This window comes from Triticum aestivum, chromosome 2A, assembly GCF_018294505.1.
Source record: "Triticum aestivum cultivar Chinese Spring chromosome 2A, IWGSC CS RefSeq v2.1, whole genome shotgun sequence".
Taxonomy (NCBI): domain Eukaryota; kingdom Viridiplantae; phylum Streptophyta; class Magnoliopsida; order Poales; family Poaceae; genus Triticum; species Triticum aestivum.
Genome location: NC_057797.1, coordinates 491,100,151 through 491,172,239, shown reverse-complemented (window position 1 = coordinate 491,172,239; position 72,089 = coordinate 491,100,151). Strand labels below are relative to the sequence as shown.

General features: G+C 43.1%; 1 pseudogene; it reads right to left on the bottom strand.

Annotated features, from left to right (window-relative positions):
- Positions 1–27,297: 27,297 nt before the first annotated feature.
- LOC123191720 (aspartate--tRNA ligase 2, cytoplasmic-like) lies at positions 27,298–29,886 on the bottom strand (annotated as a pseudogene).
- Between the last annotated feature and the right edge of the window lie 42,203 nt (positions 29,887–72,089).

The window sequence follows — 72,089 nt, the reverse complement described above, 5'->3', positions numbered from 1 at the left end:
CGGAGTAGTGCCGCACCTTGTGGATGGTGGCCTCTCATTCTGCAATATGTCGATGACACAATTATTTTTATGGAACATGACCTGGACAAGGCTCAAAACCTGAAACTCTTACTTTCAGCGTTTAAGCAAATGTCGGGTCTCAAAATTAACTTCCATAAAAGCGAACTTTTCTGCTTTGGAGATGCTGCTGAGGCGGCTGCCGATTATGTTGACTTGTTTGGTTGCAGACACGGGCAATTCCCGATTAAATATCTGGGAATACCTATTCATTATCGGTGTCTCACCATTGCGGAGTGGAAACATGTAGAGGAGCGTTTAGAGAAACGGTTGAGCAGTTGGAAAGGCAAGATGCTCCCAGTTGGAGGACGGCTGGTTTTGATTAACTATGTCCTCACAAATATGGTTCTCTATATGTTTTCTTTTTTCCAACTCCCAAAAGGGGTGCTGCAAAGACTGGACTATTTTAGATCTAGATTCTTTTGGCAAGGAGATGGTGAAAAGAAAAGGTACAGGATGGCCAAATGGAGCGTGGTTTGTAGGTCGAAAGACCAAGGTGGCATTGGAATTCATGACCTGCAGGTCAAGAATGTGTCCCTACTTAGTAAATGGTTGTTCAAACTTCTTACTGAGGATGGTGTTTGGCAAACCATGTTGCGCAACAAGTATCTAGACCAAAAGGCAGTGTCTCATGCCTATTGGAAACCTGGCGACTCACACTTTTGGGCTGGCCTAATGGCGGCAAAGAAACATCTCTTTCGCTTTGGGTCTTTCGTGATAAAGGACGGGTCGGAAATCGTTTCTAGGAAGATATATGGCTAAGCAATTCCAGTCTCCGAGAACAATACCCAGCCTTATACACCATTGCTCGCGACATAAATAATACTATTGCGCACGTGCTCAGTTCGTCTCCGCCGAATATTTCGTTCAGGCGGGACTTGATTGACCCCCGACTTATGTCATGGCATAATCTTTTATCCCGACTTGATTCGATTAACCTGACACAAGGCAGGGATGTTTTTCGCTGGAACCTTACTACATCAGGGTCTTTCACAGTAGACTCTATGTATCATGCGCTATTGCATTCTGAGGTACCAGTGAGTAATAACAAGAAAATTTAGAAGTCGAAGATTCCACTAAATATTAAAATCTTCATGTGGTATCTTCGTAGGGGAGTTGTGCTAACCAAAGACAATCTTGCACGACGCAACTGGCCAGGAAGTAAGCAGTGTTGCTTTTGTGCTCATGATGAGACAATCAAGCACCTCTTTTTCCAATGCAAGTTTGCACGTTCTACATGGTCAGTCATCCAAATAGCATCAAGTTTGTATCCGCCCACAAGTGTTGCCAATATATTTGGTCATTGGTTGAACGGTATTTCAAATAAGTTCAAAACGCTAATAAGGGTGGGAGCATATGCCTTACTTTGGTCGCTTTGGCTATGTAGAAATGATTTCATTTTAAGGACAAAAATGCTTCTCCTCTACAGGTTATTTTCCGTTGTACGCACTTGCTTCGTATGTGGTCTACGCTACAACGACCGAAGCACCAACCGTTGTTTAAGGTGGTGTGTACGCGATTGGAGCAGGCAGCTATGGAGGTTTTTTCCCAGCATGGGTGGCATCATAACCTCCGAATCGATCTACCTCCTTTTTGACATAGGCATAGTGTCGATCTGTAGGACTCTACTGTTGTCGACTTGTCATTTTTATTACTTTTCCTTTTGACAGACTTTTGTTGTTTGGCTGTGTGCATCCTGATTATGCAGAGGCCGGGTGATACTCATGATGGTCTGTATCCACTTGATGCTACATTTTGAGTCAATAAAAACGCCCTTTATCAAAAAAATTGCGCGTAAAACTATGTTATGTTGTTTGAATTTGAACTTATTTGTGGAAACCTATGTCAAATGCGAGAGTTGAGCGTTTTCTGTTTGCAGGTCGTCGCGGCGGTGTCCGGGCAGACCCCGTAGAAATTGACCCGTAAAAAGGTATATTCCGCGAATATATTTTTATACAGGAATGTTTGGGGTCTGCGTCTGCGACCGTCCGAGCCAGCCTACAAAAACGGTTTTTCACAAATTGCAAACGCGTTTTGCAGGCCGGCCGGATGCGGGATCTGCTAGAGTTGCTCCTTTGCCATCTTGGCCGATCTGTAAAAATTGCTTTACCTCCCATTGCCTATCAATATATAATCCAGTCAGCGTTGCTGGCTGCTTGAAAAAGAAAAATTACAAGACTACGGGAGTAAAGAAAAATACCAGAATGATTGCTGATGAGCACAAAGGAAGATCGGCACACACTGACCAGCTGTAATTTTGCTGCAGTAGCGACCAGCCGGCCGGCGTCCAGCCAGCTGCGGCGTCGCAGCTAGACTGTGCCTTCTTCCTTATTGCCGCGCCGCCCGTCTAGCTTAGCTTCCACTGGATTACGTATTACGCCTCCGCAGTGATCTAAACACTTTTATATTTCTTTAGGGAGGGAGTACAACGCTCACCAGTTGTGTTCTTCTCTCTTGTTCTTCATGTACTCCCTCCAGTCCTTTTTACTCTGCATATTAGAATTCTCTGAAGTCAAACTTTACAAAGTTTGACTGTATTTATATAAAAAAATATCAACATTTGCCATGCTAAAGTTATATAACATGAAACTTTTAGTCGTGACACATCTAGTGGTGTTGATTTTAGATTATGAATGTTAGTACTTTTTTCTATAAAGTTGGTCAAACTTTACAAGACTTGACTTCAATAAAATCTTATATGCAAACTAAAAAGGAACGGAGGGAGTATTATTATTTGCCTACCTCTAGCTAGGCCCATGGAAGGACCACAACACCACGTCCTTGATGTGCAAGCAGCTCTGGGATCGATCGATTCGCCGTATTGGAAGATCACACCATGATAGAACTGCTGAATTGCACTCGTACATGCATGCATGCATGCCTAGCTTTTTGCTCCCTTTGGTAACTCCTCCTTTGCAGTAACGCGCAGGAGAGAAAACCTTTCCCTCCCGTCTTGTCCTTCTCTTTCGTCTTCATCCAAGAGCAGCTCCCGAGTAGCTAGACACGTCCATGCATCCGCTTTTCAGTCGCACAAAATCACTTTACCGGCGCCGCAGCTTGCAAATACTAGCTGGTCCAGGCTACCTTAGATTGCTAGTACTATCTGTTACAGTCATACAGCTAGGACGACAATCATTCACGAGTATACCAGTGTTTTTTTTTTCTGGGTGAGCTGCCAGAAACTGTTGTATAGCCATTTCACTGACACAAATTAAATGACCATCAAAAAGATCAGTGGCATGATGTATCTAGGGCCCTGTTTGGATACTCTAACTCAGTTAGAGGTTTAAGTTAGATTCTAACCTTAAATTAATCCTAGACTAACTCTAACCAAAGAGCTGTTTGGATGATAGGGTTAGATTGACAATAAATATTTTTTTCAATCATTTGACTACTTTGGACCATGTTTGAATGGGAGGGATAATTTTTTTTACTATTTTTTTTAGTGGGCCTAGGAGAACTAACCCAAATAAGCTCTTCTAGTGTGGGCTAGTTTTTTGGGATGGGTTAGATCCAACTAACCCAAACTAATCTACCATGTTTGGATACTTTTAGATTATTTGAGCCCCAACTAACTAAAACTAACTCTAACTTAGAGATCCAAACAGGGCCTAGGTCATGTTAGCAGCTAGTACTCCAGAAACATCTTTAACTGAAGCAAGGATCGGCAGCCATCCAGGCATTTTTTCATGCATGCCGATAAGTTTCTTTTGAGCGTGGAATCCCATGTAGAATCATGTCACTCTGTAGCGCAAGTCTATGCTCCACTCCATGCAGAAAATGAAAAGAAAAAAGGAGCACCAACTTTCGGAAGCAGCAAAGATCAAGGAGAGGATAGAAAGGCTATTATATGTAGCGGAAAGAGCAAGATTGGATGCTGTGATCAGATCACTAGCTAGATCAAATGACACTACTGGCTCACCTGGTGGACCATGCAGGCTCTCCATGTATTCTCCATCTCTATGTATTCTCGTCATGATGCAAGCTTCAACAAATGGCTACTTTACTGGAAATCTGGAGCTGCAGCTTGTGGGGATGGGGTCCCACTGTCTTCCGCTTTTCTGCTTATTTTGTTTTCACATCGTGTGGGTGGATTGATGCATTGGAAACATGCTCTTAAGCAAAGCTTTACAAGGATACTCTAAGACCGGCGTCTTCTGATATGCCTATTGAACACACATGCGTGTAGAAGAATTGAATTACGGATGCATACATGTTGATCGTAGTGAGTATTCATAGTAGTAAGTATATGATCCATTTATTGAACACACATTCTTGTACGCATGGAAGTCTGTGCCAATCTACTCGTGTGCATGCAATGTCTGCCTTGCAATTAATGCGCACAAACACATCTGTGAAGCGCATATATGATCATAATGATCCGGTGGGTCAAGTAGCATCGCTAAAGCAGCAGCAGCTACGTGAAAAGGGTACAATTACATCCACAGGAAGCAGCAGCGTATATGAGAATGATGGCCCTTGATTTGTGCTGCTGCGTGCCCCCGCTCATTCATGCCGCCCCGCCCCAGCCTGCACCGCACCGCACTGCAATGCATGCAGCCATCTGCATCTGTACTCTCTCTCTCTCTCTCTCTCTCTCTCTCCGGACAGTGACATTGTACGTGCAGCCAACAGTAGAAACACCCGCAAAACAACAAGTATGTAGATGAGATCGAGGCACGCGGTGCAGGAGCTCAAGGCCATTTATAATGGACCTGGCTCTATGTTTTGCACACTGTGCGTATGCCATTTATTGCATATGTGCCATGTAGGACTAGTACTAGCCTGTCGTTGGAGCAGCCAGAGTGCAGCATTCATGCATGCATATGTGTAGGAGGTGTGGTAGTGCTGAAGCAATGATGGTTCTACGACTACTACGCGTGTGATCACGATCGATCGATCTCTCACGCCCCAGCAAAATGGTGGCTCGCTTGCGAGAACTGTAGGTGTTCAAAAGTGCATGCATGGATAGATCGCCAAGGCAGAGAGGGATCAAGATGGGAGAGACATATCAGTGAAAAGACGTGGCCTGGCTTTGATCGGTCGCCTTTCATATCATATGCATCCATCTAACGTACAAGCTGAAGCTAGCTAGCTAGATACATATGCATAGTTGCATACACGCACGCTTGAGCATCCAGCGATAGCTAGGTGCATGCATGTGCATGCCTAATGATCTAATCAAGTATACTTGTGTAAATACAGCTTTGTCTCTACGTGCGTGTCGCCACTCGGCTGTTGGAGATGGTTTTCTGTTTTGTTTCGTGGTTCGTGAATACAAACAAGTACCCAAGATCATTCAATTCAAAAAAATAAATATACCCAAGAGCATTCGTTACTGACTCATCAAATTAGCTGTGTTCTAGCAAGGAGCAAATGTTATTATACATTAATATACATACTTCTCCGTCCTGGTTTATTAGTCCCTTTTATATTCTGTTTTAAATTTAACTAACAAAATGTTAATGCATGTAATAAAAAATAATATAATTGAAAGCTATGTTGAAATACGAATCAAACGACATAATTTTTTGTGACATGCATTAATATTTTATTAATTAAATCTCTAGTCAAAATTTGGCACAAAATATAAAGAGGACTTGTAAACCAGGACAAATGTAGTACTTCCTCTGTTTCTTTTTAGTCTGCATATAAGACTTAGTCAAAGTCAAATTTTATAAAGTTTGACTAACTTTGTTGAAAAAAATATCAACATATACAATACAAAAACTATATGGTATGAAAATTAATTTCATGATGCATCTAAAGATATCGATTTCATATTGCGAATCTTGATATTTTTTTCTATAAACTTAGTCAAAGTTAATAAAGTTTGACTTTGACCAAATCTTATATACAAACTAAAAAACGGAAGAAGTAATAGCAATACTACAATAGCATGCAATGGTTTCTGATTCTAGCCGGAAACACATGGATCGTTACAGACGTACTACCTCAGCCCCGGCTTACTAGTCCTTGTAGTTTGGATGATTTTAACTCATACTCCCTCCGGTCCTTTTTAGTTCGCATATAAGATTTGACTGAAGTCAAGTCTTGTAAAGTTTGACCAATTTTATAGAAAAAAGTACCAACATTCACAATATAAAATCAACACCACTAGATGTGTCACAACTTAAAGTTTCATGTTATATAATTTTAGCATAGCAAATGTTGATATTTTTTCATATAAATACGGTCAAACTTTGTGAAGTTTGACTTCAGAGAATTCTAATATGCAGAGCAAAAAGGACGGGGGAGTAAAATATAAGTTATGCATATAAAAATGGACATTATTGTTAACTACATTTAAATACGAATCCAACAATATAATTTTTAAGGAAACGTTTGCCTCCGGACGACCGGCCAAGCACTCGGCCGGTCGCCCCTCGCTCGCTGGCTCTTTTCACGCGGGAACAGGCCGAACAGGCCTCGTACGCTAGGTGGGCCTCAAGCAAGACGTGGCTTTCCTTATCTCTTTTTATCACGTTTTTTTCTATGCTTCTTCTTCCTCTCGCCTTGTCACTTTTTTCTCTCGCCTTACGCACATTGAGCTCGCCAGCGCCGAAGGCGTGACTTCCGACTCCTTTTGCGAGCGCCTCCTCTCCCGCTGCAAGCATCCCCTCCCCCACACACCTCAAACTGCTACCCCGTCGATGCTACAACCATAGAGATTTTTTGCTGGAACATATGGCAATTTTTGCTTGAATCGGCATTGCTTTTTGCTGCGTGGGATGCTACAACCAGTTCTGCGCAACCGAAAGCTGCAAGCAGCGTCTGAGAAAGCTACAACCGGCCACGAAAAAATTTCAGCCGAAGATGGCGCTGAAGCTAAGCGCTAGCTAGTGCTGCAACAGTTGATAAAAAAACTTCTACCTTAGATGAAAAAGCTTCAACATTTGACAGAAAAAACTTCAACTATAGATACAAAAAGCTTCAATCAAGCATTGTGCAACGAATTTTTGCTGGAGGTGGCTTCAGTTTTTGCTCAAACCGACAGAATTTTTTGCTTCAAACCGTGATGCTCATGGAATTTTTTCTGGAACCAGTCATTAGATTTGCTGGAAATCATGTCAGGACCCCGATCCTAAGTCACACCGATCTAGCATGTAACACATCATATCACTTTGCGGCCTCACGCACGGTATTCCCACGGGTGCCACCTTACCTGGCCCGGGACCGTTTGCGCCTTTTGGCTCACGTATATGATAGTGTCCCTAGCATCCATATGACAAAGAACCCGGGCTGACATGGCTAGTCGTGAACCCAAAGTGGCACTAACTTACAGGGACAGGCATCCATGACCCAGCATCGAACGTGTCGGTCATCAGCGAGTGAATCCAGGCTGTAGCACTGGGCTAGCAGGACTCCGGTGAACCGGGCTGTAGCGGGCTAACAGGACTCCGGTATTCATCGCGTGACATTTCCCCGAAGGGACAGACACAGGAACGAAGAAGGACACATGCCGGCCAGCCTAAGTGTTCCGGAGCAGTAGCAAGCTACCATGGCTCAGTGGAAACACTAGGAGACATTTCCCGGTAAGAGAGGCTACTAAGGATAAACAACTAGATAGCCAGATCCCACACATACCAAGCATTTCAATAACATACACACAATATGCTCGATATGTGCAAATACAACATGGCATCACAACATGACTCTACGACTCAAGTATTTATTCATTAGGCTCCGAGGAGCGGGATATTACAAACATGGGTCTCATGACCCAACATCAGAGCATACAAATCAAAGCACAAGCGGAAGCTATCATGTCTGAGTACAGACATCTATAAATGAAAAGGCTGAGAAGCCTGACTATCTACCAGATCCTGCCGAGGGCACAAGATCGTAGCTGAGGTAACAAGCTAAACGTCGAAGTCCACGTGGAACTACTAGTGAGACTGAAGTCTCTCTGCAAAAACATAAAATAGGCAACGTGAGTACAAATGTACCCAGCAAGACTTACATCAGAACTAACTACATATGCATCATTATCAACAAAGGGGATGGTGGGGTTTAACTGCAGCAAGCCAGCTTTGACTCGGTGGCTATCCTGAACTACGACTGCAAGTAACTCTTTTGAGGTGGCGCACACGAGTCCACATATTCACCATATCAATACACCACTATGGATCCGCTCCCGTCTCCCTACGAGAACGCCATCCATAGCACTCACGCTTATCTTGCGTATTTTAGAGTATCCACTTTCACTTGTCTATGAACTGATATAAGCAACCCAGAAGTCCTTTTCCGCGGACACGGCTATTCGAATAGATGATGTTAACCCTGCAGGGGTGTACTTCTTCATACATGTTTCCACCACTTAGCGTCTGCACACGACATGTGCTCGGCAGACTTCAAGCGAAAGCCGACGTGGGTGTAGACCACGACCTACCTAAACACTCAAGTCTCTAGTCCAGGTTTATCGCCTATTCGGGTTCCATCCATGAGGAGATCCGGCCGGAGTTTCGCTCACAGCCCCAAACGATGTGTGCAGGGTTCCCGAGACACCAAACGGGCGCCCGGTACACCGGCCACGTGCCTACCGCATCACAGCCCACCCCTACGGTCAGCGCTGTCCACGGCCTCCAGCATACTACAAACACCAGAAACTACTTGCAACTCCTGGACAGAGGACTAGGGTGAATAAGAAGTCGAGCGGGGTCATATTTCAGGGCCCAATGTATGGTAGTAGCTGAATCATGGATCACAAACACAGAACTCAGTTCCTAAGGACGGCTTCAATGAGACAACCCACCATGTACTCCTACATGGCCTCTCACCGCTACCTTTACCAAATCGTGTTCACACACTTAGCTCACACACAGTAGGACATGTTCACACACCTCTGATTCATCCCCGATGAATCAGACCTGACTCAACTCTAAGCAGTAGCAGGCATGACAAACAACATGAATGAGTAGGCACAACAGGGCTCAAACAACTCCTACTCATACTAGTGGGTTTCATCTATTTACTGTGGCAATGACAGGTCATGCAGAGGATAAAGGGGTTCAGCTACCGCAGCAAGTAACAGTTGAATCGTTGTTGTCCTAATGCAGTAAAAGAGAGCAGGAGCGAGAGAGTAGGATTGTATCGGAATGAACAAGGGGGTTTTGCTTGCCTGGCACTTCTGAAGATAGCATTGAGTCTTCATCAGTGTCAACGATCACATCATCGGTATCACGTCTATCGAGAGGGGACAAATACCGGCAACACAGAAGGGAACACAATCAATGCAATGCACAATATGATGCATGATCATGACATGGCAAAATGAATGTGTTTTGGGCTAATGCATCTAGCAACAAGTTAAACGGGGTTGGTTTGAATACAAGATTCAAATTCAAACTCCATATGTGATTATTTAAATGCCATTCACTTCATTTGTCCTACACAGTAGTGATAAGTTGTTCTAACATGCATGGAAATGTTACAGATGGATTCCTTGAATTTTTCTGATAATTTTTCATATATAATTTGTTTCATTTGGAGTTACGGTTGATTTTATATGATTTTTAGAAGTTTGGGGTATTTTCTGAAATTTATAAATCATTTCCTGATTTATTTTAATTCCAGAAATACTTACTGCGTCAGCATTGTGTCACTATGACGTCAGCAGGTCAACAGATGCTGCTGCTGGTCAAACCTAACCAGTGGGGTCCACTGGTCAGCGACTGGGGCTGGTTAGTGCCGCTGACGTGTGGGCCCGGTCAACGGCCACGTCAGCACGGTCAAAACTGACGCGTGGGGCCACTGTAATTAGATTAAACTAAACAGAAAATAAACTAGGACTAATTAAAGCGTGGGGCCTAGGTGTCAGTGACACGGTGCGATGTTTAGTGGCTAATTAAGCCAGCCACGTCAGCAGGTGACGCCGGCGACCACGGCGACGGTGAGACCTCGCCGGAGTTGCTCGGGACGGCGCTACAGCCCGCGGCTGGTCGCGCTGAGGGCACCAAGAGGGAGCCCGTGCTCCCGCGCATCTAGGGGCGCACGCAGCTGGGCACAGGGAGGCCGGGGTTCGCCGGAAACGAGCTCCTGGCGGCGGCCGGAGTTCGGGCGTCGGGCGTTTCGACGCTGCTGCTCACAAACGAGGGAGCTGAGGCGCTGGAGGGGCTCTACGGGTCGCGGCAAGCACAACGGGTGCACGCCCGTGACCAAATGGTCACCGGGGTTTCGCCGGCGACGATCCCATGCGGCGGCGGCTGCTGTTAGCAAGGGGGCGGCGGCTACGGCAATCATACGGAGGCGGGATTAGGGGGAAGATGACCGGGGGCTCACAGCGGATCCATTCGAGGCGGAGACGAGGCCGGGGACGGTCCGGAGCCGACGAATCGGGCGACGGCGACCGGCGGGTCCGAGGAGGGGAAAAACGTCGGGGCGGCGCTTCGGGGCTTCTGGAGGGGCGTGGCTCGGTGAGGTGGGTCGAGGATGGAGTGGCGGAGCTTGTGGGCTAGTCGGGGAAGCGAGGGAGGCCCGGTGGCCGTGGTGGCAGTGGACGGCGGCGACGAGCTCCGCTCGGTGGTGCGCGCGAGAGGGGAGCAGAGGAGGGGATGGGGTCCAGGGGGAGAGTGAGAGAGCGTCGGGGGGGTTGCGTGGCGTCGCGGGAGGCGACCAGGGCGACGAGGGGGTAGCCAGGCAGGCAGGGAGGAGCTGGCGCGGCTCGCCTGCGCGCCGGGCACGCAGCTGCTTCGGGGCGAGGGGAGGAAGACGACGGAGGGGCTGCAGTGGTGGGCTGGGCCGGCCAGCTGCAGTGCTGGGCCGGTTGGGCTACCAGGTGAGCGCCAGGTAAGATTCTCTCTCTCTTTCTTTTTACTAATTCTGTTCTGTTTTCCTTTTATTTAATCTTTTGCCACTGTTTAAAAATCAAAACAGATTCAAAAACAGTACCAAATATCCTCTGGATATTTTTATGTTGCTGAATGGGCTGATCCAAATGCACATAAAATGTTCCAGGGTATTTGAAAGTATATTCTATACATATTATGAATATAATTCCAAATGCAACTAGAATAATGATTTGAATTCAGTGCTCAAAATATTCCTCAAAAATGTTCATTATTTTTGGTTTGGTGCAAAACCCTTGCCAAAATATAACCAACATTATTTAAGGCCATTTTGGAAACATTGAATGCATTTTCCAGGGTTCTTTGCCCCTCTTTTATTTAAGTTTTTGAGGCTTCCAAAATTCCTCAGTTCAAGTTTCAAAAATTTAAACATGATGCAAGCAAGATGCAACACTAGACAGCACCAGAAGCTAGGGATGTGACAACTCACCCCCACTAAACAAGAATCTCGACCCGAGATTCAAGCGTAGGGTAAAACGAAAGGAAAACGCCAACTAACATAATCTTCATGATCCAGGGTGCACTCCATAAGAGTGTTGATTTGATCACCATCATTGTCTTGATGTCTTGCTCTGAGAACTTCAGCTAATCATGACAAGAAGAGGAAAGGAAAACTCTAGAAGGATCGATCTTCTCGAAGGTCGAACAACTCAGGATCAACTCACGAAAGGAAACATAGCAACATCTCTCGAGCTGAGACACGAAGCACACATCCATAGGAATGGAGTGAAGAAGATGACGAAGGTTCACTCGGTAGACAACAATTTCACGCTTAAGAAGGTGGTAATCGGTTGTCAGTGCAGCGAGGAGTTGAGTTGCCATGATACCACAACGAGGCATCTTAGGGATGGAGACTCGTGGATATATCCCCTTAAGTGGCAAAAAGAATTACCTTTGATTCAGAGATCATTGAAACTCTTTAAACCAGCCTAAGGCAATTCTCGAGCGATCGTTTGGAGGGGGTCGGTAGAATGGCATACTCGGACTTGGATGATGTGGATTACCTTGTTGAAGACAACATAATGGATGAATTTGCTTACCACCGGAAATGGAAGAGACCCGTGGTAGAATGGCACATTGGCGGTGCAAGCTGGGAACAAAATGCAAATGCTGGGAATGATTCTGGTAACTGGGGAAGAACCCAACAATAGAGAGTGAATTCACTGTTTGAAAGGGTCATAGCATTGCCGAGGAAACTGAGAGCACTATACAGTTAATGCCGACGATCAAACCTAGCACTTGCGCATGCTCTCAAGAACTTGAGCATTTCCATAATCATCAAGATTCTACCAATATCCGTGTCAAGGATCCTGGCAACACAACTTGCTACCATGATGAATGATGATGGATGATGCAGATGCAAAGGAAGATAACACTTTCTCAGATTTCACCCTTGGCGGGGCCAAGGAAATAAAATCTGGATGATCGACCGAGAGACATTTAGCACTCCGCTTCTAATGCTCTCCTTAATGTGCTAGCGTAACCCATTTATTGAAATGGTTTGGTAACTAGACCATCAAGTAAAAAGGTCGGACTTCGGGAGCACAAAAATCCATAAGGAACAACTAGGGAGTAGATCCTACGAAATCCTTATGGGGAGGTGGCCAACTTCCTCAATCAAGGTACTACAATAATAGGTCTTCCGGCGGGGTGTGTTGGCCACGACATCCACTTTACCGGTTACAGAGAGACCATTATTATAGTTCTTGGGAAATGTTCCAACCATCATATCTGCCTGAGATTCAGATCTGGTTGGTGTCCGAATAATCCAGACTCATCGAGCCTAGGAAGAAAAATGAAAGTTTGCAACACAAATCGATGAGATGACGTTGCGAGATTCTCGGGAAATGAACTACGATAGCGAGCTCCAAAACATGAGCTGGTTCTGCTACACCCATGTGAACACGCTGTCCCAGACAAGCATGACCACATAGTAGTCTTATAATAAAACACTACCGAGTTCAGGTTGGGAAACCATCATTGCGGTTAACGAAGTCCTTACATAAGTCATATGATTAGCTCTTATAAAGAAACTTCTTCTCCTTGAACAATTCAATCAGTGGCTTGGTGTGCTAGGGACACATATGGAATGAAGGTTGCAAGTCTCCAGACCACAGAATACTTCGCACGTATGCATGACCGATTTGGGATGATTCCAAAAGAAACAACATTGACTTTCTCGAATCCACGGCGGCAACTTGCATCAAATGCACATGAACTGGAGGAAGTCACTTCTTACATCCGAACATATGCTTCATGAACTAGCATGAAGAAATGCTTTCAAAGTTTTCAACACTAGCTTAATGTTCAACAAAATCATGGAGGAGATAAGGATGTTGTCAATGGACTCAACAACAATTCATCCAGGTTTCCATATAAAAGGATTTCCATAGTTAAGTGAACACGGTGATAGCATTGGTCAGACCAAAGAATATAATGGTGTATGCTCGAGGAAAACCACGAGTAAGACAACATTACGAATATCGTTGGTTCTGATTTGATTTGACGATAGCTCATACTCAAATCAAAGATTGGATAAGATAATAGGTCCAGCAACTGATCACAGGGACCAATCGATGAAGATATCATCTTTCTTCAACACACCCTACACAAGAATATCCCTTTGGAACGAACTAAGTCAGGCAAGCTTTTATCTTCCAACTCTCCAAGTTGTTGTCTAGCTTAACCAACTAGCTCAGGGGTATCCAACACGGATTCTTGGAGAAAGGGTGGTTTACAGGATAAAACAACTTGATCACGAGCTCAACATAACAGTCAGGTGACAACCTGGTGATACCTTCGAGAAGATATTCGAAAAATCATGAACCACCGATATGTTACTAAGCTCGAGAACAATCTTGCTTTTTGAGGCAAGACGATATGATCAATAGAGCGAAGATTTGAAATAATCCTAACTCATCGGTCGAAGAGTGCACCGAGAACAAGGACTAGGTAGCACAATCAGTCTTAGAATGATGATTCAATAACCAACACGCTAAGAATGAAAGTTTTGTCCTTTAACTACCAAGCAATAGCATTGCTAGGAGTATTGATTTCACACATCACGATTCACTTGTCGGTGTTCCGGTTGCAACAACACGGGGACCGAGAAATGAATAACGATGGTGAGAAGTATCACTACATCAAGAATCCATAAGAGAAGGTGCAACCCTCATGACATTCCTGACATAAAGTAGGTAATACTTCAGGGTAGAACAGAACAAAAGCTAGGTTGGCATTTCGATATGTGAGATACAACTACTTTGACCCAATCCTGGATATGGACGAGGTACTGGAGTTTGTTTCTCCTAGTCATTCTGGAATAGAATGGCTTGACGGACCACAAGAGTAATAGGTATCGATGAGCGGATGCAAGCATACTCTTGATTATCAATTGATAGATGGAGGTCAGAAAACAATTAAGGAGGGACAACTCAAAGAACATATAATTTTCTGAGTTGTGGATGCATAGATTAGTATGTCGAACCAAGTTCAACATGTTTCTTCCGGATAACCCATGCAGAGAAGTAGGACTGGCAGAGTCACGATTTATGAATGGAGAACTCCTCAAGAGTACTCTGATTGTGATCTTTTGGTTCAAATAACTTCTGCCTGAATGGTTCATGGTATTTGGAGGAAGGAAATACCACGGACCTCGAGGACTATCGCAAGGTTACTAATAACCTAAAGGAACTAGCAAACACTATCAACATGAAGTAAGTAGAGTGGATCTCGGGTTCAAGAACCCAGGAATAGAATACCTACTAACTAAATGGCATCACGGGATGCTTTCGATAATGACGGCCAGAATCATCACACTGGAAACACAGATCATGGCTAGACCACTAGATGATCCTCTAAGCACTTAGGGTCATAATAGGAACTCCAACATATATGTCAAGGCAATAAATTACTTCAACGCACCGGTTAGTGTGCTTATCCTGACCATAAGGGACATTGGGAACGGAAAGAAAGGATTTGCAAATGCATCAGACTATTTAGAAACCTGGAATGACTCGGACAGCATAACGGCTGTAAATGCCCAAAAAGTTTGGAGACATACTACAAAATGGTGGCATAACCACTCAGAAACACAATATCAAGGTTTCGAGATCAACAATTAACATACGGAAGTAGTAGGAACTGAACTGAGACTTAAATCCAACAATCTTATAAGTCTACGGATTAGTAACACGTGATCCTAATAGAAAGAAGAGATAGCCTAGTTCTTAATCCCCGTAGGAAAGATAAGATGACTCAGATCAGAAGGGCATGAGGTATAAGGAGTAAAAAGAGCCTTACGTTCCAACCCACAATCAATTCCCTTATATAACTAAAGAATTTCTAGACTCAACTTCGACCAGTTTGGCTTGGTAATCCTACAGGCAGTCAAGCTCTGATACCAAAGCTGTCAGGACCCCGATCTAAGTCACACCGATCTAGCATGTAACACATCATATCACTTTGCGGCCTCACGCACGGTATTCCCACGGGTGCCACCTTACCTGGCCCGGGACCGTTTGCGCCTTTTGGCTCACGTATATGATAGTGTCGCTAGCATCCATATGACAAAGAACCCGGGCTGACATGGCTAGTCGTGAACCCAAAGTGGCACTAACTTACAGGGACAGGCATCCATGACCCAGCATCGAACGTGTCGGTCATCAGCGAGTGAATCCAGGCTGTAGCACTGGGCTAGCAGGACTCCGGTGAACCGGGCTGTAGCGGGCTAACAGGACTCCGGTATTCATCGCGTGACATTTCCCCGAAGGGACAGACACAGGAACGAAGAAGGACACATGCCGGCCAGCCTAAGTGTTCCGGAGTAGTAGCAAGCTACCATGGCTCAGTGGAAACACTAGGAGACATTTCCCGGTAAGAGAGGCTACTAAGGATAAACAACTAGATAGCCAGATCCCACACATACCAAGCATTTCAATAACATACACACAATATGCTCGATATGTGCAAATACAACATGGCATCACAACATGACTCTACGACTCAAGTATTTATTCATTAGGCTCCGAGGAGCGGGATATTACAAACATGGGTCTCATGACCCAACAATCAGAGCATACAAATCAAAACACAAACGGAAGCTATCATGTCTGAGTATAGACATCTATAAATGAAAGAGGCTGAGAAGCCTGACTATCTACCAGATCCTGCCGAGGGCACAAGATCGTAGCTGAGGTAACAAGCTAAACATCGAAGTCCACGTGGAACTACTAGTGAGACTGAAGTCTCTCTGCAAAAACATAAAATAGGCAAACGTGAGTACAAATGTACCCAGCAAGACTTACATCAGAACTAACTACATATGCATCATTTTCAACAAGGGGATGGTGGGGTTTAACTGCAGCAAGCCAGCTTTGACTCGGTGGCTATCCTGAACTACGACTGCAAGTAACTCTTTTGAGGTGGCGCACACGAGTCCACATATTCACCATATCAATACACCATTATGGATCCGCTCCCGTCTCCCTACGAGAACGCCATCCATAGCACTCACGCTTATCTTGCGTATTTTAGAGTATCCACTTTCACTTGTCTATGAACTGATATAAGCAACCCAGAAGTCCTTTTCCGCGGACACGGCTATTCGAATAGATGATGTTAACCCTGCAGGGGTGTACTTCTTCATACATGTTTCCACCACTTAGCGTCTGCACACGACATGTGCTCGGCAGACTTCAAGCGAAAGCCGACGTGGGTGTAGACCACGACCTACCTAAACACTCAAGTCCCTAGTCCAGGTTTATCGCCTATTCGGGTTCCATCCATGAGGAGATCCGGCCGGAGTTTCGCTCACAGCCCCAAACGATGTGTGCAGGGTTCCCGAGATACCTAACGGGTATCCGGTACACCGGGCCACGTACCTACCGCATCACAGCCCACCCCTACGGTCAGCGCTGTCCACGGCCTCCAGTAAGCTACAAACACCAGAAACTACTTGCAACTCCTGGACAGACGACTAGGGTGAATAAGAAGTCGAGCGGGGTCATATTTCAGGGCCCAATGCATGGTAGTAGCTGAATCATGGATCACAAACACAGAACCCAGTTCCTAAGGACGGCTTCAATGAGACAACCCACCATGTACTCCTACATGGCCTCTCACCGATACCTTTTACCAAATCGTGTTCACACACTTAGCTCACACACTTAGCTCACACACAGTAGGGCATGCTCACACACCTCTGATTCATTCCCGATGAATCAGACCTGACTCAACTCTAAGCAGTAGCAGGCATGACAAACAACATGAACGAGTAGGCACAACAAGGCTCAAACAACTCCTACTCATACTAGTGGGTTTCATCTATTTACTGTGGAATGATAGGTCATGCAGAGGATAAAGGGGTTCAGCTACCGCAGCAAGTAACAGATGAATCGGTGTTGTCCTAATGCATTAAAAGAGAGCAGGAGCGAGAGAGTAGGATTGTATCGGAATGAACAAGGGGGTTTTGCTTGCCTGGCACTTCTGAAGATAACATTGAGTCTTCATCAGTGTCAACGATCACATCGTCGGTACAACGTCTACCGAGGGGGGAACAACACCGGCAAACACAGAAGAAACACGATCAATGCAATGCACAATATGATGCATGCTATGACATGGCAATATGAATGTGTTTTGGGCTAATGCACCCAGCTATGATTTAAATGAAGTTGGTTTGAATACATGATTCAAACTCCAACTCCATATATGATTATTTAAATGCCCTTTATTTGTTTTGTCCAAAACAGAGGACAAACATTATTCAAACATGCATGAAAATGGTACAGATGGATTCCTTGAATTTTTCTGATAATTTTTCATATATAATTTATTTAATTTGGAGTTACGGTTGAATTTCTATGAATTATTGAAGTTTGGGGTATTTTCTGAGATTTATAAATCATTTCCTGATTTATTTTAATTCCAGAAATACTTACTGCGTCAGCATTGCGTCACTATGACGTCAGCAGGTCAACAGACGCGGCTGCTGGTCAAACCTGATCAGTGGGGTCCACTGGTCAGTGACTGGGGCTGGTTAGTGCCGCTGACGTGTGGGCCCGGTCAACGGCCACGTCAGCACGGTCAAAACTGATGCGTGGGGCCACTGTAATTAGATTAAACTAAACAGAAAATAAATTAGGATTAATTAAAGCGTGGGGCCTAGGTGTCAGTGACACGGTGCGGTGTTTAGTGGCTAATTAAGCCAGCCACGTCAGCAAGTGACGCCGCGCATCTAGGGGCGCACGCAGCTGGGCACAGGGAGGCCGGGGTTCGCCGGAAACGAGCTCCTGGCGGCGGCCGGAGTTCGGGCGTCGGGCGTTTCGACGCTGCTGCTCACAAACGAGGGAGCTGAGGCGCTGGAGGGGCTCTACGGGTCGCGGCAAGCACAACGGGTGCACGCCCGTGACCAAATGGTCACCGGGGTTTCGCCGGCGACGATCCCATGCGGCGGCGGCTGCTGTTAGCAAGGGGGCAGCGGCTACGGCAATCATACGGAGGTGGGATTAGGGGGAAGATGACCGGGGGCTCACGGCGGATCCATTCGAGGCGGAGACGAGGCCGGGGACGGTCCGGAGCCGACGAATCGGGCGACGGCGACCGGCGGGTCCGAGGAGGGGAAAAACATCGGGGCGGCGCTTCGGGGGCTTCTAGAGGGGCGTGGCTCGGTGAGGTGGGTCGAGGATGGAGTGGCGGAGCTTGTGGGCTAGTCGGGGAAGCGAGGGAGGCCCGGTGGCCGTGGTGGCAGTGGACGGCGGCGACGAGCTCCGCTCGGTGGTGCGCGCGAGAGGGAAGCAGAGGAGGGGATGGGGTCCAGGGGGAGAGTGAGAGAGCGTCGGGGGGGTTGCGTGGCGTCGCGGGAGGCGACCAGGGCGACGAGGGGGTAGCCAGGCAGGCAGGGAGGAGCTGGCGCGGCTCGCCTGCGCGCCGGGCACGCAGCTGCTTCGGGGCGAGGGGAGGAAGACGACGGAGGGGCTGCAGTGGTGGGCTGGGCCGGCCAGCTGCAGTGCTGGGCCGGTTGGGCTACCAGGTGAGCGCCAGGTAAGATTCTCTCTCTCTTTCTTTTTACTAATTCTGTTCTGTTTTCCTTTTATTTAATCTTTTGCCACTGTTTAAAAATCAAAACAGATTCAAAAACAGTACCAAATATCCTCTGGATATTTTTATGTTGCTGAATGGGCTGATCCAAATGCACATAAAATGTTCCAGGGTATTTGAAAGTATATTCTATACATATTATGAATATAATTCCAAATGCAACTAGAATAATGATTTAAATTCAGTGCTCAAAATATTCCTCAAAAATGTTCATTATTTTTGGTTTGGTGCAAAACCCTTGCCAAAATATAACCAACATTATTTAAGGCCATTTTGGAAACATTGAATGCATTTTTCAGGGTTCTTTGCCCCTCTTTTATTTAAGTTTTTGAGGCTTCCAAAATTCCTCAGTTCAAGTTTCAAAAATTTAAACATGATGCAAGCAAGATGCAACACTAGACAGCACCAGAAGCTAGGGATGTGACAAATCAGTACAAATTTTCTTGCAACCGGTGACTAAGTGATGCTACAAGCACAACATTGCGGCGACCGTCCTATTTTTTGTGTGCTGGAACCGGTCTTCAATTTTGCTAGAATCGGTGCAAAATTTATTGCAACCGGCAACCACTTTGAGGTGCTACAAGCTCAACGCTGAGGCTACGGCGAGCGAGCGATGGCAATCAGCGGCGATCTGCTATGGAAGGCAGGGATGGTGGCCAGAGGATGGTGCCCTTGCTGCGCGTTGGGGGGTGGAGACAGTGTGCGTGCGATCTGATTCAAGGGAGGGGGCAAAGCTACCGCGAGCGATGGCGATCTGCAGCTACGGCGAACTACGGCGATCTGTCACGGAAGGCGAGGATGGTGACCGGGCGGTGCCCGCGCTACGAGTGGGGGCGGAGAAGGTGTGTGTGCGATCTGATTCAGGAGAGACTGCTGACTTTCGAGCTGCAGATCCAACGATGGGAGCAGGCCCAATCCAACGGCCGCGCGGCGACCGGCCCAAATTTCGGCCGGTCGACCGGCGCCTATCAGTCCCCTAATTTTTATGTCATGCATTAAAATTTTGCTAGTCAAATAAATGGTCAAATTTTGACTCAAAATACGATGAAAAATAATAAATCTAGGCGTACAGCAATTACTTTATATGTAATTCAAGGCATATAACTTTACTTGTACGTTTGTGGTGTCCAGTGGACAGAATCACATAACTCAAGCTCTGGTTCATGCTTACGTTGGTGCTGTCGGTGGGCTGAAGTCGAGAGAAATTCAAACTTGACAACCACGAGAAAGAGAAAGAAAGCCGGCAAAGAAGAGAGTGAGGAGGAAGGAACGAACAAAGGCGCGCTGCTGGGTAGTAAGTGGTGGGCGGGCCCAGCTGGTGTGCCGTGGGCCGGGTAATACTGAATGCCCGGAGTCCGCACGCGCGCTCAGGTGGTGGGCGTGGGCCCGCGAGGCTACCGGAAACCCACGCACTGCATGCAGCAGGGAGTGGGCCAACGCGTGCATGAGGGGAATATTTCGCGTCGCTGAAATCTCTCTTCAATTCTCCCGCCCCCACATGCACGTACCGCTACTCCTCGCCACCGGCGACTGGGATGCTCGCCCCCTCTGCCTTTCTGACTGGCCGCGGCTCAGCTCCATGTGAGAGAATGAATGCAATGTGCCAGACAGCTGCTTACGTACGTACTACTCCCGGCCGGCACGCCCATTCCCTCAAATTAAGCACCTCGCGCGCGATGTACTCACCCGTATGCAGTTCTCTTTTTTTTCATTCCACTGATAGTAGAGGGTAGAAAATACAAGGTGGCATTTCCCGTGGTCATGCGTACCCTAGAAGGCGCATACAAGACGCACTCGAGCAGTAGAGGATGGTTGCGGTATCCTTGTCAACCATACCTGCCATGCACGCTCTGCCCCCCTGAGAGGGCAATACTGTTGTTTTGAGTTACTATATGAACCCTAGCTACTATTACCAGTGTTGGGGGCGCTGCCTTTACGTTGTTATTAGTTTATATGAACGTACCCATGCAACTGCAAGCATGCACCTTTTCTTAGGGGAACGCAACTCAAGCATGCACATTTTCGGGTTAATTATGCAAACATGCTGCCTAGCTACTTTGTTTACTGGGTGCCCTTCGCTACAAGGTAAACATCGCGTGCAGATCGTGTCGCCGCGCTTTGCAGATCGAGGAGACGTACACTGACTCGGAGTAAAAAGTTGGCCATGCATGTAAGCAAAGCATCTTAACTAAATTACTAATATTGGAGGACGTACACTGACTCGGAGTACTACTAAAACCCACTCGCATCAGTACGGCCGATGAAACAGCCATCATGCCTATCATTTCCTAATCTTGCGGGACTGGGTTTGAGCAAAAAAAAAAAAACACTGATGCATGCATTGTACTCCCTCCGGTCCTTTTTACTCTGCATATTAGGTTTGTCTGAAGTCAAACTCATCCAACTTTGACCAAGTTTATATAAAAAATTATTGACATTTACATAACAACACCAACATCATTAGATTCATTTCGGAATATATTTTCATATTATATTTATTAAATATCATAGATGCTAATAATTTTTAATATAAATTTGATCAAACTTAGCTAAGTTTGACTTTCGGCAAATCTAATGTGCAGAGTAAAAAGGACCGGAGGGAGTACTTATAACTAGCAAGCTTAAAGAAAGGTTGTCACTTTTACCCTTTTCCTCATGTTGATTTTACCGTCTGCATGGTCATGCATGCATCGATGCAACGCTTGTGTGATAGTACATCATTCTCTCCTATTAGTAGCAAAAGTACCGTTCCCACATCTTAGAACTATGATCCATGGAAGTTAGTGGTACACAATTTTTTTTACTAACAGCCCATAACGGAAACAAAAAGGAACACTCATGCCTCCCTCTTAGGAGGGACAAGAAGAATATATTTGTAAAGGGGCTCCAAAAGCTAGGGTTCTTAACCCTGATTAACTATCCAAAGGACATGATGATGAGGTCAAGTGATGGTTTGAGCTAGAAGCATACTACTCCCGAGCAACATGCAAACTGCAGCATGCAGCAGAGGAGAAAGAAAGGAAAAGTGATGGAATATTTGGGGGCCAGTGGCATTCATGCATGCATGCCCCTGATCAGGCTTGCTTCATCTATATTTCTGTGTCGCAGCAGGGTCAGGTGTATATTTATTTGGTACGAGTACATGCAGTCCTGTGCAGCTGTGCTGACAGCGTTGGGGATGAAATGGTGGCCAAATTCTAAAGAACACACAACCTTGTATGCTTTTCATGGGAATGTGTGGGCTTTTGTGTGCATGGTGAAGCATGAGTATAGACACAATTTGGCTTTCCATAAGCTGCTCTCTGGTGTATATTGTGGGTGCTTCTGCTTTAATATTGTTACATCACTGACAAACAGAACGGTGATATGTCTTATTCTGGTCCAGCTAGCTAGCTAGGAAGTGCATTTTCCTTGGTTATTACTTTCCACATTTCAGGAGTAGTTTCCATATTTTTGGAGTAGGTTGTGAGTCTCAAGATCTGCACCTGTGAGATTCATTCAACGTTTGATTACACATATATCACAGCTTTTATCTAACCTTATAGTTGGGGTTACTTGCAGCCCTAACATAGATAGTCGGGTCGCCTGTCACCCTAAGATAGACCCAGAGAGCTTCTACAGCGAGCCGGCGACTCCTTCTTCCTTCCCTCCGGCGGTTGCTTTTCGTCCTGTGAAAATTGACTAATCCAAAAATTATTTTCACGCGACTTACAAGTAGCTAATGTGAAGAATGAAGTAATCAACCATGACACATCAATGTTTTAAACAGCCACATAAATTGCGGACAGGAAATGAACTGTTGGCGAGTATGTGTTTTTAGGGCATCTACAACGCTGACCCACAAATGGACACGACAAATGTTCGTTTTCATGTCCGGACATGGTCCACGGACATGATGCGGGAGAGAGCCATCCAACGCTATTAACCAATAAATCCAGTTGGAAGGAGAAAGAGAAGGGGACCATGCATGTGAAAAAGAGAAAAAAGAAGAGGGCCACATGGAGGCTTTGCGTTGGTCAAGTGCATGTTCGGGCTCCGCAAAGTTCCCCATGTTCTTCTCATTTTTGCCTGAAACGAACGTCCGGACCACTTCATGGACCAATGGGGGTTCGTATTGTATGACAAAAGTTGACACAAATGATTCAGACACTACAATCCGGGCATGTACCGGAGCTTTGAGAGTCTCCATTGGAGATGCCCTTAGTGTCTTTCGTGCCTTTTACATTTGCTCTTACTTTGCTAACTAGCTAGTCAAGGGAGACAAACATGCATGGAAACTGTACATCCATAGACAAGCATGCATGCACGCAATTCTACATCTCCCCACATGTATAGGCATCTTTCATCAGATTGTTATTCTTTTCCCCGCTTTGTCCATGCATTGATGCATGTATGTGTTGTATATGGACCATAGAGTGGTGAAATGATCACGTCTTTTGCTCTCTCTCTCTCTCTCTCTCTCTCTCTCTCTCTCTCTCTCTCTCACTCTCTCTCTCTCTCTCTCTCTCTCTCTCTCTCATGTCTAAGTGCTAGATCATGAGAAATAGGGACGACATCACACCTTCCCCACTACTACCGCTCCTTGCATCATTGATCATCAGTACATGCATGGAAAAAAATATGGCAAAAAGTGTGTCTCGTTTTCATAAGAGACGAAGCAGCGCTTTCACTGCTTTTATAAGTCTTGTAATCTTGTACAAAAATCTTCTTGTGCAAAAATGGCGGGAAAAGTGAAGCGGATGCATGGCCCATTCATGCATCTGTATTATCGTAAGATCAATCTTGGCAGGGATTTTGCTCCGAAAAAAACCTTGGCAGGGATCCCAAAGGGTGGATCCTATTGGAAATCCCTATTCGTCAAATAGTCAACCAATCGCACAGACAGCGCTATCAAACGAGCCATTGGGCCGGCAGATAGTAGATTCAACGTTTCGGTTTTAGGAATCTTCCAGAGGTTCCATGTGTTTTTTATCGGTTTTGGGAACATTCTAGAAGGCTCCTGGACCGAATTTTCTGTTTTCCATTTCTTTTTTGTCTTTGTTTCTTTTACTTTTCTGTTTTTGTTCTTTTTTTTCTTTTTGTTTTCATCTTTCCTTTTTTATTTATTTTATTTTTCAAGTTCCTTTTGTTTGAAATTTTAAAATATTTTTTACGAATTTCAAAAAATGTTCTCGCATTCGAATTTTCATTCAGAATTTCCCAAAATTATTCACGTCTCAAAAAATGCAGGACTTCCAAAAAATGTTCTTGTTTTCAAAATTTGTTCATGGTTTTTAAAATGTTCAAGGATTTCAAAAAATCTTCTTATTTTCAAATTTTATTCACAATTACAATCTTTTTTGGTGTTTCTCAAAAATATTCTCGTTTTCAAAATTTGTTCATAATTTCAGAAAGTGTTTTAAAATATTCTCATTTTCAAAATTTGCTCAAATTTTAGAAAAAAATTCGTGGTTGCAACAATTTGTTCGCAATTTCAAAAAATGCCCCCATGTTTCAATAAAATTGTCATCCGCCTTTGTTTTCATTTTCAGGACTTGTTGAGTTATGCCCTCAGCAGAACCCTCTTGTACTATTTGTGGTGTGACTTTCTGTGTGTGTGTTTGGGTGAACATTTGTGATACCTTGTGGCTGTGGTGGTTTGATTTATTTATAAAGCGGGGCGAAAGCCTTTTTTAGTAATTGAAAAGAGATTTTTTTTTCTTCTATTATAATCAATCTTTAGAAATTTTTGAAATATGTAGAAATTCTAAAATTATTTTTTAAAATGTTGTTCACATTTTCCAAAAAATTGTGCTTGTTTTCTAAAATGTGTTCAAAACAATTAAAGAATCTGTAAGCTCCAGAAAATAGGACAAAATTGTCTAAAAAAAAGACTGAATATCACATTATAGTTAAAAGCGATTCAAATTCATGTTATCATCTGTCATAATGAGCCATAAGGTGTAGCGGCTAGCAGCACATGTTATTATATTGCGACGTCACGAGTTTGATCCCAGCAGTGACGCTTCGTTTTTGCGATTTACCTCCGCTATATATGGGCCAGCCCAATCAGAATCGCTCCTGTGCGTGAGGCAGACTGTTTGCCGCACAGGGGGGAAGCCCGGGAGCTCCTATAGCGCGCCTTCAGCGCCCCGTAAGAGAAGTGGTGCCCGCAGCAGCCGCTGGATGGGCCGGCCCACGATCGCGCAACAAGCGAAAATGACCGGCAAAATTATCTCCCGACTCAGATTTAATCTCGTGACCTCGCGCTTCCACACAGATAGGCTAGCCACTGCACCAGCTCACTACTATTGCCTATTCCCAGCGCGAAAGCTATAATGAATACTCCAAAATAGATGACCTGTTGAGTCATCTATTTTGAAACGGAGGGAGTAGAAATGTACACGCACTATTTATTGCGCATTACACAGTAGCGTTTATATTTCCCAATTATTTGAAAATATCTTCACATATTACAGATGGAGTTCATGAGCATGCAAAAAAAAAGTTCGCATATTCAAAAATTAGTTCACCAACTCGAAAAAGTTCATGTATTCAAAAATAGTTCATGGATTCAAAATAAGTTCATCGATTTTGAAAAAAGTTCATCGATTTGAAAAAAGTTCATCGAATTTGGGAAAAGTTCACCTAAATTGAAAAAAGTTCATCGATTTTGAAAACATGCTCATGTAAATTGAAAAAGTTCATCGATTTTGAAAAAAAGTTCACCGATTTTGCAAAAAAAGTTCATCAATTTTAAGAAAAAGTTCAGAAAATTGTAAAAAGTTTATCAAATTTGAAAAATAAGTTCCCCTATTCTAAAATTGGCTCATCAATTTGAAAAAATTTCACGAGTTTCAAAACATTCAGTTCATGGATTTAGAGAAGAAGTCCATCTATTTGAAGAAAACAATTACGAATTTCGAAAAATGAAAGTAAAAAAGGATAGAGAAAAAAGCAAAAGGAAAAGGAAAAAGAAGAACAAATAAATGGACGAAAAGATGTATGCTATCAGATCTGGTGAAGTCGTCAAGTTGGTTATACGTGATAACCCGCCCCGCAGGTTCGAATCCTAGCCTGCGTGGCTTTGTTGCAGTTTTATATAGAGTTTAAAAAACAGGAATAATGGAAGTTGCGCCGAGCCCAGGTAGCGCCGCTGCAGGCGCCGGATTGCGGAAACAGCTATAACCCGGGACCAGCAGCGCCAAATAGGAAATGCCCGGAAGCCTGGCGTCGGCGGGAGCCCATATGGGCCGGCCCAGCCGCGCTGGATGCCAAGGCATGTTTTTTTTGTTTTGTTTTCTTTTTTTTTTCTTTATTTTTGTACATTTCTTTATATTTGAAAATACTCTTCATATGTATAAAAAAACACTCTTCAGAAACACATTTAAAAAATGTTGAAGAAAAGTTTAATTTTTTTTAATAAGTATTAAGAAATGTTGAAATAGTACTTGAAAATTTTGAGCAAGTATTTGACAAATGTTGAATAAATATTAAAAAATTGAAAGAGTATTTGAAAAATGCTGAACAAGTATTTGCAAATGTTGAATAAGTATTTGAAATGATGGGCAAGTTTTTTAAAATGTTGAATAAATATTAAAAAATATTGAACGAGTATTTGAAAAATGTTGAACATGTATTTGAAAATTGATAAATAAGTATTAAGATGTTGAACAAATATTTAGAAAATGTTGAATAAGTGTTAGGACAATGTTGAACGTCTATACAAAAAAATGTTGATCACTTATTAGAAATATGTTTGACATGTAAAAAGATGTAGAATGAAAACTAAAACAAGCATAAGAAAAAAATAAAAAAATAGAGAAAAAATGTTACACATGTATTTGAAAATATTTTTGACATATACAAAAAATGTAGAATAATAACCTAAAGAGCATAGAAAATCGAAAATACAAAAAAATAAACAAAATTAAAAAGGAAATAAAAACAAAGAAACAAAGTGCAAAAATTAATGAAAAATAGATAATAAAAAGGGAAAAAGAAACAAAATTAAAGAAAGTAAAGGAGAATAAAGAAAAGCAAAGAAAAACGGAGAAGAAAAATAAGGGAAGGAAATAAAAGAAAATAAATTAAAGTAAAAGGAAAAAATCTCGAAGAAAACGGCTCGGGTAGCCTCAGGTAGGTGGCACCCCTTGGTCTTACGATAAAACTGCGCGCGTTGAACCTGAAGACCAGAGATCGATCCCTCTTCTCGCACTTCCTTTTTAGTAATACTAGCAAAAGAGCCCGTGCGTTGCAACGGGTCCGATGGATTGCACTGTGTCCCCCCAAGCATGACAACGTACGCACAAAATTAGGTACAATTACTGTTAAGGTCAGCCATAGGCTCAATTTCTGTTCCAACTTCCTGCCAAGCAAATAAATCACCAATGCTTAATTCTTTTTCTTTTCTCATTATGATGTCATACATCAGGCTGTGTACAGTAGAGTTAAAATAGCAGTTATATACTGCACGAGAACAGTATAAAATTCAAATGATGAGAGAAAAACATCAGGGTGGTAATGAAATAGCTACATGTTTGTACCTTCAACAGTTGTATTCCTTCCTCGTAACTGAGCCTCAAGATACCCTCTAGGTACTGCAGGAATAAACACAATGTGAGTCGCCATTTCAGCTACAAAACCCAGATATTGTAACATTACTGGAACCACCAAGCAATAAGAAGCAACAAATATTTTACCTTCACTGGTTCAAATGGATACTGCCTATTAATTGCCTCGAGTTCCGTCTTCCAATTTTCATTCAAGTGTCTGAACAATTCTACAAATAATCCATCCACAATATCGCAAATCTGTTTGAAGAAACAAGTTCAGCCATTGTCGTGTTTGTAAATGAAGATTTCCGCAAAAAAAGTGTTTGTAAATGAAGAGCACTCTACCAAACCTGCTCACCTCAAAGTAGTGCCTCATAATCTCCATTTCAGCGTCCAAACCAACAAACTCACACAGATGCCTATGTGTGTTGGAATCTTCAGCTCTAAACACATCCCCAACCTCTAAGACACGACGGAACCCACCACAGATAGCCAGCTGCTTGTGCAGCTGAGGGGATTGTGCTAAACAAGCACACTTGCCATTCTTATATTCAAGTTTGAATACTGCTGCTCCACCTTCACTTGACCCTGAAATCAGCTTTGGAGTGTGGATCCCAATATCTTTTGAGGACAAATATTCTCTGAATTTCTGTAGTATCCAACAATGGTAAATATTTACTAACCAGCACACAAAAAAAGCATCAAATGCTGCAGAAATGCATAAAAAATAAATCCGTGCAGCCTTCATAAAACAGCTTTTGTAAAAGCATATGCATTGGCTTGACAAATACATATTCAACACCGAATGATAAAGTTAAAACTCAATCTAATCATTAGTGTAATCAGATTGCAGGCATAACATTAAGATCACTGGATCGATCAGTGTCTAGAAACAACTTAAAAGACCAGCACGGTGCTGAATAAAGGCTTTTTTTGCGGGTGCGAAATAATTACAGGCTAAGGCTAAAGTTTTTTCTCTAGAACACGCACAAGGATGTGTATCATATTATTCATATATTATAGAAGAAGAGGCAAGAGCCTATCCACATCATTACGACCAAATGCAATGACAGTCCAGCACTAAGTGCTGCTATGGTGCCTGCTCATGCACACTCCACCTAAACGACCACCCAAAAGTATCACTGAAATCCCCACGCAGCAGCCCAGCCAATGCCACGCTTTGGCCCAACGACTCAAAGGGGTCACCAGATCAGATACGTTTAATTCAGTGTCCAAGTAGAATATTTTATCTAAGCTACACAACATATTACTACATAACATGGTATGTTTAGTTCTGCAAACTCAATTCATGAATATATCACTAATAGCAGCAGTCCTAAAAGCAAGAACAAATACCAACGTTTTCAACTTGATGTTGTATACGGAAAATGACTTGACCTGCCGGTGTTCCCGGCTCAATAACTCGATAGTCTAAGCGTGTCCTGACCAACGCAGGGAAGTGGCACTCCCTTCTGCAAAACAACAAGATCCCATCAGCTGAACCCAGATATCATCATCATCGGAGAATTGGAGCAACAACAAAACTGTGTCCTCCTCCTTCATGCATTCAAAGAGGAGGCAAGCAAATGCAGATTGTACAGGCGGTTGACATACTGCTTCAGCTTTTGCAAACTCCTCCGCACTCCAGCCGGCATCCTGCGCGCTGATCGGTAGCCTCGGGTCGGCCCTGGTGATGCAGTAGAGCTTCCTCACCTGAATCTCCAGTTCTCCACCTGCCAGCCATCAAACGGGGATCAGAAAATAACAGACAGACAAAGATCAGCTACGGCAGAACGAAACCTCTCGCACTGTGGTGTATCTGAGGGGCTTGCCGAGGAGGGCGACGGCGCCCTCCACGACGACGATCGACTCCTTGGGGAGGGACAAGGCGAAGGGCTCCATCTGGGCGCTGCCGGCGAGCACGTTTTGCACGGCCACGGTGCTCCTCATCCCCTGCCGCCGCTCCAGGAAGGCCACATTCTTGGTCTTGGACCCACGGTAGACTGCCTGGGCGTCGCCCGGACCAGCACGGAGCAGCTGGTGGCGGCCTTGTCGAGGCGGCCGATCTCCGCCCACGGTTCATCGGGGACTGCCGTAGGGAGGATCTCCCCGGGGAGGATGTCGCCGTAGTTGGCCGCCGAGGGGTCGTCCTCGGCGTTAGGCTGCTGCTTCTTCTTCTCATGCTCCGGCGAGGGGTCCTTGGCGGCGGGCTTCTGCTGCGCCTGCGCGTACTTGGCCGCCTTCTCGGCCTTCCTGGCGTCCCTCTTCCGTTGCTTATTGCTGACGGTGTCTGCGGGGACGCCCGCTTCGGGGGTGGGCGGCGCTTTCTCGAGCTCGGAAGACATCATGTCGTCACCGGCGGGGAGGAAGCGAGCGGAGGAGCAACGTTGCGTGGGCGACGGCGGCGCGCTGAGGCTTAGGCGTGCTAAATAGTGTTTTTTTTTAAAAAGACGAAACGTTTTTTCAGATAAAACATGGACGGCGGGTTTAATTCATAAAGACCACAGGGACCTTTTTATAAAAAAGCCGCGACGGTGAACCCGGAGACCCAATCCGTGCTTTATTATTAGGGAGAGATATATGTGCATGTCAATGGGCCAGCCCAATACGTCGTGAGGGGAGAAAAGGCTTCAGCGAGAGCTGGTACTTATCTCGCTTAAGGTGATATAAATCGTCACCGCTTCACAAAATAGACGAGACTGCGCTCACGGTGGGGCGAGTTGGCCCGGCCTAGCTGGGGGTTCTATGCGCGGTCGCTGCTGCTGCTTTCCTTTTTCTCTTTTTCTTCTATGATTTTGCCTTTCGACTTTCTATTAGGTTTTCTCTTTCAACTTTTTTGGGATTTACTAACCGTTTTTTCCTGTATATTTTTAATTTTATAGTTTACTTTAGTTTTTTTAAAACATATTATGATTATTTTTCAAATAAAATTGAAATTTTTAATATACGTTGAAGATCTTCTGTAGGATGCTTTCAACATTTAAAAATAGAAACTGAAGAAATTTTTAATATATGGTGGAAAGTTTTGTAATATATGATGAATAATTTAATACATAGTGAACATTATTTTAATATACGTTAAAATTTTCTTAATATATTATGACCGATCTGTAATACCAAGTGAACTTTTTTACTATACAGTGTCCTTTTTAAAATACAGATAGATTAAACTTTTTTTCAACACACACTATTGCAGGATGCTGTTAAGGCGACACTACGATCAGAGACTCTTCGACAAAACTGTGTGCGACGCAATAATCGTAAACGGTGGTGTAAAAGAACAGTCGAAAAAAGGTACAAAACGTTTACGATGGCGGAGCCATCAAACACGGTTCGGATTTTACTTGCGTGCACGATGCAGGGCATGCTATTCAGTTCAATGAACTGTTTGCGATGAGGCGGAACAAAAGAAACGGGCAGCCAGATGAAGGCGTGTGCGATATACAGCATACGGTTCACTCGGATGAACTATTTGTGATGAGAAGAAACAATAAAAACGTGCAACTAGATAAAGGTGTGTGCGATTGAGGGCATACGCGTCAGAAGGATTAACTGTTTGCGATTAGGCAACATAACAGAAACGGATCAGCCAGATCAAAGTGTCTGCGATTGATGGAATACACTCCACACGGATGAATTGTTTGCGATTAGCCACAACAAACTAAAACAGTTAAATAGATCAACGTGTGTGCACTAGACGGGCACACACATTCTAATTAAAAGAAGCACGCGCGATGGTAATAACGAGCGCGCACGGTTGTTGGAACAAGACGTGTGCTGTCATTGCCTATTGCGGTGCACCATATGGTGCAAACGCCACATACGCGGCCGAGAAGGCGTACATGCCCACGTTACGCCTTCCGAAAATAGTGCCGCACTTATAATCGTCAGTAAATTTTGAGCATGCGTCCTGTTACATTCCAAATTGCAAACCTGTTTACATCGATCGAAATCTAAACGGTTTCCCACTTAGGAGCGTATTATTACTCGGTTATAAATACTACTACTTCAAGATGACTGCATATTCCTCCTCAACCCCCATCCACAAAAACAAACAAGTCATTCATCATCGTTCCCTTGCGTTAGCCATGGCCAGCGTGAGTTCTGGGTCGAGAGATTGCCACCAGGAAAATGCGAGCATGGAAGCGGAAGCACGAGAGATGTCCCGCCTTGCCGCGAACGCAGCCGGCATGTCCCGCCGCACGGCCATAGCAGCACAGAGGTCCCGATGCACCGCCGAAGCAGCACACAGGTCCCGCCGCGCCGTCGATGCGGCAGACTGGCCTGGCCGCGCCGCGAAAGCAGAAGAGATATCCCACCGTGTCGTGAATGCAATAGAGATGTCCTCCCGCGCCGCAGCAGCCTGGGAAAATGTCTCGCGGGCAGGCGAGGACTCCTACAGGCGCATGCATGCGATCGTCCATAGCCAGATGGATCAGATCTCCGACTGGGCGAGGTTGCAGGACGACATGAAAGCCTCTTTTGCCGGCGTCATCCGACAACTAAATGAGAGCAATGCGAAGCTCCAGGCCGAGCGCGACCTGCTGAGGGCGAAGATAGTCGGAAGGGCAAAGCAGCAGGAGGAGACCACTGCCTTGTTGAAGAGGGCCGGCGTCATTGTCGAGAAACTTATGGACGAGAATGCCATGCTGCGCATCAAGCGCAAAAGGATGGTGGAGGAATCCGTGGATGCTCTCAAGCAGCATCTTGAGGACAAGAAAAAGCTCATCGCCGCTTGCCGCGGAGACTAGTTCCCGCGGTCTGCAGCAACGCATCAAGAAAGTAGAGATCAGCGAGCCAGATCGTTGTCTTCCTTCTTCTTTTGCCCTTGTGTATTTCGGGCGTAGCCGCATGTGGCTTTTTTAATTATGTTTCTTTTTTGCGGGGATTTTACTTATGTTCCTAAATATGTAAGATAATTATTATCCATTGTCATCATCCTTATATTCATCATGCTTGCTATAAGTCCAGTCAATTCTATATAGGTCCGTCGGATCTTACATCAAGAACCATGCAAAACTTTCTTTTCAGATTTTCATTTTTCTCTCTTAAATCTCAGTCCAGTGAGACATATAGGCACGTCGTAGAATAGGGGCTTGGGCGCCATTAATGGAGACGTTGGAAGGGAGGTGCGCAGCGGGTAGAGGTCAAAGGGATCTAGACCCGATGAGCACGCGCAGGGGTCTGATCTCACGCCTCCCGTACTCAAATAGCTACCCCGCACGACACCTCCTAGCCAATAAAAAAGAGACGCGTGGCGGCACATAATTGGTAAGTAGAACGCTCACGGTTTCAATAATACTTGTGTTTTTGATTTGTAACATGACAACACTTGTTCCAAAATGACTTTGTTAATTGGTAATGTGTGCGTCTTCGCAAATCTGACAGAAAAATTACCACAGCATGTTGGTGCCATGTCATGATACCATGCCAAGTTTCATGATTTTCAGGCGTGTTTTGGATTTACAGGAATTAAAAAAACAAGTTTCTCAATCTTTCCGGCCAAGCCACCACACCCAGATGTTTGAATTTCATTCTCATTTCTTGCATGAGACCTAGAAATTCACCCAAGGACACACATGTGATTTTTAACCGACTTTCGTGCACTGAAGCATGTGCTTGTAGTTCAAATTTGAATTATACACATTAAATACGTAGAAACTCAATTAAGGTATAAAAAAGGCCAAACGAACCTGGAATAATTCCAAAATTTAGCACGATACTTCTATTTGGTCTAATCTGTTTGTGTAAAAAAAATTAAGGCGGGAGAAGGCAGTGTGCGTATGTCATTTCACACAAGGAGGTGCCACATTCCCTCTCGGAACCACGAGCCTTCTTGAGGGAAACTCCGGTTTGCAAGAAGCTTACACTAAAGCTTGTCCCAATTCGGCCAAAAAAATTACCGCAGCATGTTGGTGCCATGTCATGACACCATGCCAAGTTTCATGATTTTCAGGCGTGTTTTGGATTACAGGAATTAAAAATCAAGTTTCTCAATCTTTCCGGCCGAGCCACGACGCCCAAATGTTTGAATTTCATTTTCATTTCTTGCATGGGACCTAGAAATTCACCCAAGGACACACATGTGATTTTTCAACCAACTTTGATGCACCGGAGCATGTGCTTGTAGTTCAAATTTGAATTATGCACATTAAATGCGCAGAAACTCAATTAATGTATAAAAAAGGCCAAATGAACCCGTAATAATTTTAAATTTTAGCACCATACTTCTATTTGGTCTAATCTACCTGTGTAAAAAAATCAAGGCAGGAGAAGGCAGTGTACGCATGTTGTTTCGCACACGGAGGTGACAAGTTCCTTGTTGAAACTACGAGTCTTCTTGAGGGAAGCTCCGGTTTGCAAGAAGCTTACACCAAAGCTAGTCCCAATTCGGCCAAAAAAATTACCGCAACATGTTTGTGCCATGTCATGACACCATGCCAAGTTTTATGATTTTCAGGCGTGTTTTGGATTTACAAGAATTAAAAATCAAGTTTCTCAATCTTTTCGGCCGAGCCACGATGCCCATATGTTTGAATTTCATTCTCATTTCTTGCATGGAACCTAGAAATTCACCCAAGGACACACATGTGATTTTTCAACCAACTTTGATGCACTGGAGTATGTGCTTGTAGTTCAAATTTGAATTATGCACATTAAATGTGCAGAAACTCAATTAATGTATAAAAAGGCCAAACGAATCCGGAATAATTTCAAAATTTAGCATGATACTTCTATTTGGTCTAATCTGCTTGTGTAAAAAAATTAAGCCGGGAGAAGGCAGTGTACGTATGTCGTTTCGCACACGAAGGTGACACGTCCTCTTTCGGAACCACGAGCCCTTTTGAGGGAAGCTCCGGTTTGCAAGAAGCTTACACCAAAGCTTGTCCCAATTCAGCCAAAAAATATTCCACAGCATGTTGGTGCCATGTCATGATATCATGCCAAGTTTCCTGATTTTCAGGCGTGTTTTTGGATTTATAGGAATTTAAAAACGAAGTTTCTCAATCTTTCCGGCCGAGCCACGACACCCACATGTTTGAATCTCATTCCCATTTCTTGGATGGGACCTATAAATTCACCCAAAGACACACATGTGATTTTTCAACAAACTTTGGTGCATTGGAGCATGCGCTTGTAGTTTAAATTTGAATTATGCACATTAAATGCCCAGAAACTCAATTAATGCATAAAAATGACAAACGAATCCGGAATAATTCCAAATTTAAGCACGACACTCATGTACTAGTTGCATATTCATTGTACGTAAATGTTCTAGCAATTCAAACACCATACTTTCCCTCCGTAACACCATTTTGTCTTTCAAAACATAATGAAAAAATCAGGTATACCACAAACAACTTACTAGAAAGAATCGTGTGGGATGCTATATAAAACATCTTGGTGCACCATCTTGTCTGGCTTACGCGGGAAGCTTCGTCGTCTACAGTCCATCGCCCCCACTTGAACCACACTTGCGCGCCAGTTTCTCGTGGCACCAAGCGAAATTTTTTTGCCACCGCGGAAATATCTATCTCCCCGCCCCTCCCTCCACCAAAAGCCACATTTCCACTGTTCCTCCTTGCTTTCCCAGTTCAAACCTTCACTGCTGCTTACTGGCAGCTCAACCTCCTCGCCGGCGACCCTTCTTCTTGCAGCGGCGCCTCCTTGCCGGCTACCCTTTTTCTTGCAGCGCCGCCTCCTCGCTGGCGATCCTTCTTCTTGCAGCGCCGCCTCCTCGCCAGCGACCCTGCTTCTTGCTGCGCGGCCTCCTTGCCGCCGACCCTTCTTCTTGCTGCGCGGCCTCATTGATATGGTCAGGTAATCCACACCCCACCCACACCATCCTCCTCCTTTCCCGTCCCACATGCCCCGACCGACGGTGCGACACCTTCCACCGAAATCACTGCCCCCTCCTCCAATTAAGCGCCGCCCACAGCCATTTTGCACGTAGTATAACGTGGAGCTCAGTAGCATGCGGCCGCAGGCGCGCACGAGGTTGCTATGACTGCCATGAGTTTCGACCGCCAGATCTTGGAGGAGCACCTTGTCTTCGAGGCCACCGTCGACACCGCCACACGTTGTCTACTTTAAAATACAGTTCATGCTGTTTTCTCGAGGCCACCGCCAGTGCCTTCTAGTGATTTGTCCTCTGTAATGTTAATATGAAATCTGATGTTCAGTTAATAGTTTGATCCTCTGAAATGTAATGTTCAGTTAACACTTTGGTCCAACAATTGCTACATTTAGTAGTACTATTCTCAAGCATCTTTGTTTTATTTACTGTCTTATCTTCTAGAACATGTTTCTATTCTGCAATGTCGTGCTCAGTTAACTATTTTGGTTCATTTGGTCTGCTGTCCATTTAACTGTTTGGTTCAGTTCTGCAATTTGATTTTCATTTGCTGTGGGTACAATTTTGTATTGTTATGCATGTGACACAAATCGAATTTGGCTATACTCAATACATATTCTACTGATAGTATGGCAACTCTCAGTTAACCTGATCAAGATCTTCCTTATGTGTGTTGCAGGGAAACAATGAGAGACACTGCAGTTTACCATCGAGGTTTGTTCAAGCAGGGTCCTTTGGCTAATAGCACATTATTGTGCAGTTGCATGAACCATTCTAATATTTAGGTTTCTTACAATTTGGTCTTGCACATGTAGGTCTTGCTGTCAGAGGCTTAGACCCACTGTTCAACTCATTTTGCATATGGGAAATGAGATGTCCATGAATATCAGTCAAGTCAAGAAACTCAGAAAGATTGTTCAGATGAAGAAACTTGCGACGAATAACAGCAAGATCTTTGTTTGCACAATGAAGAAGACATCAGTCAACTATAGGATGGTGCTAACTCTTTTACCTTGTTTTTACCCCTTGCGCCATTTCAAAATTTATAACAACAATTTATGCATAATTTTGTTTTCAGTACTTTTCAAAGCAGTTCACCTATGATTACCTCTCAAACCACCTGCATGGTCAAGAGGCGAGGAAGGTATTCATTCAACACCCACGGTACAATATTGAAGTCTTGCTGAAGAGGATGAAGGTTGGGCGGGTAATTATCCATAGACACCGGCCTAAAGTTGCAAGGACATTCAACATCACTGAAGGCTCAATATTTGCCTTCTGCTTCTGTAGTTTCCCAAATGAGATTCATCTGTCTATTTACCGTGTATGATGCTACTTTCCAAAGGTTTTTAATGCTCCATGTGAAACTTGGTGCTATTGTGTAATGGCGTAACTGAGTGCCGAAGCTATCTGATGTAATTCGATTATGAAATCCTAGTTGGTGTTATACAAATATGAAATATCTGGTGTGTTTTATAAGAAATATCAATTTGATTAGTACATGGATTATCAATAATAGGCTAATTACCCTAGTTATTGGGGGTTTCTATTGCAGACGGTTACTTAGACAACAGCGTGGGCGATGAACTCAAACAACCCGCACGGTTTCTAGAAAGTAGGCGTGTTCGATCAACTAACAATCACACACGGCTTCCGGTAGCGAACTATTTGCGTTAGACCACCTTGCACAAACGTTTCCACACAAAGAACTGTGTGTGATATACATACCTACGAAAATGTTTTTCTAGGATTCACCGTGTGGGGTGTACATACCTACGGAAATGATTGGCTTTCGATGCCTCGCCCGATCGCACACGAGCTCATTTGGTGTCCCAGTAGGGCCTATCGCCGGCGGTTTCTAGGTCATGTGGGAAGGACCCCTCTATCGCCCACACTCACTTGGTGGCGGCTCCAAATGTCTTCGCAGAAAGGGGTTAAAAACCGTTTGTATAGCACGTCGCTGTACTAGTGACATACTAAAATTTTCTAATAAATGATGATTTTTTTATTCTTTTATGGGTTCTCATATGCATAAAGCCCTAAAATATAAATAATGATTTTTTTTAATAAAACAGACTGAAAAACTGAACAAACAAAAGAAAACTCCTCACTAGAGTGAGCTATGTATCGCGAGAGCGGGCTTGTGGCCCATTATGCTTTCCCTGCGTGAAGGTCATCTACTTGACGCTCACAAGCGTCCATTAGAAGATCTCAAGCGCGAGTGCTATTATGCAGGAGATGGAACAATACATCCTGATATGTATCTAATCTATGTGCATGAATTTTGTGAATTATTTAAGCTTGTAGGTCTACCTGGAGATGAAGTTAAGAAGAAGGTTTTCCATTTATCTTTGAAGGGAAATGCATTGACATGGTATAGGCTATGTGATGATATTGGAACATGGGATTGGAACCGATTGAGATTGGAATTTCATCAGAAGTTTTATCCTATGCATCTGGTTCATCGTGATCGGAATTATATATGATGTACACATATATAATTTTTAGCCTCGTGAAGGAGAAAGTATCCCTCAAGCTTGGGGGAGGCTTAAGTACGTGATGTACACATGCGCCAATCGTGAGCTCTCAAGAGAAATTATCTAAAAAAAATTTATGCTCAGCTTTCTCATAATGATCAAACCATGCTCGATTCTTCTTCAACTGGTTCCTTTACGAAGAAACCTATTGAATTCAGATGGGATCTTATGGAAAGAATTAAATGCAACTCTGAAGATTAGGAACTCGACAAAGGTACACTAGTACAGTGAGCTGATATACAAATGATTTTTAACCCCTTTCTGCGATGGCATTTTAAACCGTCGCCAAGTCAGTGTGTGCGATAGGGGGGTCCTTCCCACATGACCCAAAAACCGTCGGGAATAGGGAGCCATGATGCATATAGTTGTCCCTATAAAATTGTTTCTGATATCTTGAATATCCCAAACGTGATGGAAATATGCCCTAGAGGCAATAATAAAGTTGATATTATTATATTTCCTTATTCATGATAAAGGTTTGTTATTCATGCTAGAATTGTATTGACCAGAAACTTAAATACATGTGTGGGTACGTGTCCCTAGTGAGCCTTTAGTAGAGTAGCTCGTTGATCAAAGAGGGTTAAGGTTTCCTAACCATGGACATGAGTTGTCACTTGATAACGGGATGACAACATTAGGAGAATGATGTGATGGACAAGACCCATCCATTAGCTTAGCATATGATTGTTCAGTTGCTACTGCTTTCTTAATGTCAAATACATATTCCTTTGACCATGAGATAATGCAACTTCCAGACACCGAAGGAATGCCTTGTGTGTTATCAAACGTCACAATGTTACTCGGTGATCATAAAGATGCTCTACAGGTATCTCCAAAGGTGTCTATCGAGTTGGCATGGATCGAGATTGGGATTTGTCACTCCGTGTATCGGAGAGGTATCTCTGGGCCCTCTCGGTAATGCACATCAAAAGAAGCTTGCAAGAAAAGTGACTAAGGAGTTAGTTACGAGATGATGCATTATAGAACGAGTAAAGAGACTTCCCAGTAACGAGATTGAACTAGGTATGAAGATACCTACGATCGAATCTCGGGCAAGTAACATACCGACAGGCAAAGGGAATTATGTATGTTGTCATAAAGGTTCGACCGATAAAAATCTTCGTAGAATATGTAGGAACCAATATGGGCATCCAGGTCCCGCTATTGGTTATTGACCGGAGAGGTGTCTCGATCATGTCTACATCATTCTCGAGCCCATAGGGTCCGCATGCTTAACGTTCGTTGATGATATAGTACTATATGAGTTATGTAAGTTGGTGACCGAATGTTGTTCAGAGTCCTGGATGAGGTCACAGACATGACGAGGAGCTCCGTGATGGTCTGGAGGTAAAGATTGATCTATAGGACGATGCTATTTGGTCACCGGAAAGGTTTCGGGATGTACCGGGTATTCATCAGAGTACCGGAAGGGGTTCTGGGAGGCCACTGGTAAGTGGTGGGCCTTATGGGCCAAAGGGGGGCAAGCACACCAGACCACAAGGGGGCTGGCGCGCCCCTCCACCCCCTTCCCACGCACCAAGGCGGGAGGGAAGGAAAGGGGAGGTGCCCTAAGGCAGCCAGCCCCCCTTTCCTTCCCTCATGCACAAATATGGAAGGGGGCGTGGCCAGGGCAGGCGCCCTAGGTCAGCCTCCCCTCCCCCTCCACCTATATATGTGTGAGGAGGGATAGGGGCAACACACACCACGATTCCCTAGCCGTGTGCGGCGCCCCTCTCCCTCTAGTTCATCCTCGGTCATAATTTTCGTAGTGCTCGGCGAAGCCCTGCGGAGATAGTTGCAACACCACCGTCACCATGCCATTGTGTTGACAGAAATCATCTACTACTTCAACCATCTTGCTGGATCAACAAGGCGAGGACGTCATCAAGCTGATCGTGTGCTAAACGCGGAGGTGCCTTGATCGGGCGGATCGTGATGGTGTACGACTACATCAACCGCGTTGATAAACACTTCCGCTAAATGGTCTACGAGGGTATGTAGACATACTCTCCCCTCTCATAGATATGCATCTCCATGGATAGATCTTGTGTGTGCACAGAAATTTTTTTGTTTTCCATGCAACGTTCCCCAACAGTGGCATCTGAGCCAGGTCTATGCGTAGATGATATGCACGAGTAGAACACAAAAGAGTTGTGTGCGGTGATGGTCATACTGCTTACCACCAACATCCTTACATGTCCACACACATGAGACCGGTTCCACCGACTGACATGCAACTTATTTTGCATAAAGGTGGTTGGTGGGTGTCTGTTTCTACTACTTTAGTTGAATCAAATTTGACTATGGACGGTCCTTGAAGAAGGTTAAAACAACAAACTTCATAATCACAGTTATGGTTTTGCATAGGTAAGAACGGTTGCTAGTTGCCCGTAGCAGCCACGTAAAACTTGCAACAACAAAGTAGAGGACATCTAACTTGTTTTTGCAAGGTATGTTGTGATGTGATATGGTCAAGACATGATGTGTGATACGTCTCCAACGTATCTATAATTTTTTATTGTTCCATGTTGTTATATTATCAATCTTGGGTGTTTTGTAATCATTTTATAGTCATTTTATATCATTTTTTGGTACTAACCTATTGACATAGTGCCAAGTGCCAGTTGATGTTTTTTGCATGTTTTTTACATCGCAGGTAATCAATACCAAATGGAGCCCAAATGCAGTGAAACTTTTTGTGGATTTTTTGGACCAGAAGACAACCAGTGGGCATGTACAATAAGAAGTTTTAAATACGTACTAGTTTATCAATAGTTGGCCCACCTTACATCCTCACAAAGTGTCTTGGGTCTCGTGTTGCAGCTGGCTCTACTAACCAAGAGCCTGCTTCTCTTCTCTCTCCTCTTCTCTTTCCTCCAACTAATAAGCACATATATAGTATTCTATTACTTATAGCCTGCTTATGTCACTCTATTGTACTAACTCTAAGACTAGCCACAATGGATAGTAGCATACACTAGTAACATACACATATCCCTAGACTATGTTACTACCTTTCATAGTGGGTAGTAACATAAGTATGGTAACATGCAAAGCCTCATTTATTAGGTTATAGACCCATATTGCATTGGGACATGCGATGTTACAGTAACTAGCTAAGTTACTCAAACTACCTCTCTCCTCCTTAACTCATTGCCACATAAGCAAATTTGTTGAGTTGGACTCGATGTTACTGCTGAAGTTACTCCTACTGTGGCTAGTCTAATGCATAGTATCATAGAGTAGTATCATATGTAGTACTTTATTTATTGTCATGCATGACACATAGTATCATAGCATTTACTATGATACGGTTTCATGATATGATACTTAGCCTTCATTTAATTCTATGACAGCTCATCAAAATTGCCTAGTTGGCATGCATGATATTACTAGATATGATACCCCCTTACTATCAGCCTAGCAAAGAAGGTGTATAGATCATTTGTGCGTCGCTTTGTGAGTTTTCATCCATTTGTTTGAGAAGCGGGGAGAAGTTTCAAACATTTCATCTGTGAGGTGCGGCCACTGGCGTAGGCCTAGTTGGTATTTTAATTACAGGAAATTTAGATGGAGTTCGGACATCATTAAAATCGATGTGTGCCCGTGGCGTGCTCTCACGACCCCATGGAAAAATTGGTAAAGTTTGGCACAAGTTTTGATGACCGCTCCTTCCAAACTGGAGCATCTCACATGAAGGATCATGGTTTCCAAAAGGAGACATTTAAATTCAAACTCATGTGGCTGGTGACTTCATCGTTTGGCCTCATAAAAATTTCCACGGTATGCAATCACCATTATACCACGGGTTTGATTTTCTGGCGCATTTCAGGTATCGTTAGCTATTTTTAAGACATTTTTTGAGATTAACGTGCATTCTGTACATAAAAATAAAATTACAACCGGAACTGCATGTGATGTCGAAAGGGATGAGGATCGTCGTTCGATCTGGGAGCATCCAACGGTGCAGACGTATGATCTGTGGGGTTTGGGTTTTGGCCAATCAGAAAGCATGACTCAGATCGTGGGCGGGGTTTGGTCGGCACATGGCTTTCATCAATGAACCGTGTGCTATTCACAAACCAGATTGCATATTTTTGTTCACACATACTGTAGTGAGATCAATTGAGTGTGCTACCTCCATGATATAATAATAATACCAAAAAACAGTTCATATTCATTGCCTGAGATGACAACATATTAAGGTCAACATATTAACGGTTCTTACATCAAAAGAAACCCGGGCATAACTCACAAATTTAGTACACGTGACACTTCTAAATTGAAGGAATTAAGTTGCAGGGTAGGCATAAAGACTAGTCTTATGGCTTAATTCCCATGTACATGGGGGAACTGGGATCATTACGTTGACCCCGAATGAACTTGGGTTTTATGATGATTTTACGTTTCTCTGTTACACGGGTGCATGATCCCTTGGCTGGCAACTCATCAAATTCCTCGTACTCTTCCTCATCGGCAACATCGTCGACACCCAGTACCCTTCTCTTCCCATGCATCACTACATGGCAATTCTTATGCAAGGGGTCTTCCACAAAGAAAATCTGGATAGCATCGCTGGCAAGAATAAATGGGTCCGCGTGATATGCCATCGTTGTCTTGTTAACACAGGTCTTCTTGTACTCATCAATCCTTACCTGACCAAGAGGGATCCATGCGCATCCGAATAATGCCACCTTAACTTTCACATAGTCAAGATCCCAAATCTCTTTGATGGTTCCATAGTATACCCTTTTATCAGCTTCATTTATAGTCATGCATTCTATTCGAACAGAGTTGTTCTGATATGAGGTCTTCTGATCATGTTCCTTAGTGTAGAATGTGTATCCATTTATGTCATATGCTTGGTACATCAACACCATAGGTGATGGCTCTTGTGCCAACCACGTAGCAATGTCATCGATGGATCCTTGTGCCAAATGATTCTTCAGCCATTCGGCGTAGTTCTTACTGTGCTCCTTCATCTCCACATCTGATAAAGGCACCATTGGTAAGACACTTTGTCGTATATCCGCCAAGTGTTCTTAGGTATAAGCACTGAGAATTGGGCTGTTAAGCAGTACCGTCAAATGGGCTTTCTCTGCCAATTCTCCAGGTGCAACCATTTGTGTGCCAGCAAGGACCGACTTACCTTTCAGCCTTCCCTCGTGGTGAGAGAGGGGAAAACCTACATGTCTTTGTTTCATGTATTTGATGCAAAAATCAACCACCTCCTCTGTGGTATAAGCTTGTAGGATGCTTGCCTCTGGATGGTTTTGGTTCCGAAAAAAGCGCTTCAGTATTCCCATGAACCGCTCGAAGGGATACATGTTGTCAAGAAACATAGGACCACAATACTTTATCTCGTCGACAAGGTGCACAGTGAGATGGACCATGACATGAAAGAATGACGGTGGGAAAAAACATTTCTAGGTTGGACAATATTCTTGCAATATAATCTTGCATATGATTCAACTCTTCAGGATCTACAACTTTCTGCCATAGTTGGTTGAAGAAATCACAGAGGTCAATGAGTGTGTTTCTTATATCTTTGTCCATCAGATTCCTGATGGCCACCGATAGGATTTGTGTCAACATTACATGGCAATCATGTGACTTCATGTGTCCCAACTTCATTTTACTTGAGCTCACATCCATGAGACTTCTAATGTTTGCGCAGTAGGAAGAGGGTGTCTTAACTGACAACAAATAGGTGCAGAACTGTGTTGCTTCTTTTGTACTAAAATTGTAACTCAGGCGACCTTTGATGAATTTGTCATCATCTTCTGCTTCACTCTTGCATTTTGATTGACCAGCAAGCATATCGAGCCGTGAACCGTCACCATCCTTTCTTTTACCTTTAATCTTGAGCAGAGTACCAAGGATGCTTTCACATACGTTCTTCTCTACGTGCATGGCATCGATGTAGTGACGTACGCGTAGAATCTCCTAGTAAGGTAATTTCCAGAACACTGATTTTTTTTCTTAAACACTTGACCCTTGGGTATTTGTTTCACCATCAAAGGCTGGTTCTTGCCAAGCACAACATTAACTTTTTTAGCCATGTTGTGAACCACCTCCCCTTCATAGGGTCTTGGGCCCACACCTGCCTCTGCTGTACCATCAAATTCAGCTTTCATCTTTCGGTATGGGTGATTTTTCCATAAGAACCTATGATGACACAAATACATGGTTTTGTGCGAGTTGGGAAGTCTTCTGCTAGTTGTCCTATCCATGCATGTGACACACCCTATATCTCCCTTTGTTTTCTGCCCCGACGTGTTGCCTAATGCCGGCATATCTTGAATGGTGTGCACCAGCATCACATGTAGATCGAAAATCTCCTTTCTGTAAGCATCATAACATTTTATAGCAGGCGCATCTATCCACACTGTCAGCAGTTCTTCTACTAGTAGCTGAAAGTAAATTTGATGTCATTTCCAGGTTGCTTCGGGCCTTGGATAATCATTGACATAATAATGTATTTTTTCTTTATACACAACCAAGGAGCTAGGTTATATATGCACAGAAGCACCGGCCATGTGCTGTGATTGGTGCTCATATCGCCAAAAGGATTCATCCCGTCAATACACTCCCCGAGCCTTATACTTCTAGGATCCTTGGCAAAATTTTCAAACTTGTTGATTAATTCCCACTAAGCCCCATCTTTCGGGTGCCTCATAAACTTATCCGCAATTCGCTCATCATGATGCCACCGCAACCTCTTTGCCTCTCTAGGCTTTGCGAACAAACGCCTCAACCTTGGAATTAAAGGCAAGTACCAAAAAAACCTTGAACGGGATTCCTATCTTGATCTCGTCATCCAATTTGTACTTGTCCTTTGCTCTCCCGCGCTTGTATCATGCATGCTTGCATGTGGGACATGCACGCAAATCTTTGTACTCACCACTGTACAATATACAATCATTCGCACAAGCGTGTATATTCTGTACTTCAAGTTCCAATGGGCAAACAATTTTCTTCGCTTCATTCGTGCTTCTGGGGAGCACATTATCTTCCGGAAGAATTTCTTTGAAAAGACCTAACATCTCTATGAAGCCCTTGTTTGATAGACCATTTTCTTCTTTAAATCCGAGAAGCACCAGGGTGGCACTCAACTTGGAATTTTTTTTGCAACCTGGATACAATTCTTTCTTGGAGTCCGCATTAATGGTCGGCAGATCCTTGTACCCAATCATATCCTTTTTTGGGCCCTGGAAATCTGCAATCATAGTAGCAAAATCTGGCATATCAAGATTGTCGTCATCTGCGTCGAGGCCTTGGTTTTCCAGTGGGTGTTTCAGCTTTCCGGTGTTCCATTGGTAGCTTGACGCCTCTACCCCGATGTTAGATTCAACATCCATGTGACACTGATCGGGGTTTGGCATCTCACTGCCCTGGGTATCTTCATCCATGACCTCCTCTTCACCGTGTCTGGTCCAACGTGTATATCCATCCATGAATCCCCTAGAGACTAAGTGCAACTGGACATCTGCAACTACGTGTGACTCTGTATTGGCACAATCAGTACATGGACACAGGATGTAATTCCCATCACCAATTCTCCTCTTTGTACTTTCACCCAAATTTATGAACTCTGTCACGCCACTGATAAAATCTGCGGTTTTCTGATTCTTCATCAATCGAGATTGTTCCATCTGCACCACACGAATGGTAATTAAAAACAAAACAACGACATTAATACACAGATTAACTACTGCCCAAAGATGCGTGCATAAATCACAAGGTTTTATTTTCATAATTACTGAGGGCGCTCCATGTTGTTATCAAGACATGCAATGACAAAAATTAATGGTAGTTAATTTACACACAAAGTACTAGTACAACACTATCCTTAGGAATTGAATACCTTAATTAAGCCACTCACGAAAAGAATACCTTAATTAATTAGCCGCGTGGTGACCTCCACCCAGCAGACAGAGGAGCGCGATGCGGCGGCACACCGAGACAACAGGGTCGAGGAGCAAAGCTTAGTGCGGCTGCCGCCTGAAGCTCGACCTCCACTATCCAGCCATCACTACTACAGGATGCTGCTAATGCGACACTATGATCAGAGACCCTTCGATAAACTGTGTGCGATGCAATAATCACAAACGGTGGTGTATGAAAACCGTCAAAAATGTATAAAACATTTGTGATGACGGATGCATCAAACACGGTTCATATTTTAGTTGTGTGTGCGATGAAGGGCATACGGTTCAGTTCAATTAACTGTTTGCGATGAGGAGGAACAAAATAAACGAGAAGCCAGATGAAGGCATGTGCGATACACATCATATGGTTCACTCGGATGAACTGTTTGTGATGAGGACAAACAAAAGAAACGGTCAGCCAGATCAAGGTGTGTGCGATATATGCATGTGGTTCACTCGGCCCTTGTCGTCAGTGTGTGACCTCTATGACAACCGTTCGCTCCCCAGGCGCCTCTTAGTGTACCGTGGCAATCGTCCACTGACTCTTCGCCTTCCCCTATCGATTTGGAACTACTTCTGCATGCTAGCTCTTCCTCCCTCCTCCATTTGCCTTCACCCTTCCTTCTGCCAGTGTTCTATCGTCTTCTCCATGGAGGGAACAGGCCAGAAATGACCCTGTTATTCTTGCCCCGATCTGAATGATGACGCGGTGGAGGAACTCATTGATCGGTGCGACGTCATCACCTCAGCTAGCATGGCAGGTTCGTTCAAGACCATTCCTGACTCAACTAATAACATCATTACAAGGAACCCAAGGGTCCAGGAGTGGTTTGATCTCCCCTATCTTCTTCGCCATGACCCTGCCGACTGGCGCGGGGACGAGGGAAGGCTCGCCTTGTGTAAGTTGATTCCGCTTGATAATGATATGTATGATGTTAAGATGCCATCGCTTGAGGGCAAGGCTTGGGCAGGTGCAAATGGAGATTGGGTTGTTTATATTGGGTACAACTACGAGTGGGAACTTGTGAATGTGCACACTCGTCACCGGGTTCCACTTCCAAAAATCTCAGACGACTGCCCAGAGGTTGAGTACACCAGAATTCTACGTGAGTTCAAATACGATCATGCTGACTGTCGTCTACGGAAGATAGCAATTTGTCGAGTTCCCAACCACTCTTGGGATTACACAAATTATGAAGTTGTTGCTATCTTCGACAAGCTTGTTGTCGTCCTTACTTCCACGCCTCGATGGATATTGCTCAAAAATCAATTTCTATACATGGATGAGTACTGTGATGCAATTCAATACAAGGGTTTTGTGTTTGCTGCCACCACTCATGGCACTATTTTTGCATGGAATCCTGATGCTTTCGGTATGTTTGTCTTCCACCGTAATTATAGTTGTTTCATCCACATGCATGCGGGTTAGCTAGTTTCCCTTTACTAATTAACCTTCCTGTGTTCCCAAGGTCCTATGAACATTCCACCACCTATACTTGAAATTTTTTACGAGCATGAGGACGAGCAGGACCCATATACTCAGTGGCGCTTGGCAACTTATTCCAATGTATCATCTCTTCTTGTCTGTATACAGGGCACTGCTGATGTTACTAAGGAAGAAGGTGTTGTCTCGCATGGTTGCACTCTCCGGACCTATTCCAACATCCATTGCATGGTATTCGGGATGGATACTAGTGTACTAGCGCCAACACCTTCTCCCTAGTTCAGTATTAAAAGTCTTGGAGGAAACTCGCTCTTCCTTGGACAAAACTATCCAATGATGGTGGAAGGCGATCCAGCTACTGTTGACACAATGTTAATACCATTTATGAGAAGCAAATGTTTCTATACCTCGGACATTACTATGCTTCCCTATCGTCCCAATATGGGTCCTGACATAGGCCGCTTCAGTCTCGATGCTCAGTCCTGTGTTGGTCTCGAGATTGATAGTTACTGGCCCTTCGCAGAGAATCATTTCTGGTTCAAAGCAAGCGTTTCCAACGCCAACGAGTGGTTGAGCTGAAGTTCATTTCATCGCTTTGTTATTTGTTGTGTGAGAAAAACTTTACTAGAATGTTTTGTTGGAAATGATCTATAATCCAACGTGTATCCTCATTGTCGTTGTGGGTTGATGACTTGTTGTATGTAATCAATGGTACATTTGCATATGTGTCCATCAACTCACGCCTACTAGTGGTGTCCATATGAATAGTGCTAGTGATTTTAGTTGCAAAAATTAGATAGTGCTAGTGATTTGTAGCTGCATATTTTGACAAATTGCAGTGTTACAAGGTTGACAAATGGCAATGTTACTAGATAAAAAAATGTCAATCTTTCAAGTTTGACAAATGGCAACATACCAAAGTGACAGATATGCAAATCTTACCCAATTGTTTGTACATGCTTGCACATGGGTCATGCAAAACAACCGTTTGCGTTGAAGGGATGCAGAAATCCTGCTCGGCACATTTTTCCCTTGGCTTCCTGGGAAGCTGTCGGTTTGCATACAGGTGTTCTAACTAAAACGTTTGCGATGAGTGTTTTATATTTAAAAACCATTGAAGTTTTTTTCAAAAGAAAATTGTTTGATAAGTCTGTACATTAAGAGAGAAAAACGCAAGTTCGTTCAAACCATATCTTTCATTCAGTCACACTGCAGATTTATATTCATATGATCGAGAATTCAAGATATAGTATTAAACCCCCAAAAAACTATTTCTGGCGATGGCGGAGGCGGCGTGCCGCGCCGTCATTGTCGTCCTCCGAGACGCCGTTGCCGAAGTCTTCAAGGCGGCACAAAATTTTCTTCACTTGTAAATCAAACATCATGTCATCGCGCGATCGACGGGCGAGGTGCAGGAGGACGGCAACTGGCGCCGCTGAGAGGTAGCGGTCGACGGCAGCGTCCCATGCCGCTGAGAGGGGCACGCGCACGGGCACGGGCATGGGCGCGGCGGGTGCAGCCAAACGCATGGGGACCGGTGCCGTGGTGGGTAGAGGGGCGCGCACGTTCAGGGGCATAGGCGCGGCGGGTGCAGCCAAACACACGGGGGGCAGCGCCATGGTGGGTTGAGGGGCGCGCACATTTACGGGCGCTGGCATGTACACAAGCTCGCGCTGGTCCGTGTAGACCTCGCTGACGCCCGCGGCTTCCAGCTTTGTGATAGTGCTCGGCGACCAGCCCAATGCTACGGGGATGGTCGCTGGCGCGGGCGCATGGATGGGAGCTAGGACGGGAGCGGGGGAAGCAACCACCGCGGCCAGATCATTCTGGGCCATGTCCATGAGGCCCCATTCCTCCTTATTTTCTATCTACTCCGGCTCGGAGTCGACTTTAACAAACTTGAAGACTAGTGGCAGATGATCATTCTGCGTCATGGCGTTGGTGGAGGTCTGCGAGAGGGAGGGGAATGGGAGGCGAACAGTAAGGCCGACCGTATTAAACAGCGGCTCGGGCGCCATTAATGGAGAGGAAGGCGGGCGGCTATGGAAGTCAAAGGGCCCCCTTTCCCAGTGAGCCCGCGCACCGTACAGCTTGCATGCTTCCCGGTGAGCCTGCGCATTGGAGGACAGCTTGCACGCCTCTCGGTCAACCTGCGCACCGGACTGTGCTCGCATGCCTCCCATTCAGTCAAGGTCAAGCAGTTGTCCGCACGGCACCTCCTACAACCATTAAAACCAAGACATGTGGCGTCACGTGAATGGTTAACAGAATGCACACGGTTTAAATTATACAAATGTTTGAGATATTAAAGTGGCAGCTATTTTTTCAAAATGCCTTTGTTGGCTGTCATTATTCAAGTGCACCTTCTCCCAAAATGGACACGAAAAATGCCACAGCATGTCGGGTGCCATTCCATGATAGCATGCCAAGTTTCATGAATTTCAGACGAGTTTTGGATTTTACTAGAATTTAAAAACCAGGCATCTCAATGTTTTGCCGGTAATCAATGGTGCCCTGGTGTTTGAAATTCATTCTCATTTCTTGCATGGGACCTAAGCATTCACCCAAGGACACAGATTTGATTTTTCAACCAATATATATGCACTGGAGCATGTGCATGTAGTTCAACTTTGAATTATGCACATAAATGCATTGAAAACTCAGTTAATGCATAAAAATGTCCAAACAAACCCCCAAAAATCCCAAAAATTGACACAAAACTCCTGTTGTTCTATGTTGACACGAGAAATTTTTTGAAAGCAATAAGAGGCAATGGATATCGTTTTGTCCCCAAAGGTGGGATGTTCCCCACCGAACCATCATGCTTGTTGTGAGAATCTCTAGTTTGTGAGAAGCATATACCCAAACCTGCCCCAAATGGGACAAATTTTTTAACACATCATGTTGATGCCGCTCCATGATAGCATGCCAAGTTTCATGAATTTCAGATGAGTTTCAGATTTACTAGAATTTAAAAACCAGGCATATCAATGTTTTGCCATCAATCAACAGTGCCCTGGTGTTTGAATTTCATTCCCATCTCTTGCATGCGACCTAGAAATTCACCCAAGGACACAGATTAGATTTTTCAACCAACCTTAGTGCATTGTAGCATGTGCTTGTAGTTCAAATTTTAATTATGCACATAAAATGACTAGAAAACCCAGTTAATGCCTAAAAATGTCCAAACGAACCCTGAAAAATCACAAAAATTGACACAACACTCCTATTGTTCTATGTTGACACTAGAAATTTTTTGAAAGCAATAAGAGGCAATGGATATCATTTTGTCCCCAAAGGTGGGACGCTCCCTATCGAAACCATCATGCTTGCTGTGAGAAGCTTATACCCGAACCTGGCCCAAATGGGACAAATTTTTTACCATGGCATGTTGATGCCGCTCCATGATAGCATGCCAAGTTTCATGAATTTCAGACGAGTTTTGGGTTCACTAGAATTTAAAAACCAGTCATCTCAATGTTTTGCCCGCAATCAACAGTGCCTGGTGTTTGAAGTTCATTCCCATCTCTTGCATGGGACCTAGAAATTCACCCAAGGACACACATGTGATTTTTCAACCAACTTTAGTGCATTGGAGCCTCTGCTTGTAGTTCAAATTTGAGTTATGCACATAAAATGCTTAGAAAACCCAGTTAATCTGTAAAAAGGCCAAACGAACCCCGAAATTCCAAGATTAAACACAACACTCCTGTTGTTCTATGTTGACACTAGAAATTTTTTGAAAGCAATAAGAGGAAACAGACATCGTCCCGTCCCCAAAGGTGGTATGTTCCCTATCAAAACCATCATGCTTGTTGTGAGAAGCTCTGGTTTGTGAGAAGCTTATACCCGAACCTGCTCCAAATGGGACAATTTTTTTACCACGGCATGTTGATGCTGCTCCATGATAGCATGCCAAGTTTCATGAATTTCAGACGAGTTTTGGATTTACAAGAATTTAAAAACCAGGCATCTCAACATTTTTCCGGCAATCAATAGTGCCATGGTGTTTGAATTTCATTCCCATCTCTTGCATGGGACCTAAAAATTCACCCTAGGACACACATGTGATTTTTCAACCAACTTTGGTGCATTGGAGCATGTGCTTGTAGTTCAAATTTGAATTATGCACATAAAATGCCTAGAAAACCCAGTTAATGTATAAAAAAGAACAAACGAACCTCGAAAAATTCCAAGATTAAACACAACACTCCTGTTGTTCTATGTTGACACTAGAAATTTTTTGAAAGCAATAAGAGGCAACGGATATCGTCCCGTCCCCAAAGGTGGTATGTTCCCTATCGAAACCATCGTGCTTGTTGTGAGAAGCTTATACTAAAACCTGCCCCAAATGGGACAAAATTTTCACCACGGCATGTTGACGCCGCTCCATGATAGCATGCCAAGTTTCATGAATTTCAGACGAGTTTTGGATTTACTAGAATTTTAAAACCAGGTATCTCAACGTTTTGCCGGCAATCAACAGTGCGCTGGTGTTTGAAATTTATTCCCATCTCTTGCATGGGACCTAGAAATTCACCCAAGGACACACATGAGATTTTTCAACCAACTTTGGTAGATTGGAGCATGTGCTTGTAGTTCAAATTTGAATTATGCACATAAAATGCCTAGAAAACCCAGTTAATGTATAAAAAAGGCCAAACGAACCCCGAAAAATTCCAAGATTAAACACAGCACTCCTGTTGTTATATGTTGACACTAGAAATTTTTTGAAATCAATAAGAGGCAATGGATATCGTCCCGTCCCCAAAGGTTGTACGTTCCCTATCGAAACCATCATGCTTGTTGTGAGAAGCTCTGGTTTGTGAGAAGCTTATACCCAAACCTGCCCCAAATGGGACAAAATTTTCATCACGGCATGTTGATGCCGCTCCATGATAGCATGCCAAGTTTCATGAATTTCAGACGAGTTTTGGATTTACTAGAATTTAAAAACTAGGTATCTCAATGTTTTGCCGGCAATCAACAGTGCCCTTGTGTTTGAAATTCATTCCCATCTCTTGCATGGGACCTAGAAATTCACCCAATGACACACATGTGATTTTCCAACCAACTTTAGTGCATTGGAGCATGTGCTTGTAGTTCAAATTTGAATTATGCACATAAAATTCCTAGAAAACCCAGTTGATGTATAAAAAGGTCAAACAAACCCCGGCAAATTCATTTCCGTTTCTTGCATGGGACCTAAGCATGCACTAAAGGACACCGATTTGATTTTTTAACCAATTTGTATGCACCGGAGCATGTGCATGTAGTTTAGTTTTAAATTGTGCACCTGAAATGGCTAGAAAACCAGTTTATTGTATAAAATGTCGAAACGAACCCTGAATAATTCCAATTCTTTTATGTCACACATATAGTTGCATGTTCACTGCAGATAAAAGGTCTAGCAATTCAAACAACATCCATTTCTGCTGTGACCCCATTTTGTAATTCAAATCAAGTAGACCCCACACCGTTTATTATCACCAACTGTGTGAGATGTAGTACGAAATATCTTGGAGCACCGTCGGTGTATATAGTACGCCTATGGCTTACGCGAGAAGGTGCATCGGCTACAGTCCACAGCTGGCGTGTCAAGCACACTAGCTCGCTCCCCAAAAACTCCCACCTCTGCATCCCTCGCAATCTCAAAAATATATATCGCATGGAAGGTTTTAATGTTTGATAGCACACGATTAGTATGTGCGGACCATGTGCGATGTCTGTTACTCCCGCTCTGCTTCAGTCCCTTCAAATTTTTAGTAGCCCTGGCATTTTACTCCCGCCTCTGCATCCCTCGCAATCTCAAAAATATCTGCTCGCACTTGATCCAAATTTTCAGTAGCCCCGCCTTGTTACTCCCACCTAGTAAAATTTTCAGAAGCCACAATATTTCCTCAAACACAACCTCCGGTCACACAGACACACACAACCCTCGAAACCATTGGTAGGATGCTGCCATCACTGGCGCCTCCATCCTCAACCACTGCCTGTGTGCCAGGGAGCTCGAGGAGCCATTGGCCAAAAAGAGGTTTATCGCGGCCTTTTCGCTCGACACCGAGGTGTCCCCGTCGTCCTCCACGGGCCCGATCCGCCGTCGCTGGTCCCCCGATCCGCCCTCTACCGTGCCCCTACGCCAGTTCGAGGACTTCCCCGTCCTTCCCTGGACCCGACAGCCGACGAAGTCCTACCTTGGGGTCCGACAGCGGTGGTGGGCGACGTGGGCCACCGAGATTACAGATCGAGAGACCCACACCCGCCGGTGGCTCGTTAGCTTCCACACGGCCGAGCGCGCGACCATGGAGTATGACCGCTACCACGATGCGGCGGCTAGGCTCAGTTTGCCCTTTGGAACACGTCCGGTCAACCTCGTTCCCCTGGATCCAGGGGTGGTGAGCTCGGCTATGGCGCGGCAGGACCATGAGGCGTGGGAGCACCTCGAGGCCGAGGCCGCCGATGAGGCCTACATGCAAGAGCTCCACCAGCAGCACCCAGAGCTCGTGGGGGTGGAGCGGGCGATCTTTGCCAGTGCGGAGGGCGGCGAGGTTATCGTGCTCTCCTCCGATGACGAGGTTGAAGGCGGCAAGGACGACGGCGCGGAGGGCGGCAAGGTTATCGCACTCTCCTCTGATGACGAGGTCGAAGGCGGTGGCGACGGCGGCGCGGAGGGCGTCGAGGTGGGCCCCGAGGATGAGGAGATCGACGTCGACGAGTGCAAGAGTGCCTTCCTCAATGACCCCGACGACGGTACTGTCCGGACCCGGCTCGCGGCACACCGTACATGACGAGGAAGGATTGGCTCGACCTCTACTTCGACCGAAAGTAGTTTAGCTTAGTTTAAATTTATGTTTTATGTTCGGTTATGCAAAACTATCTATGTTTATGTTTGAATGCATGCTACTTTCTGTTGAACCTGCTTTGAACTTGATCAAATTGAAGTTTACAACCTTAAGTTTAGGGGATCGACTAGAAAAGGCCAAAAAATGCTGGAATATATATATATATATATATATATATATATATATATCCACTAAGGGTTTTAGTCCTTTAACTTTTTAAGGATCGCCTAGAGATGTCCTTATGAATTTTTTATTTCAGTTCTTCACAATGTGATGCTCTATATGTGCAACTATTTGCCGTGCAGTTCAATTTCATCAATAACAGTTTCAACAATACCACTATGAATTACGATATTTGGTTGCTGTTAAGGATATTGCAGTTAACATGCCTTTTCATTTTTCAATTGTTGTTTAGCAACATGCATTGTAATGAATGACTAAATATGCAATCCTAGGCTACATAGAAACAAGGAAGAGTGTTACCTTAATATTCTGATGATGTCTAGATATACATGTAATAAAATCTTATATAATGGGATGGATAGAGTGTTGTACTACATCATTTTTCAATTGTTGTTTAGCTTCTAATATTAACTTGGTGCTTTTAGGTACATATATCATTGCCAAAGATCCACACTTCGACCCTTTCTGTGTATGGGGTAATGAGATATTCATGAACCAGCATCAAGTGAGGAAACTGATAAAGATTGTTATTAAAATCGGTCAAAAGATGTCAATCAAACTATTTGTTTACACTTTATGCAAGACAACAGTGAACTGCAGGATGGTAAGTAAGAACCCTGTAGCCTTCTTTTTACTGCCCGTAATGAGTTGTGTTAAATGACAATATCTGAAGCTTTTTTTCTTTTGCAGTGGATCCTGAAGCAGTTTACTCAAGATTACCTCTCAAACTACATGATTGGTGACCGACCATCACAAGGGGTTGGACTAGAGTCCTGCATGCCTTCTGCATCCAGGAGAGCACAATAGGGCCATTTCGCTTCACTATGTTCGGCAACTGGAATGTCTGTCGCCTTTTTCTTTACCATCTGTAATAGTACAAGTATAGAACCTTGGTACATCATTCTTTATTTGGTGCTTATGTAATTCTTAAACATATGTACCTGTGAATCGAATAATGCATTGGTTGTTTGAACCTGGTGGATATGAATAAAGCTATAGCCTACTTTCAAGTTTAAATTAGGTACAATTTTAAATAGCAGCAATTAAATTAGGGCGAAATTACGTTGTGTAGGTCATTACAACACACACGGTTGGTAAAACACAAACGTTTGCGATATACACCATAATTTGAGACGGTTCATAGAGAGGAAACATGTGCAAGCATGCACATAGTTGTCGTTTGCAAAGCGTGTGTGATGTTAAACACTATCACATATGGTGCGGGAAAACTAAATGCGTGTGATTGTCTACCTATTGTACATGGTTTATAATCATGAACTGTTTGTGATGTGACAGGCATCGTAAAACTCCCGTGCCTAGAATCTTCCTGGAAAACTCCCGTGCCTGGAATCTGCCTGGTTTTAGGCAGAACCACAAAACTCCGACTGTGATGGCAATGCAATCACAAACGAGTAGCAAGGATGAAGCATTTGGGATATTCGAGATATCGGAAATGGTTATATAGGGACAACTGTATGCATGAAGGCTCCCTATCCCTGACGGTTTCTGGGTCGTGTGGGAAGGACCCCCCTATCTCCCACACTCACTTGGCAACGCTTCCAAATGCCGTCGCGGAAAGGGGTTAATACCGTTTATTTAGGACCGATGTGCACCAGTGCATTGACCGCGATGGATGTGCTCGAATCACTTCGCCGCTGACCTTGATGGTTGAGCTCCTCCTATCTCCCGCCGCAGACCAAGGATTAACCTTCTATGACGCCGCCACCGCCCACCGACCGAGGATTGACCTATTCTTCGGTAGCCGCTGCCTAGGACACCGCCTCCATCTCTATATGCAGAGCGGCTGTTTTTTACGGATATCCACAGGGCGGCTGTTTACACGGTATCATTGTAACTCAATTATATGGATAGGGTAGTACATCACATACGGTTATCTAACGACAATCATGTCTAACCTACGTTGTCTTCTCACACGGTTTGGTGCGGAAATCGTGTGTGACGTTGAAATACCTAACACAAATGACATGTATAAACAGTGTGCCATATACAACATATAGTGCCATAAGTAGTTTTTGACCGTTAGCTTGTCCCCATAAAGTTCAAAAAAAAAGCTTGTCCCCATAGTTTCCCCATTTCCCCAAATCCCTACATAGCCTCCAAATTCCCTCACGTGGTGCTGACATAGGGAGAATGCAGACGAGTGGTGCTGATGGTTTTGGTGTGGCTGCTCCTGCTCGTATCACCGCCACGACGGCGGTCACCGCCGAGCACTTTCCTAAGGTCATCAAAAGGCATGTGTACTACGGACCCGAATCGTCCTGTCAGGTTCCAATCTATCCCGATCATTTTTAGAATGTCCAAAGTATAGCTCCTTGCTGAATCCGTCCTGAATGACACCCCCTCCCCCCCAAGAAAGCGATTTGCCGCCGGATCTGGAGCATGACTCCAGACTCCCGCAACACGAGTTTGACTCCGAGTTTTGCGCCATTGAGAAGTACCAAAAGCTGAGTTGTGTGCACGGGCACACTCCCGCTCGACGTGTATGCACGAAGGGATTCGACATTGGCAGGCGGTTTCTCAATTGCCCCTTAGAGGTTAGTGCTAAGTTCATCATTTTACTTCAGTTAATGCCACCTCTCATCTTGAATACTATTTAACATTGGCAGGGATATGAGGCTTGTGCCTTTGTTAACTGGATGGATGAAGAATGGCATGACAGGGCTCGGAGTGTCATCACCAAGCTCGCAAAAGATAATGTAAAGCTGAAGAAGAAACTGCCTGATATGGAATGTACAATCAGTATGATGAAGCAAGAAAGAATCAATCACAGGCAACAGATGAAAGCAACATACAAGAAGGAACTAGCATATGTAGTTCTGGTTGTCACATTAGCCATGTTCTATGCGCTGTTTGCAATAATGATTAGGGGTTTTGTTTGACAGTATTGCTAAAGAACATCTAGATGTGCTCTAAGTAATGCCCATCTAGGTCCTATGCCATTGATGTTACGCGAAGATTCGTGCAGATATTTTCCTTTGTCTTTTTTTCTTTTCCTTTGTAGTTTGATTATTACTGGCTTTATCAATAAGAAGAGCTCAATGTATTGCTTTCCAACTGTCCTACTCCGTTCGTACCGGTACCGATGCATAATCCCAAAACTCATTCCTTCCTTTTGTCCTGAAAAAATAAATCAGCCAATAGGAGTCCTGCGCAACCTAGAGAATTTGGAGCGACTGGGTACAAATAATTGTGGTTGATTATATAAGCAGTTAGATAATACGTCAACCCCTGCTTCAATTGGCATTTCCTCTTCTCTGCATACCCCGCTTAAGTGTCCACCATCTTCATCATCCCTGACAGGCCGCGCTACACACTGGCACGCACTCTGTAGCCATGTGGAGCGACAGCGAGGCCGACAGTTCGGACAGCAGTCTGGCGCCCGATGATAGGTCAACATCGGGATCATCCCGCTCATCTTCCATGAGTCTGACGTCGAGCCCAGACCTCGATTATATCCGGATCATGGAAGGGACGCCACCTCAGGAGTCGTCAGATGACAACCACACGGACGAGGAGTCGTCGGATGATGGAGAAGAGAACGACGATGATGATGATGAGGAATGGTCGAACAAGGAGGAGGAGGACGACGACAACAAAGATGATGACAACAACGACATCGATGAAAAGCCAACCGTCAGCGGCAAGAAGCATCCTCTCCAAGACGATGTCACGGGGCCATCCAACTACAACAACAAGAAGAAGGACTAAATTAAGCAGACTATACATACCTCTGTTTCCGTTCGCTCATATTAATTTGTTATCTCTGTTTATCCTGTCAATCTCATCACAGACGGTTAATAATAAGTATTCGACAGAGATCTTGTACATTATCGCCCACAGGTTGGTTTGTTGAACTGTGTGCCCTGACAAGCACACAATTCACAGAAAAGTTCGTATGGGCTGTCTATAATGATCGCACACAATTCTGATTACCAACCAGTTTGCCGGGTATCACACACATCTTGTTAGGCCGAATCATTTGTGTTCACCTCGATCATCGCAAATAGTTCATCGGCGCAAACTATATGCTGTATATCACACACACATTGATCTGGCTGTCCGTTTCTATTGTTCTGTCTAATCACAAATAGTTCGTATGGATCAACCGTATGCTCAGCATCACACACGCAACTAAAATCTGAACCATGTTTGATATGCCCACCATCGCAAATGGTTTGCACCTTTTTTGACGGTTATTTTACACCACCATTTGCGATTGTTGCATCGCACACAGTTTCGTCGAAGGGTCTCTCATCATAGTGTCGCGTTAGCAGCATCCTGCAGTAGTGCCCTTAGATGAAAAGCATGATTGCAATGATGTTATTATAAATTCTATTAATTTCAATTGTGCTAATAATATGCAAAACCCCAAGCTTAGGGATGCTAATTTTTCTATGTCCACTACTTGTTGCAATGATCATGATTGGGGTGATGATTCTTATGATCTTGAAAATTCATTTAAACCTCATGATGAATATGCTTGCTATAATATTACAAGTGGGTTTGGAAGAGCATCAACTTATCTAAAAATAATCCCACTTATTTGGATAGTGTTCAATCTTATATTTTTTTTTTGATAAAAGTGGTCTTGGAGAGGTCATGACTTTACTTGATGATAATCCCACTATTGTGGAAGAGTGTCAAGTTTGCATGCATGTGGATCATGAAGAGAATATTTTATGTGATAGTTACATTGTTGAATTTGATTATGATCCTACATGTAATTATTATGAGAGAGGAAAATATGGTTGTAGAAATTTTCATGTTACTAAATTACCTCTCGTTATGTTGAGATTGCTATTGTTTCTTTCTTCTTCCTTGCATATGCTAGTTTTTGCTTGTCTTGATAATTTGTTTGCTTATAAAATTCCTATGCATAGTAAGTATGTTAGACTTAAATGTGTTTGTCATATGTTTCTTGATGCTCTCTTTGTGTGTCAATTCTTATATTTTGTGTGAGCATCATTGAAATCTTATGCCTAGCTAGGGGCGTAAAATGATAGCGCTTGTTGGGAGGCAACCCAATGAATAAAATTTATTTTTGCTTTTTTCTTTCTATCCTCGAGTGTTTGCACAATTATGCTACTGTTATGATTGTGTTTCTTGTGTTTTAATTAGAGTTTGTGCCAAGTAAAGCCTTTAGGATCTTTTTTTGTGAGTACTTTAGGATCTTCTTGGGTGATAGTAGATTTGATCTTGCTGAAAAATAGAAACTTCTGCACTCACGAAAATAATTTCAAGTTTTAACCAGAGCGTGATAAAATACCAATTGTTTTCGCATAAGATTAATATACAAATTGGTTAGGTCTTCCTAAGTTTTCAGAATTTTTGGAGTTACAGAAGTATTCGAAATATCCAGATTACTACAGACTGTTCTGTTTTTGACAGATTATGTTTTCTTTGCGTTGTGTGCTTGTTTTGATTATTCTATTGTTTTCTTTGAAGAGTTTTTGCCATAGAAAAGTTGGAATATAGTAGATATAATGCAATAATAAAATATGAATTGGTTTGCAACTGTACTTATAGTAGTGATTTGTTTTCTTATACTAACGGATCTCAAGAAGGTTTTGTTGAGTTTTGTGTGATTGAAGTTTTCAAGTTTTGGGTTATCTTACGATGGATGAAGGAATAAGGATTAAGAAGAGCCTAAGCTTGGGGATGCCCCGGCATCCCAAGCTATTATCCAAAAGAGAGCTAGCAACTAAGCTTGGGGATGCCCCCGAGTGGCATCCCCTCTTTCTTCTAACGACCATCAGTATTTTACTCGAAGCTATATTTTTATTCATCACATACTATGTGTTTTAAGTCTTGAATCCTTGCTAGACACACCTATTTGAGAGAGCAAAAATTATGCCATGACTTGTTAGAATTGCTCTCTATGCTTCACTTAAACCTTTATGAGTTATGGAATTGCTCTAGTGCTTCACTTATATCTTTTGAGCACGGTGTGCATTAGTATTTTTTAAGAAATTCTCTTGCTTCACTTAAATTATTTTTAGAGAAAGAAATATTATGGTCATGATCTTCACTTATATTTGTTGGAGCTTATCAAAAGCAACACATGAAAATTAGTCTCAAAGTGATAGATATCCAAGAAGGATATGATAAAAACTTTCATGAAGATCATTGGACAAAATAAACCTGATTACTTGTAATAGTTTTGAGATATGATGATGTGATATGTGAGTCATGTTGATGAGTAATTATGCTTTAGTAAGAATATTGGTGTTAAGGTTTGTGATTCCCTATGCAAGCACGAAAGTCAATAGTTGTGCAATGAAATTGCATCCTACTTGTGGTGCATTATTCGGTTAATTATGCCTAATGCTCGCTTGTGATATTATCCGTTTCTTGGTTGGCCGCTTCTCAATCTTTTGCTAGACTTTATTATGCACTAAGTATGATCACTACTTGTGCATCCAAAATCCTTTGAACCAGTTTTGCCACATGAGTCCACTATACCTACCTATATGTGGTATCCTTTTACCATTCTAAGCAAATTTGTATGTGCCATCTCTAATTTTCAAAATAAATTTCTCTTTTGTGTGCTCGTACCGCTCGCGAGACGGTGAGGGGTGGCCGATATTTTCCATGCTAGATATGTTATTCTCATGATGAGTGTTTATTCCCTTGTCATTCCACGAGAGTAAGGCAAAGGTATTAGGGATGCCCAGTCCCGAAATGAAAAATGAATTTACTGTATGTTGTCAAATAATAAATTCCTTGGAAAGTGTTGGTATGGAAGGCACCCATGGATACGGCTAGCCATGGAAAGTGAAAGTATGGTGGAAAAATGAATAAACTTTAATTTCTATTTGGGAACCGCCTATGATGTATCTAGCCTGGAAAGTGTGGGGAACTCTAAGTCGTTTTCGTTGGTGGGAAAAAGTATGCCTCTCAAAATGTTTTTATCTCTATGCTTTTTGCTTTGAGATTTGGCACCTCTACAAATCCCTACTTCCCTTTGCGAAGGGCCTTTCTTTTACTTTATGAAATTTTTATTTTAATTTGAGTCTCCATCTTCTCTTATAAAGCACCAACTAGGGGGCACTATGATCGTACTTGAGCATTGGGTGTAGCTAATATGCATGTGTGTTTCATGAATGGATCAATGATTGAGAATGATGGGCTAGGGATAACTTATTTTAGAGTTGATATTTTGGAAGACATGGTTGCTTGTTGATATGCTTGAGTATTTAAGTCTCATGTCAAAACTAGACTATTTCTTTGAATCATATAAAAGTCCAAATGTTCATGCTATAAAGAAAATGAGATGACATGTTAGGCAGCATTCCACATCAAAAATTCTTTTTTAATCATTTACCTACTCGAGGACGAGCAGGAATTAAGCTTGGGGATGCTGATACGTCTCGAACATATCTATAATTTTTGATTCTTCCATGCTATTATATTATCATTCTTGGATGTTTTATAATCATTTTATATCATTTTTTGGTACTAACCTATTGACATAGTGCCAAGTGCTAGTTGCTGTTTTTTTGCATGTTTTTTACATCGCATGAAATCAATACCAAATGGAGTCCAAACATAGCGAAACTTTTTGTGGATTTTTTGGGACAAGAAGACATCCAATGGGCTGGAGAAGCACCCTGGTGGGTTGTGCCCTCCTCGGGTGCCCTCCGGACCGCCTCTTTACTCTATAAATACCCTAATATTCTAGAAACCCTAGCGGAGTCGACGAAAATCAATTCCATCCGCCGCAAGTTCCAGAAACACCAGATCCAATCTAGAAACCATCATGGAGGGGTTCATCATGTCCATTGGTGCCTCTCCGATGATGCGTGAGTAGTCTTTTGTAGACCTTCGGGTCCGTAGTTAGTAGCTAGATGGCTTCCTCTCTCTCGTTTGATTCTCAATACAATGGCCTCTTGGAGATCCATATGATGTAATTCTTTTGCGGTGTGTTTGTTGGGATCCGATGAACTTTGAGTTTATGATCAGATCTATCTCTTTTTATCCATGAAATTTATTTGATTCTTCTTTGATCTATTATATGCATGATTGATTATAGCCTTGTATTTCCTCTCTGATATTTGGGTTTTGTTTGGCCAACTTGATCTATTTATCTTGCAATGGGAAGAGGTGCTTTGTGATGGGTTCGATCTTATGGTGCTTGATCCCAGTGACAGAAGGGGAACCGACACATATGTGTCATTGCTATTAAGGATAACAAGATGGGGTCTATTTCTACATAAATAGATCATGTCTACATCATGTCATCTTTCTGATTGCATGACTCCATTTCTCCATGAACTTAATACACTAGATAGCGGTCGATGTGTGGAGTAATAGTAGTAGATGCAGGCAGGAGTCGGTCTATTAATCTTGGACGTGATGCCTATATAATGATCATTGCCTGGATATCGTCATGACTATTTGAAGTTCTATCAATTGTCTAACAGTAATCTGTTCACCCACCGTTTGCTATTTTTCTCGAGAGAAGCCACTAGTAAAACCTACGGCCCCCGGGTTTCTTCTTTAATATATTTGCCTTTGCAATCTATTTTCCTTTGCTTTTATTTCCAGATCTATTAAACCAAAAATACAAAAATACCTTGCTATTATTTATTTTATTCGAGATCTATTTACCCCATCTATCATATTTTTATCATGTCTGGTTGCCAATTTTAGGCGCCGTTACCCGAAAGGGATTGACAACCCCTTTAACACGTCGGGTTGCGAGTATTTGTTATTTGTGTGTAGGTGATGTTTACGTAGTGTTGCTTGGTTCTCCTACTGGTTCGATAACCTTGGTCTCATCACTGAGGGAAATACGTGCATCGCTCTGCTGCATCATCCCTTCCTCTTTGGGGAAATACCGACGTAGTCTAGCAGACATCAGTCCATGATGAAGATCGTCCTACAGAAAAATTATTTTGCGCCAATGCCTATCGATCCTGCACTTCACGTTAAGCTTTGCAAGCAAGATGGAATAAACGAGTGATATTACTATACTCCTTATACTCTAGAATGGTCTGTATCTCTTTATTCAATCCACCCATAAAACGTGCAAGCAAAGCTTCATTATCCTTAACAATACCACATCTAATCATGCGAGTTTGTAATTCCTGATTATACTCCTCTACAGAATTTTTTCCTTTGTCTCAAACGCTACAGTTTTTAAGTAATTCACGTTGATAATATGGTGGAACCCAACGAGTATGCATAGCAGTTTTCAAAGCAGCCCAAGTAGTAGGGATATTATCATGATATAATCTACAATGTTCAAACCACCAAACAGAAGCAAAACTAGTGAATTCACAAACAACAACAGTAACATGTCTATCCTCAGGATACTGTAAGCATGTAAAACGTTGTTCAGTTTCTAACTCCCAAGTAAGATATACATCAGGAATGTATCTACCTCAAACGGTGGGATATTCCATTTTAGGTTAGGAATATGGTCATAATCTCGTACCTGAGGTGGTGCTGGAGCCCTACCGTTGAGATTATATGCATGAGGTCGACCTGGTGGTGGTGGTGCTGGTGGTTGCACGTAGTTCTAATTTTGATCATCCTCATCTTCATAATAGTCCTCCACCTCTACAGTAGCAGCAGGAGCTACAGAAGCATCAACAACAGTAGCAGCGGCACCAAAATTTTGTCGTGGCTCAAGAGGAACACGGCCCTCTTGGCGGAGGGCCGTTTCGCGACATGGAGGTGGTTGTTGTTGTTGTAATGGTGTAGCAGATGCAGATGGTGGTTGTTGAAGACGCACGAGTACTTCATTGAACTTGGCGTCCAATGATAATCCCCAAGTGCGGGGAATCATCATAGCAATTTCCAAAGGTGGAAGTGATAAATATGGAGTGTCGAACCCACAAGGAGTTAAAGGTAAGATCAATATTCTCTCAAGCCCTATCTGCCACTGATACGACTCTACGTACACCGAACGTTTGCTTCCAACTAGCAACGAGAAATAAAACTACGTTGTGAGTATGAAGTGGACAACTTTGTATTGTATTGGAGAGCTAAAATATTAAATTAGGTGTTGTTATCATAAAGTTAGAATACATTACTAAATAGTATAAATAGCGAGTGTGGAATAATGGTGGATCAGTGTGCGGAATTGTCCTAGGCAATTGTTAACAAGATCGGTAATCACTATTGCAATTTCATATGAGGGAGAGGCATACGCTAACATACTTTCTCTTCTTGGATCATATGCAGTTATGATTGGAACTCTAGCAAGCATCCGCAACTACTAAAGATCATTAAGGTAAAACCCAACCATAGCATTAAAGTATCAAGTGCTCTTTATTCCCATACGCCATGTCCTGCTTATCCGTGTTTGTGTTTCAGTCACTCACGCAACGCGAACAATAAGCAAACCATTGACATATTGCAATGCCCTATAGCGAGAATCCCTCACGCTTGCGCGACACGGAGGGCACCATAGGACAACACCAAAGAAAAACATACAACTCATACCAATATAGATCATCAATCAACCCAAAGACAAAGGATATCTACTCAAAACATCGTAGGATGGCAACGCATCATTGGATCATAATATGTGGCATAAAGCACCATGTTCAAGTAGGGATTACAGCGGGGTGCGGGAGAGTGGACCGCGTAAAAGAGATGAGGATGGTGATGATGATGGTGATGTTGATGAAGACGATCACCGCGGCAATGATTCCCCTCCCGATGGCACTCCGGTGCCACTGAGAGAGAGGAGGAGAGATTCTCCCCCTTGTGCTTCGTCCTCCATGGCCTCCCCCTGGATGGGGAGAGGTTCTCCCTCTGGTCCTTGGCCTTCATAGTGATGATGGCCCCTCCGGGATCCTCCTCCATAGCCTTCGGTGATGATGGCCCCCTCCGGCAGGGTGCCAGAGAGGGCCTAGATTGATTTCTCGTGGCTACAGAGGCTTGCGGCGGCGGACCTTCCGATCTAGGTTAATTTTCGGAGGTTTCTGTATTTATAGGAGAAGTTGGCGTTGATTTCACGAGGCAGGGGGCATGCCGCCCACCCTCGTGGGGCCCCCGTGACTACCCACCGGTAGATTTTTGTTTCAGTATTTTTCATATTTTCCAGAAAAAATCTCCATTGATTTTAATCGCATTCCGAGAACTTTTATTTCTGCACAAAAAGAACACCACGGTAGTTCTGCTGAAAACAACATCAGTCCAGGTTAGTTCTAATCAAATCATACCAAAATCATATAAAAATATTGTAAACATGGCATGAATACTTCATAAATTATAGATAGGTTGGAGACGTATCAGCATCCCCAAGCTTAATTCCTGCTCGTCCTCGAGTAGGTAAATGATAAAAGAAATAATTTATGAAGTGTGAATGCTAGCAAGTGCACAAGTTTGATCAATGATAGTTCCAATCACTTTTTCTAACATCATTATATGTCATATTAGTAGCTCATCTTGATAAAACTTTTCATGATCAAGTAACAAGCTATTCACATGTTAAAGTATAGATCATAAACTTTCTTGAAACTAACAAATTGTATTCTCAGTCATCAAACAATTGGAGTTCATCTTATTTTCAGGAAGGGTCTATGTCAGAGCTTTGATTTAGCAAACTCCACATACTCAACTATCATTTAATCTTTCACAATTGCTAACACTCACGTGATATTTATGGGTTCAAAGTTTTAATCGGACATAGAGAAAGATAGGGGCTTATAGTTTCGCCTCCCAACCTTTTACCTCAAGGGTAATGTCAACAATAATAAATTATGAAAACCTACATCCAAGTGGATATATATATATCCGGATCGGTCCAACACAAAGTGCTTGCCAAAGGAAAAGTGTAAAAAGGAAAGGTGGTGACCACCATGACTCTTGTATAAGGTTAGAAGATAAAAGTAAAAGATAGGCCCTTTGCAGAGGGAAACAGAGGTTGTCATGCACTTTTATGGTTGGATGCACAAAATCTTAATGCAAAAGAACATCACTTTATATTGACACTTGTCATATGGACCTTTATTATGCAGTCCATCGCTTTTATTTCTTCCATATCACAAGATCGTATAAAGCTTATTTTCTCCACATTAATAGATCATACATATTTAGAGGGCAATTTTTGTTGCATGCACCGATGACAACTTACTTGAAGGATCTTACTCAATCCATAGGTAGGTATGGTGGACTCTCATGGAAAAACTAGTTTAAGGAATGTTTGTAAGCACAAGTAGTATCTTTACTTGGTGCAAAGAATTTGGCTAGCATGAGGGGGAAAAGCAAGCTCAACATGTTGGATGATCCAAGACAATATACCTTTATTTCGGATATAAGAAAACATAACCCATTACGTTGTCTTCCTTGTCCGACATCAACCTTTTAGCATGTCATATTTTAATGAGTGCTCACAATTACAAAATATGTCTAAGATAGTATATTTATATGTGAAATCTCTCTTCCTTCAATATTCTTTCATGAATTGTTCAAGTGACCAATTCTACGTTTGCTAACTTCCAATAAGTTTACTACCTATACTTATTCTATGTGCAGTCATTAATCCCCATGGTATAAGCATATGAAACATATATAAATTCAAATTCATGATATTCAATTCATTCAATCATTTACTCATAGGATATATGTGAAGCACATGAGTAAATGACAAACTACTCCATAAAGATATAAGTGAAGGACACCGAGTAGTCAAATAATTAACTAGCCATGGGAGGATTCTTTTTCATTCAAGATTTCAGATCCAATGATTTTATTCAAACAGCAAGTAAAATTTAAAATACGATGCAAGCAAAACACATATCATGTGACGAATAAAAATATAGCTCCGAGTAAGGTATACTGATAATTTCGAAGATGAAAGAGGGGATGCCTTCCGAGGAATCCCCAAGCGTAGGCGCTTGAGTCTTCCTTGAATATTAGCTTGGGGTGCCTTGGGCATCCGCAAGCTTAGGGTCTTTCCACTCCTTATTCTCCTCATATCGATATCTCACCCAAAGCTTGAAAACTTCAATCACACAAAACTTAACGGAACTTCGTGAGATAGGTTAGTATGCTAAAGAGTAAACCATTCACTTTGGTACTGTCAAAGAAAAGGCTCATAATTGTTATCACACAATTCCTACTGTACCATATCATTTCTACAATTTATATTGAGAAATATAATCCATAGAAACTAGAAAACAAGCAAACTATGCAATGAAAATAGAATCTATCAGAAACAGAACAGTCTGTTATGATCTGAACACCAACCATACTTCTGCTACTCCAAAAATTCTGAAATAAATTGGTGGACGTGAGGAATTTTTCTATTAATATTCTTAAAAAATATTTAACTCAATTGCACTCTTCTGTAAAAAAATGGCAGCTAATCTCGTGAGCACAAAGTTTCTGTTTTTTACAGCAAGATCACATTAACTTTCACCCAAGTCTTCCCAAAGGTCTTACTTGGCACTTTATTGAAACAAAAGCTATAATACATGATTAATACAGTATCTTAATCATGAGAACACACAAAAACATTAAGGGTAAATATTGGGTTGTCTCCCAACAAGCTCTTTTCTTTAATGCCTTTTAGCTAGGCATGATGATTTCAATGATGCTCACATAAAAGATAAGAATTGGAACATAAAGAGAACATCATGAAGAATATGACTAGCATATTTAAATCTAACCCACTTCCTATGCCTAGGTATTTTGTGAGCACATAATTTATAGGAACAAGAATCAACTAGCATAGGAAGGAAAAACCAGTATAACTTCAAAACTTTAAGCATATAGAGAGGAAACTTGATAATACTGCAACTCCTACAAACATGTATTCCTCCATCATAATAATTTTCAGTAGCATCATGAATGAGTTCAACAATATTACCATCACATAAGGCATTCTTTTCATGATCTACGAGCATAGAAATTTACTACTCTCCACATAAGCAAAATTCTCCCCATTCGAAATGGCGGGATCACTAGTTCCTAAAGTTGACACTCTTCCAAACCCACTTTAGATGATAGTATTATTCATACTCCAAAAGATATAAGTGAAGTTCATGGAGAGTCATACAATTAATATAGACTAACCAATATCCAAGCTCAAAATGTATAAGTGAAGCACACGAAGCATTCTATAAAGCCATGCTCAAAAGCTTTAAGTGAAGCTCAAAGAGCAATTCTATAAGATCATACTTAGAAGATATAAGTGAAGCACATGAAGTATTATATAAATTTATGAAGGGACATCTCATACTAGCATGGTTCTTAAATAAAAAGAAAAACACAAAGGACACAAATCATGCGAACAAAACAAAAACTGAGGTATACCAATAATTGTTGAAGAAGAAAGATGGGATGCCAACCGGGGAATCCCCAAGCTTAGATGCTTGAGTATACTTAGAATATTTACTTGGGGTGCCTTGGGCATCCCCAAGCTTGAGCTCTTGCCTCTCTTTATTCTTCTCACATCGGTAACTCCTCGTTCTTCGAACACTTCATCCACACAAAACTTTAACAAAAACTTTGTGAGATCCGTTAGTATAATAAAGCAAATCACTACCTTTAGGTACTGTTTCAAACTCATTCCAATTTCATATTAGAACTATATCTACTGTATTCCAACTTCTCTATGGTTCATACCCTCCGATACTAGCCATAGATGCATCAAAATAAGCAAACAAAACACGAAAAACAGAATCTGTCTAAAACAGGACAGTCTGTAGTAATCTGGAGGTTTAGTAAACTTATGTAACTCAAAAAATTATGAAATAAATTTTACAATTTGAAAAGGTTTTACATAAGTAATGTTCAAAAAGTTTCATACCCATTTGACTTTCCAGTAAAAAATGTAAAATCACGCGCTACAGCCAAAGTTTCTGTTTTTTGTTCTACACATAGTAAACAAGCAATCTAATCATCCTAACACCAAAGCTTGGCACATTATTTTTATAATACAATGGATATATATATATATATATAAGGGGGTAATTATTTACATAGAAAATTCCATGAAAAATTATACATTGTTTCCGTGAGCATGAACACGAGTGCTCAAGGTCGACCCTCACTTCTTCAATGCATAACTTTCCAATCACTTCTCTTTTTGAAAAACTTTTTAGGCATGAGAGGCAAGTATTTTTTTTGTATTTTCATTCTTAAAAAAATGTATGTTTCACCCACAACTAAACAGAAACAAAAAAGGAAAACAAAATCTACTTAGTGAAGAAAGCAAACAAGCACACACGAGAATATCAACCCCACGCTATTGCTCCCCGGCAACGGCGCCAGAAAAGAGCTTGATAATCCCCAAGTGCACGGAATCATCGTAGAAATTTCCAAAGGTGGAAGTGATAAGTATGGAGTGTCGAACCCACAAGGAGCTAAAGGTAAGATCAATATTCTCTCAAGCCCTATCTTCCACTGATATGACTCTACGTACACCGAACATTTGCTTCCAACTAGCAACGAGAAATAAAACTACGTTGTGGGTATGAAGTGGATAACTTTGTATTGTATTGGAGAGCTAAAATACTAAAGTAGGTGCTTTTATCATAAAGTTAGAATATATTACTAAATATTATAAATAGCGAGTGTGGAATAATGGTGGATCGGTGTGCGGAATTGTCCTAGGCAATTGTTAACAAGACCGGTAATCACTATTGCAATTTCATATGAGGGAGAGGCATACACTAACATACTTTCTCTTCTTGGATCATATGCACTTATGATTGGAACTCTAGCAAGCATCCACAACTACTAAAGATCATTAAGGTAAAACCCAACCATAGCATTAAAGTATCAAGTCCTCTTTATTCCCATACGCCATGTCCCGCTTATCCGTCTTTGTGTTTCAGTCACTCACGCAACGCAGACAATAAGCAAACCATGGACATATTGCAACACCCTACAGCGAGAATCCCTCACGCTTGCGTGACATAGAGGGCACCATAGGACGGCACCAAAGTAAAACATACAACTCATATCAATCTAGATCATCAATCAACCCAAAGACAAAGGATATATACTCAAAACATCATAGGATGGCAACACATCATTGGATCATAATATGTGGCATAAAGCACCATGTTCAAGTAGGGATTACAGTGGGGTGCGGGAGAGTGGACCGCGTAAAAGAGATGAGGATCATGATGTTGATGAAGACGATCACCGCAGCGATGATTCCCCTCTCGATGGCACTCCGGTGCCACCGAGAGAGAGGAGGAGAGGTTCTCCCCCTTGTGCTTCCTCCTCCATGGCCTCCCCCTTGGATGGGGAGAGGTTCTCCCTATGGTCCTTGGCCTTCATGGTGATGATGGGCCCTCCGGATCCTCCTCCATAGCCTTCGGTGATGATGGCCCCCTTCGGCAGGGTGCCAGAGAGGGCCTAGATTGATTTCTCGTGGCTACAGAGGCTTGCGGCGGCGGAACTTCCGATCTAGGTTAATTTTCGGAGGTTTCTGTATTTATAGGAGAAGTTGGCGTTGATTTCACGTCAGGGGGGCCCTCGGGGAGTCCACGAGGCAGGCGGGCGTGCCCCCGCCCTCATGGGGCCCCGTGACTCCCCACCGGTAGATTTTCGTTTCAGTATTTTTCATATTTTCCAGAAAAAATCTCTGTTGATTTTCATCGTATTCCGAGAACTTTTATTACACAAAAACAACACCACGGTAGTTCTGCTGAAAACAGAGTCAGTCCGGGTTAGTTCTAATCAAATCATACCAAAATCATATAAAAATATTTTAAACATGGCATGAATACTTCATAAATTATAGATACGTTGGAGATGTATCATCCAACTTGGTTTCAATTGTCTTCTCAGCGTCATCAATCCTCTCTATTGCCTTTGCTAACCTGGCCATGACATCTTCCACCTGCTGACTCAAGATTTGCTGAAATTTATCATGAAACTCCTTATTCTTCATGTTATCCTAGTCAATCTTGCTGGCTTGTGGTCTTGCCATGGTTAGCAGCAATAGAAACACACAAGAATATGATCCTACAGACTACTAGAAAGTGGCAGTGTGTCACAAATCCATCAAGCAAATCTCAAATTCTTACCAGTTCTTACCCAACAGCATGTGGTGATCGGAAACCGTTGTAGTCAAAACTCTCAAAGCTTGGATAGAGCGATTACCAGGGAGAGTCAAACGCACGACGTAGATGTATGTGTAGTTGGGAAGGCTTATAATATGGTAGCAAAAAGGGTCAGAAATAATCAATTCAGGGATGCAAAGTTGAATAATCGCTCAACGATGGTATTGTGCTGGTCCTAGGATAGACTGTACTAGAGACGCGAGCCTAGAACACTAACAAAATCACGGCGCTGCACGTAAATAAGGGAGGAGCATGCTCTATTTTTCCCTTTTTTCCTTTTTTTGCTCTGCAACATTTTTTTTGAAAAAGTCTACAAATGGTCTAAAAACTGCCTAGCCTGAATTTTCTAGACTTAGTTTTTTTAAACAAAAGTATTTTTCTTCTTCGGGTGGCACGAAAGTTGCGGAATCCGACTTGGTCACGACTCATAGTATGGCATGATCTGGAAATCAAAAACAAAGAAATAAATACTGGACTCAGACTGGTGGCGGAGACGAATCTGGTGGAAACTCGGACTGGTGGCGGATATATGTAGGGCAGTGGAACACAGACTGGTGGTGAATCTGTGATGGAGGTGGACTCGAATTATCGTGATGCCGGTGGATATGTGGTATATGTCAGTGGTGACGACGACGGTGCTATATGGTAGCCGTGATGATGATGGTTGTATATGGCAGCGGTGATGACGATGGTGGTATA